The following is a 72,089-nucleotide window of genomic DNA, read 5'->3' as shown; positions in this document are numbered from 1 at the left end:
CTTGGACCCCTGCTGTTCTCCATCTACACCTTCGGCTTGGGACAGCTCATAGAGTCCCACGGCTTCCAGTATCATCTCTATGCCGATGACACACAGATCTACCTCTCTGGACCTGACATTACCTCTCTACTAACCAAAATACCACAATGTTTGTCTGCTATTTCATCCTTCTTCTCTGCACGATTCCTAAAACTTAACATGGACAAAACAGAGTTCATTGTCTTTCCTCCTCCTCACTCATCTCCTCCAACAAGCCTTTCCATCAAACTTGATGGTTGCTCACTCACCCCAGTCTCACAAGCTCGTTGCCTTGGAGTGACCCTCGACTCTGCTCTATCCTTCAAGCCACACATCCAAGCCCTCTTCACCTCATGCCGATTACAACTCAAAAATATCTCCCGGATCCGTGCTTTTCTTAACCAAGAATCTGCAAAAACATTAGTGCATGCCCTCATCATCTCCCGCCTCGACTACTGCAACCTCCTGCTCTCTGGCCTCCCTTCCAACACTCTTGCACCCCTCCAATCTATCCTAAACTCTGCAGCCCGCTTAATCCACCTCTCCCCTCGCTACTCCCCAGCCTCGCCACTCTGCCAATCCCTTCACTGGCTTCCCATCGCCCAACGACTCCAGTTCAAAACATTAACCATGACATACAAAGCCATGCACAACCTGTCTCCTCCCTACATCTGTGACCTAGTCTCCCAGTACCTACCTGCACGCAACCTTAGATCCTCACAAGATCTCCTTCTCTGCTCCTCTCTTATCTCCTCTTCCCACAATCGTGTACAAGATTTCTCCCGTGCATCCCCCATACTCTGGAACGCTCTACCTCAGCACATCAGACTCTCCCCTACCGTGGAAAGCTTCAAGAGGAACCTCAAGACCCACCTCTTCCAACAAGCCTACAACCTACAATAGCCCTCAGCCCAGTAGACCACTGCGCAACCAGCTCTGTCCTCACCTATTGTACCATCACCCATTCCCTGTAGACTGTGAGCCCTCGCGGGCAGGGTCCTCTCTCCTCCTATACCAGTCTGTCTTGTACTGTTAATGATTGTTGTACGTATACCCTCTTTCACTTGTAAAGCGCCATGGAATAAATGGCGCTATAATAATAAATAATAATAATAATAATAAAATAAATTTTTTCATTAGCAGATTTGCATTCACGAGGTCAAAATCATTAAGAAATCGCTCATTTCATAACTGAAACTGACAAGTGTTAAAAATATGTAGAACAGTGATATTTGCTGATTTGGGATGTTTCTTATGTTTGTAATAAAGTGTATGAAAAATGTCATTATTTTAATTGTGATTTTAATATTTTTTTTGTAATTTAATATCAAGAAGAAAATTTTCATTCTCCATGTAGGATATACTAGAAATATACTGTTATGTACAGTGTATCTCTTTGTACTTGTGGAGTCAGAGCCTTCAATGCAGCCTTAAGCATACAACATTCACACAGTAATTGTAGCAGAGCTCAATTGTAGAGATTGTGAATTCAAGTCCCAGGGATAATCACAAAGAAAGAGAAAATTACATTTTGCAATTTTTTTTTTATTTTTTCTAGTAATTTTTTCTGAACAAAACAATCTGATTATTTCTTCACCTCTAGGATATAGGGGCATCGAGACTCACTGCTATGTACAGATGCATTTCCATGTACTTGCATAATCTGCTTCTGGGTTCACTGCCTGAAACACAGCTCAATTATATCAAATTCTTCCTCAATGTGGGCAGATGATCATTGCTAGAGCTGCTGCCTTTACACATGGAGTTGTGAGATTGGGTATTGGGAGAAGAGGGAAGAGAATTGTTTATTTGAGTTATGTGAGTGTGCAGAGCAATCCTGGCTCCAGTCCCCTCTCCAAAGAACTATGGAGTTAGTGAGGAGAGGTGAATAATGCGGGATAAATGTCTGGCATACTGGGACAGTCCTGCTAAAACCTTGACAGTGAAAAGTTAAGGCCCTGTCACACACAGAGATAGATCTTTGGCAGATCTGTGGTTGCAGTGAAATCATGGACATATTGTTCCATTTGTACACAGCCACAAACCTGGCACTGATTGTCCACAATTTCACTGCAACCACAGATCTACCACAGATCTGCCACAGATTTATTTCTGTATGTGACAGGGCCTTTATGCAGCACTTGTGAATGGTGTGTACAGGTAAAGGCATAAGTGCTGTTGCATTAACTTCAGCCACACATTTTCTCACCACTGGATGAAGTTACCATCACAATATTTAAATTGTCTCTCCAGTAAAGGAGACAAACTCTAGCACAGCGCCACCTATTGGAAGTAGCGATCCTAAAAGTCACAAGTGGATTTTCGACAATCCTTTGCAATATGACTCAGGATATATAAGCCAGATCAGAATCCCAATTTGCAGACACGGTGTTTCGGGGTGCTTGCCCCTCGTCAGTGCAAAGTATGGGGGTGTCTGATCTGGCTCATGAGAAAGCTATGTGGGGACCACGGGGGAACACTATTCTCCTTAAGGAGACTTTGCAAGCCAGTCTGGCTGCCAGGTAAGGGGACTTATAGCTGCAATGCCCCTCTGGGAAATATTCAAATTGTCTCTCCAGTAAAGGAGACAAACTCTAGCACAGCGCCACCTATTGGAAGTAGCGATCCTAAAAGTCACAAGTGGATTTTCGACAATCCTTTGCAATATGACTCAGGATATATAAGCCAGATCAGAATCCCAATTTGCAGACACGGTGTTTCGGGGTGCTTGCCCCTCGTCAGTGCAAAGTATGGGGGTGTCTGATCTGGCTCATGAGAAAGCTATGTGGGGACCACGGGGGAACACTATTCTCCTTAAGGAGACTTTGCAAGCCAGTCTGGCTGCCAGGTAAGGGGACTTATAGCTGCAATGCCCCTCTGGGAAATATTCAAATTGTCTCTCCAGTAAAGGAGACAAACTCTAGCACAGCGCCACCTATTGGAAGTAGCGATCCTAAAAGTCACAAGTGGATTTTCGACAATCCTTTGCAATATGACTCAGGATATATAAGCCAGATCAGAATCCCAATTTGCAGACACGGTGTTTCGGGGTGCTTGCCCCTCGTCAGTGCAAAGTATGGGGGTGTCTGATCTGGCTCATGAGAAAGCTATGTGGGGACCACGGGGGAACACTATTCTCCTTAAGGAGACTTTGCAAGCCAGTCTGGCTGCCAGGTAAGGGGACTTATAGCTGCAATGCCCCTCTGGGAAATATTCAAATTGTCTCTCCAGTAAAGGAGACAAACTCTAGCACAGCGCCACCTATTGGAAGTAGCGATCCTAAAAGTCACAAGTGGATTTTCGACAATCCTTTGCAATATGACTCAGGATATATAAGCCAGATCAGAATCCCAATTTGCAGACACGGTGTTTCGGGGTGCTTGCCCCTCGTCAGTGCAAAGTATGGGGGTGTCTGATCTGGCTCATGAGAAAGCTATGTGGGGACCACGGGGGAACACTATTCTCCTTAAGGAGACTTTGCAAGCCAGTCTGGCTGCCAGGTAAGGGGACTTATAGCTGCAATGCCCCTCTGGGAAATATTCAAATTGTCTCTCCAGTAAAGGAGACAAACTCTAGCACAGCGCCACCTATTGGAAGTAGCGATCCTAAAAGTCACAAGTGGATTTTCGACAATCCTTTGCAATATGACTCAGGATATATAAGCCAGATCAGAATCCCAATTTGCAGACACGGTGTTTCGGGGTGCTTGCCCCTCGTCAGTGCAAAGTATGGGGGTGTCTGATCTGGCTCATGAGAAAGCTATGTGGGGACCACGGGGGAACACTATTCTCCTTAAGGAGACTTTGCAAGCCAGTCTGGCTGCCAGGTAAGGGGACTTATAGCTGCAATGCCCCTCTGGGAAATATTCAAATTGTCTCTCCAGTAAAGGAGACAAACTCTAGCACAGCGCCACCTATTGGAAGTAGCGATCCTAAAAGTCACAAGTGGATTTTCGACAATCCTTTGCAATATGACTCAGGATATATAAGCCAGATCAGAATCCCAATTTGCAGACACGGTGTTTCGGGGTGCTTGCCCCTCGTCAGTGCAAAGTATGGGGGTGTCTGATCTGGCTCATGAGAAAGCTATGTGGGGACCACGGGGGAACACTATTCTCCTTAAGGAGACTTTGCAAGCCAGTCTGGCTGCCAGGTAAGGGGACTTATAGCTGCAATGCCCCTCTGGGAAATATTCAAATTGTCTCTCCAGTAAAGGAGACAAACTCTAGCACAGCGCCACCTATTGGAAGTAGCGATCCTAAAAGTCACAAGTGGATTTTCGACAATCCTTTGCAATATGACTCAGGATATATAAGCCAGATCAGAATCCCAATTTGCAGACACGGTGTTTCGGGGTGCTTGCCCCTCGTCAGTGCAAAGTATGGGGGTGTCTGATCTGGCTCATGAGAAAGCTATGTGGGGACCACGGGGGAACACTATTCTCCTTAAGGAGACTTTGCAAGCCAGTCTGGCTGCCAGGTAAGGGGACTTATAGCTGCAATGCCCCTCTGGGAAATATTCAAATTGTCTCTCCAGTAAAGGAGACAAACTCTAGCACAGCGCCACCTATTGGAAGTAGCGATCCTAAAAGTCACAAGTGGATTTTCGACAATCCTTTGCAATATGACTCAGGATATATAAGCCAGATCAGAATCCCAATTTGCAGACACGGTGTTTCGGGGTGCTTGCCCCTCGTCAGTGCAAAGTATGGGGGTGTCTGATCTGGCTCATGAGAAAGCTATGTGGGGACCACGGGGGAACACTATTCTCCTTAAGGAGACTTTGCAAGCCAGTCTGGCTGCCAGGTAAGGGGACTTATAGCTGCAATGCCCCTCTGGGAAATATTCAAATTGTCTCTCCAGTAAAGGAGACAAACTCTAGCACAGCGCCACCTATTGGAAGTAGCGATCCTAAAAGTCACAAGTGGATTTTCGACAATCCTTTGCAATATGACTCAGGATATATAAGCCAGATCAGAATCCCAATTTGCAGACACGGTGTTTCGGGGTGCTTGCCCCTCGTCAGTGCAAAGTATGGGGGTGTCTGATCTGGCTCATGAGAAAGCTATGTGGGGACCACGGGGGAACACTATTCTCCTTAAGGAGACTTTGCAAGCCAGTCTGGCTGCCAGGTAAGGGGACTTATAGCTGCAATGCCCCTCTGGGAAATATTCAAATTGTCTCTCCAGTAAAGGAGACAAACTCTAGCACAGCGCCACCTATTGGAAGTAGCGATCCTAAAAGTCACAAGTGGATTTTCGACAATCCTTTGCAATATGACTCAGGATATATAAGCCAGATCAGAATCCCAATTTGCAGACACGGTGTTTCGGGGTGCTTGCCCCTCGTCAGTGCAAAGTATGGGGGTGTCTGATCTGGCTCATGAGAAAGCTATGTGGGGACCACGGGGGAACACTATTCTCCTTAAGGAGACTTTGCAAGCCAGTCTGGCTGCCAGGTAAGGGGACTTATAGCTGCAATGCCCCTCTGGGAAATATTCAAATTGTCTCTCCAGTAAAGGAGACAAACTCTAGCACAGCGCCACCTATTGGAAGTAGCGATCCTAAAAGTCACAAGTGGATTTTCGACAATCCTTTGCAATATGACTCAGGATATATAAGCCAGATCAGAATCCCAATTTGCAGACACGGTGTTTCGGGGTGCTTGCCCCTCGTCAGTGCAAAGTATGGGGGTGTCTGATCTGGCTCATGAGAAAGCTATGTGGGGACCACGGGGGAACACTATTCTCCTTAAGGAGACTTTGCAAGCCAGTCTGGCTGCCAGGTAAGGGGACTTATAGCTGCAATGCCCCTCTGGGAAATATTCAAATTGTCTCTCCAGTAAAGGAGACAAACTCTAGCACAGCGCCACCTATTGGAAGTAGCGATCCTAAAAGTCACAAGTGGATTTTCGACAATCCTTTGCAATATGACTCAGGATATATAAGCCAGATCAGAATCCCAATTTGCAGACACGGTGTTTCGGGGTGCTTGCCCCTCGTCAGTGCAAAGTATGGGGGTGTCTGATCTGGCTCATGAGAAAGCTATGTGGGGACCACGGGGGAACACTATTCTCCTTAAGGAGACTTTGCAAGCCAGTCTGGCTGCCAGGTAAGGGGACTTATAGCTGCAATGCCCCTCTGGGAAATATTCAAATTGTCTCTCCAGTAAAGGAGACAAACTCTAGCACAGCGCCACCTATTGGAAGTAGCGATCCTAAAAGTCACAAGTGGATTTTCGACAATCCTTTGCAATATGACTCAGGATATATAAGCCAGATCAGAATCCCAATTTGCAGACACGGTGTTTCGGGGTGCTTGCCCCTCGTCAGTGCAAAGTATGGGGGTGTCTGATCTGGCTCATGAGAAAGCTATGTGGGGACCACGGGGGAACACTATTCTCCTTAAGGAGACTTTGCAAGCCAGTCTGGCTGCCAGGTAAGGGGACTTATAGCTGCAATGCCCCTCTGGGAAATATTCAAATTGTCTCTCCAGTAAAGGAGACAAACTCTAGCACAGCGCCACCTATTGGAAGTAGCGATCCTAAAAGTCACAAGTGGATTTTCGACAATCCTTTGCAATATGACTCAGGATATATAAGCCAGATCAGAATCCCAATTTGCAGACACGGTGTTTCGGGGTGCTTGCCCCTCGTCAGTGCAAAGTATGGGGGTGTCTGATCTGGCTCATGAGAAAGCTATGTGGGGACCACGGGGGAACACTATTCTCCTTAAGGAGACTTTGCAAGCCAGTCTGGCTGCCAGGTAAGGGGACTTATAGCTGCAATGCCCCTCTGGGAAATATTCAAATTGTCTCTCCAGTAAAGGAGACAAACTCTAGCACAGCGCCACCTATTGGAAGTAGCGATCCTAAAAGTCACAAGTGGATTTTCGACAATCCTTTGCAATATGACTCAGGATATATAAGCCAGATCAGAATCCCAATTTGCAGACACGGTGTTTCGGGGTGCTTGCCCCTCGTCAGTGCAAAGTATGGGGGTGTCTGATCTGGCTCATGAGAAAGCTATGTGGGGACCACGGGGGAACACTATTCTCCTTAAGGAGACTTTGCAAGCCAGTCTGGCTGCCAGGTAAGGGGACTTATAGCTGCAATGCCCCTCTGGGAAATATTCAAATTGTCTCTCCAGTAAAGGAGACAAACTCTAGCACAGCGCCACCTATTGGAAGTAGCGATCCTAAAAGTCACAAGTGGATTTTCGACAATCCTTTGCAATATGACTCAGGATATATAAGCCAGATCAGAATCCCAATTTGCAGACACGGTGTTTCGGGGTGCTTGCCCCTCGTCAGTGCAAAGTATGGGGGTGTCTGATCTGGCTCATGAGAAAGCTATGTGGGGACCACGGGGGAACACTATTCTCCTTAAGGAGACTTTGCAAGCCAGTCTGGCTGCCAGGTAAGGGGACTTATAGCTGCAATGCCCCTCTGGGAAATATTCAAATTGTCTCTCCAGTAAAGGAGACAAACTCTAGCACAGCGCCACCTATTGGAAGTAGCGATCCTAAAAGTCACAAGTGGATTTTCGACAATCCTTTGCAATATGACTCAGGATATATAAGCCAGATCAGAATCCCAATTTGCAGACACGGTGTTTCGGGGTGCTTGCCCCTCGTCAGTGCAAAGTATGGGGGTGTCTGATCTGGCTCATGAGAAAGCTATGTGGGGACCACGGGGGAACACTATTCAAATTGTCTCTCCAGTAAAGGAGACAAACTCTAGCACAGCGCCACCTATTGGAAGTAGCGATCCTAAAAGGATTGTGATCAGAGCTGCTGGTCACTGGTATTTATACTTTACCATTTAATACTAACTTTAATTATAAATTCTGTGATCAGAACCCAGCAGCTGCAAAGATTTGACTGTTCTGCTCTCATCACAGTAGTGATGACAGAGGGAAATTGTAGTCTCTATTAAATATCGCTAGATGTTATTAATAGATGTGAACTGGGAAATCCAGGGGGAATGCACAGTTCACAGTTGAGGCATCAGGAAGTATAGGACGTAAATACTGCTTTACACATGATATCGCTAGCGATCTCGTTAGCGATGTGACACGCCCAGATCGTTGTTACGATTTGCTGAGATTGCTCATAGGTCGTTTTGTAGCGGTCACACGTACACATCTCACAAACGACGCTACATCGTTAAGCGATATATTGTTTGACCAAGGTGGTCGTATGGATGTTGTTCGTCGTTGGCAGGGTGTCAAACGTAGCATTATGTCTGCCGCGTTCCAAATGATGAACAATATTTTGAACGATCAACGATTTTCACCCTATTTGTGATCGTTCAGAGTCGCACATAGGTGTCACACACAATGATGTCGCTAACGATGACGGAAGTGCGTCACAAAAACCGTGACCCCCGACGACGTATCGTTAGATAAATCGTAGCGTGTAAAGCGGACTTAAGTGTTGTACAAATGGCAGATTACAGTTGCTATAGTAAGAAATAATTTCAAAAATTGTAACAGTTAATTTTTTAACAGTTAGCTATAAAAATATTTACAAAAGTATAAAACATAAAAATATAAACATTAGGACACAATTCTTTCATTAAGTGTTTTTTAATCAATTTGCAAACAAAGATGGCAATTTAGTACCCATCTTTTAAACAAATTAATTAAAATCAAATTAATTAAAGAAAAATCCAGGAACTAAGGTTTGTGAGTTACAGAAACGTGCATAGTGGCTTGTGAGATGAACAGACCATTGGAAAAAATTAAAATACAACTGTCTACCTCACAAAGTTTATATTACTCACTTTCATATTGTAATAGTTTAATATTAGACTCATACACACTACCTGAATACAGAAGCCCGTTACAGGTGCTTGCTTTTGAAATATGAAATTACCTAGCTTTACCTCTCCCATCCTTTTAGGCAAATGCCCAAAAGGTTTTTTTTACTCTTTTAATGAAAAGACATATTTTAATTTTTGAATATCTGTTTAAATGGTCCAATTTAGCAACCATATACCCAATGACGATACTGCATGTTATTGCCGTTTGTTTGTCTCCAGGAGTGTTTCTAAGGCTATGTGCGCACTTTGCTTTTTACCTGCTTTTTACCTGCTTTTTTGCTGCTTTTTCAACTGCAGCGTTTAATGCCAAAATGGTTGTGTTCTGCTTTTCAAGCAAAGTCTATGGGAATTTGGGTTTCTTGTCCGCACTTTGCAGTTCAAACTGCAGCCTTTTTGTTGCAGAACTTTGGTCAAAAACTCAGCTTTGCAGGGCAAAACCCAAATGGCAAAAACAAAAACATGACAATTGTTTTTGCTATTTGGGTTTTGCACTGCAAAACGTCATCACATGACCCTCTGCTACCATGGCAACCACCGGAAGTCACGTGATCATATCACATGACTTCCGGTGCTGGCGGGGTAAGTGACTGTCATGGCGGCGCGCATATACATATCGCTGCCAGATTTCCAGATTTTGGCAGCGATATGTAAGGGGTTAATGGCCGCGGGTGGAAGCGATTCCACCCGCGGCTAGCAGGCACACGTCAGCTGTTGAAAACAGCTGATATGTGCGTGGATCGCCGCCGCCTGCCCACGGCAGGGGGCGGGGCTTAATGGCACACAATCCATGACGTACCCAGTACGTCATGGGTCATTAAGAGGTTAAAGAATTAAATTGGAGACTCATACAAGCCACAGTGATATTATGGGCAGGCTAATCTTGCATTAGCCTGTTAAGTAATCACTATGCCCTAGTAGATTCTATATACACACTACAGTTCAATTGTTTAAGGTCACTTAGATATTTCCTTATTTTTTAAAGAAAAGCACACTTGTTTCAATGAAGCTAACATTACATTAAACAGAAATACACTCTATACATTGTTAAAGGAGTTGTCCGACATAAACTCAAACATTTTTGGTAAGCTAATCTGTGCTGTATTGTCATATAAAACACCCCTACATTGTTATTTTTTGTTTTCTAACTTTTGTTCCTCTTGAATCATCCCTTTATTCTCTGCAGCTCTTTAATTACATTCAGCTCCAACAAACATGATAACTTCCTGTGCTAAACCCCACAGTAAGAGCTGGCACCGCCCGGCCTCAGTGTCCAGAACCGACCCCTGCCCGCCCTCTGCACACTCATTCCCTGTCAGTATTCTGCCCCAGCACCTGACCTGTTATCATCACTCTAGCATTGAAAATAACAGACCCACATCGGGCTCTGCACCCCCCACCACATAGGGCTCTGCACCCCCACCACATAGGGCTCTGCACCACCCACCACATCGGGCTTTGCACCCCACACACACACATAAGGCTCTGCACCCCACACACACATAGGGCTCTGCACCGCACACACACATCGGGCTCTTTACCCCACACACACATCGGGCTCTTTACCCCACATACACATAGGGCTCTGCACCCCAAACACACATAGGGCTCTGCACCCCAAACACACATCGGGCTCTGCACCCCACACACACATCGGGCTCTGCACCCCACACACACACACATCGGGCTCTGCACCCCACACACACATCGGGCTCTGCACCCCACTACATTGGGCTTTGCAGCCCCCCACCACATTGGGCTCGGCACCCCACACACACATTGGGCTCTGCCCCCCACACACACATTGGGGTCTCTAACCCTCCCCTCACACACACACACACACACACACACACGACGCTCTGTACAGACACCCACCCCCATAGGGAAAACATGTAGGGAATACATACTCACCCCTTCTTGGTCCCCGCCGCTGCTCCACGTTCGCCCGCTGTCTATGCTCTGGCCATATCAGCACAGTAGTGACATCACTGCTGTCCTGAACTGCCAGACACAGACAGCGGGACAGTGATGAGAAGAAGCGCAGCGCTCCCTCTCATCAGTGCTTTCAAATATATCGACATTTGTGATGCCGATACATTTGAATGTGTGATCCTGAGCAAGGGGCTCGATGCTGGCGGTGACACCGTGGCAGCCGCTGCCAGGCCCCTCCCCTCAGCTCACTGGTCCCACAGCAGTGGTAGAGGAGGTTGTGGTGAGAGGGCAAGGTGCAGGGGAATGTGTGGAAAGGTGCGGGGAAGGGGGGCGGGGACTCCACGCACTGTACCCACCCAGCAGGGCGGAAACATGCTCTTCACAGATTTGCAAGTCAACATGGTCCTGACCCTGTTGACATGAAATGACAGGAAGCAGCAAAATCACGGCAGGAGCGGTCACATGACCGCTATGAGCCGAAGGAGAGGGGCAGACAGCAGGGCAGGTAAGTGGTCATTATCAACTTAACTGTCCCAATGTAGCTTCATAGTGAAATAATAAAAAAGTCTAAATAAGCCGGATAACCCCTTTAATGTGGTAAATGACTATTCTAGCATCAAACAACTGGTTTTTAATGCAAAATCTACATAGGTGTATAGAGGCCCATTTCCAACAAACACCACTCCAGTGTTCTAATGGTACATTATATTTGCTAACTGTGTTAGAAGGCTAATGGATGTTCAGAATTCCCTTGAAAACCCTTTTGCAAGTATGTTAGCACAGCTGAAAACTGTTTTGCTAATTAGAGAAGCTATAAAACTGACCTTCCTTTAAGCTAGTTGAGAATCTGGAGCATTACATTTTTTATTTCCATTAAACTTTGAAAATGGCAAGAAAAAGAGAACGTTCATGTGAAACTCGACAGTCTATTCATGTTCTTAGAAATGAAGGATATTCCATACGAGAAATTGCCAAGAAACTGAAGATTTCCTACAACGGTGTGTACTACTTCCTTCACAGGAGAGCACAAACAGGCTCTAAGCAGAGTAGAAAGAGAAGTGGGAGGCCCCTATGCACAACTAAGCAACAAGACAAGTACATTAGAGTCTCTGGTTTGAGAAATCGACACCTTACTGGTCCTTAACTGGCAGTTTCATTAAATAGTACCCGCAAAATGTCAGTGTCAACTTCTACAGTGAAGAGGTGACTCCGGGATGCTGGCCTTCAGAGCAGAGTGGCAAAGAAAGAAAGAGCCATATCTGAGACTGGCTAATAAAAGGAAAAGATTAATATGGGCAAAAGACATTGGATAAAGGAAGATTGGAAAAAAGTGTTATGAACAAACGAATCGAAGTTGGAGGTGTTTGGATCACACAGAAAAACATTTGTGAGACGCAGAACAACTGAAAAGATGCTGGAAGAGTGCCTGACGCCATCTATCAAGCATGGTGGAGGTAATGTGATGGTCTGGGGTTGCTTTGGTGCTGGTAAAGTGGGATTTTGAATAAGGAAGACTATCACTCCATTTTGCAATGCCATGACATACCCTGTGGACAGCACTTAATTGGAGCCAATTTCATCCTACAACAGGACAATGACCCAAAGCACACCTCCAAATTATGCATAAACTATTTAGGGAAGAAGCAGGAAGCTGGTATTCTATCTGTAATGGAGTGGCCAGTCCAGTTACCAAATCTCTACCCTATTGAGCTGTTGTGGGAGTAGCTTGATCGCATGGTATGCAAAAAGTGCCCATCAATCCAATCCACATTGTGGGGGGCCTTCTGGAAGAATGAGGGGAAATATCTCTAGATTACATCATCAAATTACCAGTTAGAATGCCAAAGGTCTGCAAAGCTGTAATTGCTGCAAAGGAAGCCATCATTTACGAAAGCAAAGTTTGAAGGAGATAATTATTATTTCAAGTAAAAATCATTATTTCTAACCTAGCCAATGTCTGGACTATATTTTCTATTCATTATGTAACTCATTTGATAAATAAAAGTATGATTTTTATGGAAAAGACAAAATTGTTTGGGTGACCCCAAACTTTTGAACTGTTGTGTATGTCCCCCAGCTTGGTATATATATGTCCCCCAGCCTGGGCCCTATCCTGGTATATATGCATATATATTATGTGTCCCCCAGCCTGGTGGATATGGGTATGTGTATATATATATATTTATATATATATATATATATATATATATATATATATATATATATATATATATATATATATATATATAAATATATATATATATATATATATATATATATATTTATATATATATATATATATAAATATATATATATACACATACCCATATCCACCAGGCTGGGGGACACATAATATATATGCATATATACCAGGATAGGGCCCAGGCTGGGGGATATATATATATACACACACACACATACACACACACATGATAGACCAAAAGTTTGGACACACCTTCTCATCTTTAGAACTACTATTAAGAGGAGACTTTATGCCGCAGGCTTTCATGGTAAAATAGCTGCTAGGAAACCACTGCTAAGGACAGGCAATAAGCAGAAGAGACTTGTTTGGTCTAAAGAACACAAGGAATGGACTTTAGACCAGTGGAAATATTTGCTTTGGTCTGATGAGTCCAAATTTGAGATCTTTGGATCCAATCACCATGTCTTTGTGCGACGCAGAAAAGGTGAACGGATGGATTCTACATGCCTGGTTCCCACCGTGAAGAATGGAGGAGGTGTGATGGTGTGGGGGTGCTTTGCTGGTGACACTGTTGGGGATTTATTCAAAATTGAAGGCATACTGAACCAGCATGGCTACCACAGCATCTTGCAGCGGTGTGCTATTCCATTCGGTTTGCGTTTAGTTGGACCATAATTTATTTTTCAACAGGACATTGACCACAAACACATCTCCAGGTTGTGTAAGGGCTATTTGACTAAGAAGGAGAGTGATGGGTGCTACGCCAGATGACCTGGTCTCCACAGTCACCAGGCCTGAACCCAATTGAGATGGTTTGGGGTGAGCTGGGCCGCAGAGTGAAGGCAAAAGGGCCAACAAGTGCTAAGGTATATATATATATATATATATATATATATATATATTTATGTACCTTAGACTGGGCCCTATCCTGATATATATATATGTCCCCCAGCCTAGCCCCTACGCTGCTATATATATAATATCACCCATACTGCATTAAAAAAAAACACCATACTCACCTTCTTCAGGGTCCTGGTGGCCATAGCACCGGTGGATCACAGCACTGTCATTGTGCGCACAAGACATCAAAGTACCGGAGCTTTGTGATAATGTCACCATGCTGGAACTCTGATGTCCTGCGTGTGCACTCATCGCTGTCATCAGCGGCAGTGCTGGGAAATCATATTTTCCAACACGATCGCAGAGATTAGTTATACCAGCATGCTGCAAGCGCCAATTTAGTTAAGAGTAGCGCAGCTCCGGTTGGGCGCCCTCTGAGCATGGCCCCCCGTAGCTGCGCTACTGTTTTAAAGAAAATGAACAGTGCAGCTTCACTCTCACTGAGAGGAGCCAGCTGTTTCTCTGAAGGGTGGGTGGGCGCCGGGCCCCCAAACCTGCCGCTCCCGATTACAGTGTCAACCTCTGCAAATGCGGTCATTACGCCCCTGCTACAAGGGCTCCATACTGTCTAGAAAATGGGCATTTCCTTTTCTATCCAGCCCCAACTGACTATTTACTCAGAAACCCATTTCTATCCACACAGACTAACCTCTCCCATAGTCGCATAGTCCCACACTTAATTATTTCTGTCCCTTCACTTTTTTGCTAACAGAACTCTCTTAACAACATTTCTATACATTATAACTGTCACAAGGAGTTTTTTTGCAAGCACTGCCATCTGGCATGGTATCATGGAAACTACAGATTAATGACAAGCCGTACCTTTCCTCACCATGTACCTTCTTTCTTACTTGAATGCTCTCAGAGTCTGCCCATCTCTTATTCCCGTACCCTACTCTTCCCTACTCATCCATCTTCTTCCCTTTGTCTTCTGTGTAGTTTTACTGACTTGATTATATAGTTGATAATTGATCTCATTATATGCTAAGGCCATTCTTGAGATTTTACAGTACCAAACTAGCGATGGCCAATGTCTGAAACAATATATGCTGTCATTGTTTCTTTTCTGAAATTCATTCTGATGAGATATGCATATGTTCCACTGAGAAATGTTTTTATTATATGTGTTGAAAACTTAATAAACAAAACATTGAAAAGAAAAAGGAAACTACAGATTGTTACACTCTGCCATCTATCTTCTCTGATGTCTGTGATCAGCGCAGCGAGACTCGAGCATTGACCTACAGACTTGTAGTTCATAGGCAGGTTAGAAGATCTCATCTCTGCTGGTCTGCTTGTTAATCTACTTTAGTTACATGCTATGGGAGAGTCAGTCATATTTACTCCTCTTCTAAATGTGTTTAATGGAAACTTCCGTTAGTGCCGACTATAGCTTGTCTATGCTCTTCTGGTGAGGTGGTTTGATCCAGACTTACAGGTGCTTGTTGTGCATTATTGCTGTGAGTTGTTATGGTGCTAACCCTTGTTGCCCTTTTGTTGCTGCCTTACTTCTATTGCTTTTCTCTTTTGTCTCTTACTGTTTGTTCCTGAAAGTCTGTATTGTCTCTGAGTTTCTGGAGAAGTGGGCCAAGATAACTCCAGAGACCTGTGCCGGCCTGATCAGGTCTTATAAAAGACGATTATTAGCTGTAATTGCAAACAAGGGTTATTCCACAAAATATTAAACCTAGGGGTTGAATAATAATTGACCCACACTTTTATGTTGAAAATTTATTAAAATTTAACTGAGCAACATAACTTGTTGGTTTGAAAGATTTATGCATCTGTTAATAAATCCTGCTCTTGTTTGAAGTTTGCAGGCTCTAACTTATTTGCATCTTATCAAACCTGTTAAATCTGCAGGGGGTTGAATACTACTTCTAGGCACTGTATGTAGCTATCTGAAAATAATTTTGTGGCCTGAAGTGATAACATCAGAGGAGCCTGCCAGATTCTAATGGTTACCTATGGCTGGCGAGAGCAGACATGTTTAGTCAGGACAGTGTGCAGTGTTGCAAGTTTATGCTGTGATACAAATGTAGTAAATGTGGTTCTTTGCTTTCATGCAGTATATATTCATTTTTTCGAAAGATTATAAAACAAGTTATCTACTAGTTAATAAATGGAATGACCTTAGTTCTTGAGTTAGTGCATGTAACAATTCAAACTTGACATTAAAGTCTAATTAAGTAACTTATTTCAAAGATTCCTTAAATCCCATACTGGGAAATGTAATGTGTTAAAGAGATGCAAAATGTTGACATTTTGTTGTTTACTTTACTAGAATAAAACATGTCATGTACAAGATACTATTAAGCATTGGTAGAAGGAGGAGGCTGAAGTCTTCATCAGCAACCTTGAAATTACTCCTGTTAATTATACATTTCCAGAAAGGTCTTTGTCAGTTATGAGTTATATTCTAAATAATTAGTATTACTGTTCAATTATGTTAACTAGTTTTGCAAAAATATTGTATATTGGCTATACGTTCAAGATCATATGCATCTCATTGCAATCTTCATATTTCATCGTCAACATGAAGCTTGTTCTTGTAGCCTAATTTGAGATATTAGTATACAGTATAGGCAAACTTATTGACACATTTGAAATTGTTCCAGAAAATTAAGAATTTTTCCCCAAAAATTATTGCAATTACACATGTTCTGTTATACAAGTTAAATTTCTTTTTAGGGATAGGCATTAGAATAAAACAAAAAAAGAGAAAAAAAAAAAGACAAAAAGGACATAATTTTACATAAAACTACAAAAATGAGCAGCACAAAATTGTCGGCATACTCAATGTAGTATTTGTTTGCACACCCTTTGGAATAAATACCTGCTTTCTATAAACATCAACAAGATTCTTACCTCAGTCAACCTGAATTTTAGGCCACTCTCCTTTTGAAAACTACTCAAAGTCTCAGATATTTGAAGGATGCCTTCTCCCAATGGCAATTTTAAGACATCTCCGCAGGTGTTCAAAGGGGTTTAGATCCAGAATCATTGATTAACACTTAACAACTCTTCAGCGCTCTGTTTCCATCCATTTCTTTTTGAAGTGTGCTTGGGGTTATTGTCCTGCTGGAAGACGAATGACCAAGGACACAAACACCGCTTTCTGATGCTGGGTGCTCACTGCTGTGACCGGACTTCACCCTTTTCTGCCTCTCCACAGCCATATATGTGGTCTCCTACTTCTGCTTCCTGCTCCAATTGCCTGCATACTCCTCACAGGTCCTTTGGGAGTGCACTTAGGGCGTGCGTGCCTTTCTATTTACAAGGCATCCTCCTACTGAGTTAATGCCTGAGCAATTTATTTAGTTAGTTAGTTACTGTCTTGCTAGCTAGTTGTTAAGTCCCATGTACCTGAGCCCATCCCTGCTCTGGGGGGGGGGCAGCTTCCACAGTACCGGACACTGCCCTTCGAGTGGCAGCTGGTGTCTACCAGCAGTCAAGCCCACCCTCATCAACAGAGGCTCTGGGTAATGCCCAGTAGGTGCTTAGTTAAGCCTCTCCCATGCCTTGGTATCTTGTGTTCTTCTTATGATTTTTATTCCCTGAGGAAGAAGGCAGTTTGCCTTTGAAACGCGTTGGAATTGACTCAATAAAAATATCTTAAGGAATCTTCAACGGTGTGGTTCATAGCGCGGCTGGAAAACCCGTCTTCTTTCATGCCCGTTTTTTACAGCAACCACTCCTGACGGGGCCGCAGCTGGAACCAGCTCAGCACTCCCATACGCTGTCATAGGAGTTGTGACTATCACAACCAGACCAGGTGAGTGCATCTCTTCTTTTTCTTACACCCTAAATATCGGGTAAGACCCTATTGCGCCCTTGTTTCCCCCACCACAGATCGTGTCAAGTCCTTCTTATGGCTTAGTGAGTCCACTTTATCTTGCCTTCCTGGTTAGCATAACGGTTTGAACAGGCGATGGATCCCACTAACTCTGACACCCTTTTACTTCCAGCATTGTACCAAGAGATGTCTCATATGCAAGTCTCATCTGCAGTCTGTAAACACCCATTTTAATGACTTAGGTTTAGGTACTTATCTGCATCTACCTAATCTGCAGCTCCAGTACTGACACCATCCGTGCATCATCTGTCTACTCCACCATGTTTTGACGGCAACTGAAAGGAGAGCAATGGGTTCATCAAGCAGTGCACCCTGCATTTTGAACTATTGACCCACCAATTTTATTCAGACTAGGTCATAGTGACATTCCTGATGTCACACCTTACTAGAAACGTTTTAGCATGGGTCAGCCCCCTGTGGGAAAAAAGAGACCCAATTACCAATTACATCCTCACCTTCCTGGATGCCTTTTGGAAAGTTTTTGATGAGCCAGGTCGTATTGTCTCTGCTGCATCTTCTCTTCTGCAGCTGCATTGACCTCTTCATAACCAAGGATGTACCAGTACATCCTATTTTTTGAGTACTTCCCAACCAAGGACGTATTGGTTTGTCCTCGTGCTCGTGGGGCACAGGGTGCTTTTCTCTAAAACTATATGAAAAAGGGAGTGTTGCATAACAAAATATATAACCCTTTAAAACACAATTTTATTATTTACTTTATTAAAATCCCCAACCCTTGTGCAAATATTTAAAGGGGGTGCTTTGCTCTCACAATCACAACCAGGAATTCAGCTTACCAGACAGCCGAGCAGTGGCACTCACAACCAAGGATGGTCCTCGCTGTCCCTTGTTGTTTAATGCCCAAAATGAAGTGATCTTTATTGATCTCGGCACTTGGGTGATTGCGAAAGGGATTGCACTCCCTCTCTCCTCCGTTCAGAACCCTTGCGATGTAATTGCGAGAACCAGATTGTTGTCATGGTTACGAAGGTTGTCATGTAAACCTCCAAGTAACCTGACTATGAAAAGCCTTAGTGATCATATTGCGGCATGATCACTCAGGCTTTCTCAGTGCAGCTCTCACAATAGCATTGTTCTGCAATGATCGAGCACTGCAGTACATTGCATCTGTGATCAGAGTACTGTGGGGTAATGTCCCATAAAGGGACTAATTAAAACAGTTAAAAAAGGAAAAATATAAAAAAATCATAAAATAAAGATCAAAGTCTTTTACAAAAATGTATTCCAATAAGTAGTTATATTTCTGAAAAAAGTACACAAATTTTAGTATCGCTGCGTCCATAACAACACAATCTATGACACTATCCCACTAGTTAACCCTTAGTGAACACTATAAAAAATAAAGAAAAAACATAGCAAAAACTATGTTTTTCTGTCATACAGCTGACAAAAAAAGTGAAACACAATAAAAAAATTATATATAAATAAAAATGGTACTGCTGAAAACGTCATCTTGTCCCGCAAAGAACAAGGGGCCACTTCAAATGTTATGAGGTCCCTAAAAAAATGGTTTTGTAAATTTTGTTGGAAAAATGAGAAATTGCTGATGAACGTTGAACCATTCAAATTCCCTAACAAAAAAAACTTCAAAAATTACACTGGTGTAAAGTAGACGTGTGGGAAACGTTATTTAGTAACTATTATTTGTGACGTAACTCATGGATTTATGAGCATAAAATTTCAAAGCTTGAAAATTGTGAAATTTCCAAAATTTTCATCAAATGTTCAATCATTTCCTAAATGAATGCAAAAAATATCCTAAATTTACAACTATCATGAAGTACAATATCGTGAAAAACCAATGTCAGAATCACCAGGATTTGTTGAAGTGTTCCAGAATTATAACTTGTCAAAGTGACACTGGTCAGAATCGTAGAAAATGGGCCTGGTCATTATGGTGTTTTCAGGCCCGGGGTGAAGGGGTAAAGAATAGAACCAAGGATGGGCAGCAAAATTAAATATAGTTTTCTTATTACCTTTTACCAATCTCATAGAAATGTAAGGGGTATGTGGAAGAAGGTGCTTTGGTCAGATGAGATCAAAGTAGAACGTTTTATGCTAAATACAACATGTTATTTGTGGTGGTAAACTAAAACTGCTTATCCCTCTGAAAACACTACACCATTAGCAAATCCAATTTTCAGCTATACAAAAACACATACAGTATATGAAACACAGGTAGCATGTTGAAGCATGTGGGCAGATGAGATCAAGGTAGAACTTTTTTGGCTAAATGTAAAATGTTATGGGTTGTAGAGAAAAAACAATGCATATCACCCTAAAAACAATCTCCACAGTCAAAAACATAGTGGTGGCAGCATCATAAAATAGTTTTATCATCCAGCAATCACCCCCTCTATGTTTTGGAGGTGTGTGTGTGTGATTTGCTTCTCCTGCACCTGTGATGCCTCAACTTAGTGGGGGTTTAGCTGTATCCTGCTAGAGTACTAGTTTTTGGCCTGGGCGATGTACAACTGTAGCACATCTGTGCTGTAAGTAATACTTAATTTTTGGAGGATATTTATTCCTCTTTTTGTTGCTATTTTTATATTTATTGTAGGGACCTAGAAGCATGAGGTTCCCGTAATGAGGGTTGTAGGCTTCTGTTTTCTGGTCATAATACCAACTAAAACCTCATATTTTTTTGGAAAGGATACAGCCAGGCCCCTTTCTGTTAGGCCTTGAATATTAGCGTTCCTGTCCCTGTATGGTGCACAGATTGAGTACGGCTTGGTAGCCCACCTAAAAGGCTGCGGGCGTCTGACTGTGCATCTGCATGTGTGAACAGCGCTCTATGCAAGCCATCAGTGTGCAGTTTTATCATCCAGCAATCACCCCATCCATTTTTTTGAAGTGTGTGTGTGAATTGCTCCTCCTGCACCTGTTATGACTCCACTTAGTAGGGGTTTAGCTGTATCCTGGTAGAGTAAATATAGCGAAAAAGGACAAAATGTGGAGTCATTGCTTATTCCAAACGACTAAACCCAATTTGCAACATTATTAAACCAGAGAAAGACTGGGAATCATAGTCTACACATATAAAGAATGCGTCAAAGCTAGAATCTTGCATTAAAAACGTTTTTTTATTATTTTTCCAAAGAGAGTTATTCAGCAAGATTATAAATAGATCATATTTAATAATATATATAATTCACATTAGGTTTAAACAAGAGGGGATCCTGACATGAAACACTAAGGTCCAATACCAACCATGGGAGAGTTACAATATCCTATGACACTCACGGGGAGAGGGCCTCACATAGATTACCATCATTCAAGACATGTAGTCCAAATATCCAAGACATAGTTACCATGAGGGCTTTCAGAGTGTCAATAGGAATTAAAGTACATACTGCTGTGGAGGCAGGGGAATTTCAACATATGTTGCAATGACAAAATATAAAGTACAATCCCCTTAGTTATCCCATAACACAAAAAGCAGCAATGCAACATCAAACATATTTTACCCATGTTCAGGTGGATGCCAGCGTGGAGAACGTGCCCCGACGCGCACGTTTCGTTAGCTTTCTCGGGGGGCCGTGGTGTGATGTGTGCATCCTAGGGCAGCTGGTTTAAATGCAGGAGAGGGGAACACGTGGCGGCGCTTGATTGGACGCATAGGAGGCGTGTATCCCCAACAGAGGGAAGCGCCATTGGGCATTCCCGGAAGTGACGCGGGTGTTTACTGTGTCGTCACACAGACACCCGCGTCACGCCGTACGGAAGCCGGCAGACGCCAGCATGTAGGGAAAAACACCGCGCATGCGTCGCGTCGCCACGGGCTCACCAATGCAGGAAAACACAATAGAACTGAAAATAGCATATTGTAAAAGCTGCATCATTATATGCATAACCAGAAGGGGGTTCTCAATGAATCAAGTAAATATACAAAGCTATCAAGCCACTCTGTTACAGCCCGGTAAAGACCAGGTAAAGCGAATCTCATCATATGTTTTACATGTAATACACAGTAAAGCAATTTTCTATAACTGGGTAAGATTATAGTCTAATTTAACCCAAAGATATCCCCTGACTACAAGTGTAATTAGGTCATAATGGATACATGCAATTGTACCAAATATTGAATATCTAGGAAAAATATCAAAGCATATTTTAAACACATAATTAGCAAATACATGTATCCAACAATAGAGACATTAACATTACATTAGGCTAAATACATGTCAGGGAATCCAAAAAACAAAATCGCAGGAGGATGAGGAGAAAATCCATCCAATATAGGGATATTCATATAATCTTGATCCATCATTCATAGAGGTTGGTAAGCAAGATGAGATGCAGCCTGACTGCTTCACTATTCGCCAAGAATATTTAAAAAAATCAAAAAGTATGGCAATCCTAATTCATCAAGGAGAAACCTATGCCCAAGAAAAGGATTTTTGGAAAAGAAATAAAAACCTACAAAAGACACACAAAACACAAAAATTAAAATAAAGCCGAGGCAATAGGAACAATCCTTAAGTCGCACAACCAGAGTACAATGGGTCTGATTGGTCAAAGGAAAGAGGCAAACGACAATTGTTCATTTAGCCCGCCAGGAGACATAGTCCCTAGCGTGACTATCCACCTACACTCAAGGCGCGCCAAAGCTTGTTTGAAATTACCGCCTCTTGCGCCCAGGTGGAGTTTGTCGATACCCCGAACCTTAAGAGAGGATGGGTCACAATCGTGGTATACCTTAAAATGTTGGGGGATGGTCTTAAGGGAATCCAGACTGACCACATCCCTTGCAGCTATAATGTCGCGCACGTGCTCCCGCGTGCGTATGCGGAGCTGCCTAGATGTTAAGCCTACATAGGCTAAATTGCATCCACATCTTGCTAAATAGATGACAAAATCCGTGCTGCAAGAGATGTAATGCATAATCCTGTATTCCCTCAGACCATCAGCCGATACAAACACAAAGGCCCTTTCTATGTTAGTGCAAGATAAGCAAGAACCACAGGGAAAACAGCCCCATCGTGGCTTCCCTGTATCAAAGGGAAGGGTATCACGATGGACATAATGGCTGTGAACTAATATATCCCTGAGGTTCTTGCCTCTTCTGGCAGTCATAAGCGGTCGATCCGGAAGGGCCTTTGCCAAAGATGGCTCAGTACGTAAAACCGACCAATGTTTATCGAGAATACGCCTAATCTCCCCCCACTGATTATTGTACGTGGAAATAAACCTAATCATTGGAGATGAAGACTTAGGTTTGGAAGAAGATGTAAGTAGTTGGCTCCTTGGGGTAGATCTGGCTCGAGAATAGCCCTGTTTGATATTACGCGAGCTATATCCCCTGTTCTTGAACCGCTGGGAAAGATCTTTTGCTTGGACATCGAAAGTACAGTCAGAGGAGCATATCCTTTTAAGTCTTAAAAATTGTCCCGTAGGTATGGCCCTGATGGTTGAGGGCAAATGGGAAGATGTTGCATGTAAAAGACTGTTAACTGAGGTTTCCTTCCTGAAAACGTCAGTTTGGATGGCTCGATCCGACTGCACAAAAATGCTGATGTCCAAAAAGTCCATGATCTTGCTGTCGCTCCTGAAGGTCATCCTGACATTCCGGTTATTGGAATTTAATTCAGTAAAAAAAGAAAAAAGTTCAGGATCGGTTCCCCCCCAGATAATGAATACATCGTCAATGTAACGCAACCAGTACTGCACATGGGAAGCGGCCCAGGCGCCGTCACCGAAAATCTCCCTCTCTCAAAAGCCGAGAAAGAGATTTGCGTATGACGGCGTGCAGGCCGCGCCCATTGCAGTACCGCGTTTCTGGAGGAAGAACCGATCCTTGAACAAAAAGAATTACGTGTCAGGATGAACTCCAGGAGCTCAAGTACAAGATCCTGTAAATGGACATCCCAGCGGCTCGATCGCAGGTAGAATCTAGCTGTCTCAAGGCCATCCTTATGTTGGATACAAGAGTAGAGGGCCTCTACATCCGCTGCTACCAAGATAGAACCAGAGTCAAGAAATAACCCGTCAATCCTCCTCAGGACGTCAGAAGTGTCTCTGACATAAGAGGGCAGTGTCTCAACTAAAGGATGCAAATAATACTCAATAAACTTACAAATAGGATCACACAGCCCTCCCATGCCAGAGACAATGGGACGCCCTGGGGGACAACGGGGGTTCTTATGTATCTTTGGTAGCAGATAGAATGTAGGTGTTACAGGATGTTTTATATGGAGGCCCTCAAACACTTTTTTTGTAATGATTCCTTGAGTCAAGGCTAACTCAAGGATGCCAACTAATTCCAATGAAAATTTTGACAAAGGATTTTCAGTGAGGGGAATATAAGCGTCCCGATCTCTCAGCTGTCTGAACGCTTCACGTTCATACATCTGAGTCGGCCAAACCACCACGTTCCCGCCTTTGTCCGCAGGCTTAATCACTATTCTCTCCATGGTCTTCAGGTGTTTCAGGGCTTCCCGATGTTTCAGGGAAAGATTGTGATGCTGCCCAGACCTATGGAGTTTCTTGAGATCATCCATTACCAATTTATTAAAAATCTCAACCTGCGGACACAAAGTCATAGGGGGGAACGTGGTGGATTTTGGCAAGATAGTGGATGGAAATTTACCTATGGGGACAGGCGTGGATTCCTCCTCCAGAGACTTCAATAGTTCCAAAATAGTTGGGGATACACGCCTCCTATGCATCCAATCAAGCGCCGCCACGTGTTCCCCTCTCCTGCATTTAAACCAGCTGCCCTAGGATGCACACATCACACCACGGCCCCCCGAGGAAGCTAACGAAACGTGCGCGTTGGGGCACGTTCTCCACGCTGGCATCCACCTGAACATGGGTAAAATATGTTTGATGTTGCATTGCTGCTTTTTGTGTTAGGGGATAACTAAGGGGATTGTACTTTATATTTTGTCATTGCAACATATGTTGAAATTCTCCTGCCTCCACAGCAGTATGTACTTTAATTCCTATTGACACTCTGAAAGCCCATATGGTAACTATGTCTTGGATATTTGGACTACATGTCTTGAATGATGGTAATCTATGTGAGGCCCTCTCCCCGTGAGTGTCATAGGATATTGTAACTCTCCCATGGTTGGTATTGGAACTTAGTGTTTCATGTCAGGATCCCCTCTTGTTTAAACCTAATGTGAATTATATATATTATTAAATATGATCTATTTATAATCTTGCTGAATAACTCTCTTTGGAAAAATAATAAAAAAACTTTTTTAATGCAAGATTCTAGCTTTGACGCATTCTTTATATGTGTAGACTATGATTCCCAGTCTTTCTCTGGTTTAATAATCCTGGTAGAGTATTAGTTTTTGGCCTGGGCGATGTACAACTGCCGCCCATCTTTGCTGTAAGTAATACTTAATTTTTGGAGGATATTTATTCCTCTTTTTGTTGCTATTTTTATATTTTGCGCTGACATATGAAATAAAATCCCAATAAAATTAATATAAGTTTGTGGGTGTAACGTGAAAAAATGTGGAAAAGTTAACGGAGTATGAATACTTTTTTAAGGCACTCAATATCACATCAGCTGCATGACCAATATCCAGATTTACACTTAACGCCTCACAAAAAACAATATGTTTGTTACACACAACCTATCTTTGTTCAAAATAGAATGATACAAATAAATCAAAAGAGCAGTATAAATTTCTAGAGTTTTTGCTATCAGCAATATGATACCTAAGGTGGGGACACCAAGCAAATGGCAGCCTATGAGAGAGCATTGGATGCAAAATGTCAATGACCCTTGGCTTTTTCTGAGCTGAGTGTTATTATACTGTGATTTGATCCTGCAATTGGACCACAGCTGCGGAGGACAGGGAGGGACTAATCTGCCCATCTCCTCCATTATCCACTGATGCGATTGTGGCGCCCTGGACAAGCCAGGGGCCACAGAGAACCACACCATCACACCCCACACTCCCAGTCAGGCACACCAAAGTCAGACAAAACCCTTGTTGCCTTCCTCCAGAGGCTGATGTTCACACCAGGGGGGTGGGCCAGGCGGTTGGCCCCACCCACCGAGGAGTTCACAGTCCTGGAGGCGGGAAAAGCAGATAGTTTAGTGTTGGAGGAGAAAGTGAGAGGAAGGAAAGTAGCAGTAGAGCAGACTGAAGTTGGTCCGGGTGCGTAGCCCGGACGGATCAGCAAGGTTGGCAGACGGTGGTGACCGTCTGCAGGAGTGGCCTATTGGAGCTTACCGTAAAGACCGTGGATGGGCGGTGGCCCGGCGGTACTGGACCGGTACGCAAAGAGAAGCCAGCACCATCTGGCAGGGGCTTACGGACCCCGGCTAGGAGTCGCCGTGAATTTGCCAAATTCATTAGCGAAGGGAACCTCCTGGTTTTCCCAGCAGCCAAGTCCCGACAGAAGGCAACAGTCCAACCGAGAAAGGGAAACACAGTCACCGCCAAGGCTAAAGTTCCCAGGGCCAGAGCCTGCGGGCAAAAGGGGCTCCTCCAGCCCATATCCAAGCTGGGGAGCGGGTTACTGGTGGGAACCCATTGGAACCGTTTACAGTACACAAGTGCAGGGAAAGGCAGTCACCATCAACCTGCCGGGAGAAACAACACCGCAGCCGTCTGTGGGACCCGTCCATCCAGCCGTGTGTTTTAGAACTGTGTCCTCATCATTGGCTGAGTGAGTACCACCGTGCCGTGCGGCACAGCGCTGCCCCCGCAACCCTGCACCTCACCAGGCCCTGTAACCCGCCTGTCATCCATCCCTACCCCATCACCGGGCCCCGGGACAACCAACCCCCTACCCACGGAGGGGAAAACTAACAACAAAGCTGCTCCCTGTCAACGCTCCCGGGATCCCCGTCTAGAGCAGCGGTGGTGTCACCAATATCACCACAACCGTGGGTGGCGTCACGGACAATAACCAAATCCCCACAATCCAATCCCCAGCCCCTTTTCACTCACGGGCGAGGAGCGCCGCTCGAGTCCCCGGGATCCGGCCCACCGCTCGAGCCACCACCGAGCAGCAGCAGCCGCAACAGCAGCGGCCGGACCCGAGCAGTGGGAGAGCGCAGCGTCCCCTCCTCCGCCCGTGACACGATTATCACACTGCACTCATTTGTCATCCGATTACAGTGCGATATTTCACTCTCATCAATAGACTTGCATGAGTGCGAGTGAATGCAAATCAGATTACACCCACAATTATTTTCTTGGTCCCATTAGGGCTAAGAGAGAAATCACAGATGGGATCGACTCCATAGAGTAACATGGGTCCGTGTGCAATGCGATTTTTTATAGCATTCCACTAGGCCCATTTTACTCGCCACGTGCCTGAGCCCTTAAGCAGAAACTGTCGATTTTGAAAGGATTGTCTGGGCTAAAACAACAAGTCTGTAGACATTCTATATTACTACAGTCTTGTGAATCCTCACTGTTTGCTGTGAGGATTCTCCAGTGTCACAGTTGGAAATAGTAGTCATCTCACCACAAACATGCAATATGCATACTACCAAAAAGAAACCAGCTTGACTGTTTTCATCTTTGTTCAATACACTTGCATTGAGCATGCTTGAAAAAAATGTAGTCAGATTCTTTCTGGTCGCCTGCACATTGCATATTTGCAGTACCGTGACCACCTTTCCCAGCTCTGACACCAGAGAATCCTCACAGTGTGTCATGCTCTGACTTAGAAGACTGTAGTCACATAGAGGGACTGCAGATTTGTTGCTTTATACCAGACATCCACTCTAAAATCTGCTTTACACGCTGCGATCTTGCTAGCGATATCGCTAGCATGTGTACCCGCCCCTATCGGCTGTGCGTCATGGGCAAATCACTGCCCGTGGGGCACAACATTGCTCGGACCCGTCACACTACTTACCTGCCTATCAACGTCGCTGTGACCAGCGAAGCGCCTCCTTTCTAGGGGGCGGTTCGTTCGGCGTCACAGCGACATCACTAAGCAGGCGCCCAATAGAAGCGGAGGGGCGGAGATGAGCGGACGTAACATCCCGCCCACCTCCTTCCTTCCTCATTGCCGGCAGTGGCAGGTAAGGTGAGGTTCCTCATTCCTGCGGTGTCACACATAGCGATGTCTACTGCCACAGGAATGACGAACAACATCGTACCTACAGCAGCAACGATAATTGGGAATACAGGAGCATGTCAACGATTAACAATTTTGCACAATTTTGCAACCTTTTTCAATCGCTCGTAGGTTTCACACACTGCCACATCGCTAAAGAGGCCGGATGTGCTTCACAAATTCCGTGACCCCAACGACATCGCTTTAGCGATGTCGCTGCATGTAAAGCGGCTTTAAGCTCACGAGGGCAGGGCCCTCACCCCCTTTTTACCACTCTTTCAAAGTTTCTGTTCATTGTAATTTTAAATTTATATTTTGTATGTAAACCCTTTCCACATGTACAGCACCATGGAATCAATGCTGCTCTAAAACTAAATAATAATAGCAATACCTATGATGCAGGTGTGAACAGAACCTAAGCACTGTTTACTGCATAAGCAGATTTCTGTATCGATTTTACTCTTTACTTTATAGGAATATCATTACTTACAGCAAGATGGAATTGCAGCTGTATATTGCTCAGGCCAAAAGACTACTACTACTCCAGCAGTATACAGCTAAACCCCCACTAGGTAAAGGCAACACAGGTGCAGGTGGAGCCATTTCACACTCACTTCCAAATATGGAGGAGGTGATGGCTGGATGGTAAAACTGCACATATATAGGAATATATTATTAATATAAACTCAATATTTTTAGTCAAAAAGGAGACATGCTGTAAATATTTTTAAGCATTCCTTATCCTGACCAAAAAAAGTAACAATGTTGCCATGAGTATTTAACTTGAGTTTTTAAAATGGAACAAGTGATTTTCTTGGTGTTGTTCAGGGAGCAAAATTAGTTTAAAACATATTGGAGAATATAAAAGTAACAAGGGAAATCTACATTTTTGGCAAACAGTTTCAATGTTACCTTTCATTTGAATGATGTTTTTACAATTAAGACATTTCAAGAATATGTTAATTTCTCTATCTTAATTATGTAATATATATATTTTTTTATTTCTTACTTTAAATGACTAGTGGGAATTAAGATCAAAGCTTCTTCTACATGGAATGCTTGTGCAATAATTGAATAAATTATTGTACACAAATTCATTTAGAATAGGAAAATTTGATAGTAGTAATATTATGTTATGTTTATTCAGTTTTTTATCAGGATCAACTATTCACTTTGATGTTATTATTAGTATATAATTATCTTTGACGATAAGCAAATCTTTGCTTATTTACCATATTATTGTACAACTGTCCAAAGATGATCATGCACAGAAAAATTATATTTAGGGGGACCCATTATTTTCCACAAGACTAACCAATCATCTTATATGTATGGAATTTTCCCTAAACCTACCTGACCATAGATGGCTAAAGAAAATTATTAATTTTTTATTTTCAACATCCTTAATCCAAATGTACTTAAAGGACATAATCTTCTGCCAGTTACATTTGGTAATGGTTTATTCCAGTTTTCCTTATTGGAAAAAAATAATATTAGACTGGGTAACTGAGCTCATTACAAGAGGAGTTGAGATAGAATATGAATATGAGAATATAATCTTTCCGAATTATGGGTGTCTCACCACTGGGACCTGCGGTGATTGGGAAATTGCAGAACTTTTAATCCTGCAGGGAACTTTTATCCGCATTGCAAAATGGTGCGGCATGGTAGACACCCTGCCTGCATCTCCATTCATTCTCTATGGCATTACTAGAAAAAGCTTCATAGGTAATAAATGAAGAAGCAGGTAGAAAAAGGGCATAACCATTCTATTCTATTGGGCTTAAAGATTTCTAGTTCTTCCATTTAGCATGAATACCAGTATCCGACACAAACCAATCAAAGTGTTATCACTCAATAACTGCTTTAAATTCAGAATTTTAAACCCTGGGATAGATATGGCAGGAATGGATGGACTTTTAGAAAGATCCACAAATAAAAAGTCCACTCTAGGTGTACTTAGAATAATAAAGTCAGACACAGTGCTTTATTATTTTTTGGAGACATGACCTGTAGTCTGACAAAACTAAAATTGAACTGTTTGGCCATAATGACCATCATAATGTTTGGAGGAAAAAGGGAGAAGATTTAAGCCTAAGAACACCATCCAATCAGTGAAATATGGGGGTGGCAGCATCATGTTGTGGGGCTGTTTTGCTGCAGAAGGGACTTCTGCACTTCACAAATTAGATGGCATCATGAGGAAAGAAGTTTATGTGGCAATAATAAAGCAATATCTCAAGATATTAGCCAGGAACTTGAGTGGAAGTTGGTCTTTTGGTCTTCCAAATAGACAATGACCTAAAGCATACTGCCAAACTGGTTACAAAAAAGGCTTAAGGATAACAAAGTTAATGTTTTGGAGTCGCCATCACAAAGACCTGATCTCAATCCTTTTAAATATTTATAGGCAAAGCTGGAAAGGCAGGTGTGAGAATGGTGACACACAAACATGGCTCAGTTACATCAGTTCTGTCAGGAAGAATGGGCACAAATTCCTATGAACTATTGTAAGAAGCTTGTGGAAGGATATCTAATATATTTGACCCAAATCATACAGTTTAAGGGCAATGGTACCAAATACTAATGAAATGTATGTAAATGTTTGATATTGCAGAAAGTAATACAACTGTCTTAAAACATTCTCTCATTATTCTAGCATTTGGCAATGTAAAAAAAAAATTGGTAATTCTAATTGACCTAAAATTGGAAATGTTCATTCTGATTTCATAACAGAGAGTGATAGAAGAAGGGTCTTAATTCCGCGCCAAGGACTCAATGGATCCAGGAAGAGATTAATGCTTCTTTAAAAACATACACAAGTCTGCACGTTTCTGGAGACACAGCTCCCTTCATCAGGACATTGGCAAGAGATTGAGATAGAGGATGTTCTCTTGCCAATGTCCTGATGAAGGGAGCTGTGTCTCCAGAAATGTGTAGACTTGTGCATGTTATTAAAGAAGCATTAATCTCTTCCTGGATTCATTGAGTCCTTGGCGCGGAATTAACCCCTTAACGACCCATGACGTACTAGATCGTGTTCCGGTAAGCCCCGCCCCCTTCCGCCGGTCGGCGGCGGCGATCGGCGCACATATCAGCTGTTATCAACAGCTGATATGTGTGCCTGCTAGCCGCGGGTGGAATCGCTTCCAACCGCGGACATTAACCCCTTACATTTCGCTGCCAAAGTCTTGGCAGCGATATGTATATGGGCGCCGCCATTACAGTGACTTACCCCACCCCCGCCGGAAGTCACGTGACATGATCACGTGACTTTCGGCGGTTGCCATGGTAGCACAGGGTCATGTGATGACGCCTGTGGCTAACATGAGTCACTTCCTCTCAATGCCGGAATACAGCCGGCATTGAAAGTGAAGCAGCAAATCTGCAGTTCTCAGCTCTGTAGCTGAGATCTGCAGATTGTGCAAAGCGATCGGATTACTGATCGCAATAGCCCCCTAGGGGGACTAGTAAAATAAAAAAAAAAAGTAAAAAAAAAAGTTTTAAAAAATTAAAAAAAAATAAAAAAACCTAAAAGTTCAAATCACCCCCCTTTCACCCCATTGAAAATTAAAGGGTTAAAAAAAAAAAAAATACACACATATTTGGTATCGCCGCATTCAGAAATGCCCGATCTATCAAAATATAAAATCAATGAATCTGATCAGTAAACGGCGTAGCGGCAAAAAAATTCCAAACGCCAAAATTACGTTTTTTGGTCGCCGAAAATTTTGCGCAAAATGCAATAACAGGCGATCAAAACGTAGCATCTGCGCAAAAATGGTACCGTTAAGAACGTCAGGTCAAGATGCAAAAAATAAGCCATCACTGAGTCTCAGATCCTGAAAAATGAGAACGCTACGGGTTTTGGAAAATGGCGCAAAACGTGCGCCACGTTTTTCGGACAAGCTTGTGAATTTTTTTTAACCCCTTAGATACAAGTAAACCTATACATGTTTGGTGTCTATAAACTCGCACCGACCTGAGGCATCATACCCACACATCAGTTTTACCATATAGTGAACACGGTGAATAAAATATCCCAAAAACTATTGTACAATCCCACTTTTTTTGCAATTTCTCCGCACTTGGAATTTTTTTGCCATTTTCCAGTACACTATATGGTAAAACTTATGGTTTCATTTAAAAGTACAACTCGTCCCGCAAAAAACAAGCCCTCATATGGCAAGATTGATGGAAAAATAAAAAAGTTACGCCTCTCGGAAGAAGGGGAGCAAAAACAAAAACGCAAAAACGGAAAGTGCCCGGGGGCTGAAGGGGTTAAGACCCTTCTTCTATCACTCTCTGTTATCAGCCAACTTTGGGACTGCTGCCTGGACCTGGATCTTATATATGCCTGTATAGTGGTTGTGACTGGCACAACCATTATAGGTGAGTGTATTTTTATTACATATCTTCCTCCCCTTTTTGGGGTAAGACCCTATTGCGCTTTTCTTTCCACAGTTTCTCATCTATTCTGATTTCATGACAGATAGTGAGAAAAACATGCATATGTGTATATTTAAATAGTGTATGTAAACTGCTGATTTCAACTGTAAGTTAATAGGGTTGATGCCAGCTGTATAAGCTCAGCTGGCATCAAGCCCATGGGTTAGTAATGGGGAGACAGCTATCAGACCCCACCATTACTAAGCGAGTGTGTTATGTAAAAGAGAACACACAGTCACTAGAAAAAAAATAGTTTATTGGAAGAAAGACTCCCCCAGACTTAGCCTCATTCACCAATTTATTTTAAAAAATGTTTCCACGAATCACTGATTTAATCCATGATCCACAAGCAACTTTCGAGACTCAGAATTGCACTAAAGTACAGCTATTTACAGGTGTCAGTTATGATAACAGTAAATCTGAGCTGCTTGCACAACTCTGGATTCAGCGACATCTGGCAGCTATAAAGAACGTTATCTTGATTGGTATCTGTGAGTAGCTGTACTTTACTGCCAATCAGAGTCACCAGATTTGCACATCAATTACATTTGAACTTCATGGGAACTTGTAAATTGATGATCGAGGGAAATTGATGAACTACTGAAGGTCAGGGGCATCGATATTTTACACTGTGGCATCAGGGGTGGTGATTTGAAGAAGCAGCTGGCCCAATTAGAGTGCCGATGGATAGTGACTCTGGCTACTATGGCCCCTATGGGGCTAAACGAAAAACTGAGCTTTTCTTCCTTTCTTTGAGTCCCCCTCTTTGTTTGTGTTGCTTACTTGGCTATCCAGATCCATATAGCTAATCATTATGAATACCTATTTGAATGCATTGGAACTATAAATATGGGAGTGGTCCAAGTAGCATATTAAAATTGCCCAGGTGAAAACCAAAAACTCAAATACTGTATACTAAAAAGGAGCTGCTATGGGTCAGGTACAGCCCAAATTTATAGAGTCATACAGGCAGATATGATAACATCAAAACAAAGAAAGCCAGCACACTATTTGTCTACGCTGCAGTGACCCTAATATGTCACTGTGTCTGGCTCTGCCTGTAAACGGAGGGTATGACGCCCTAACTTAGCTGGGCGCCCCTGTTTCTCAACGGCTGACCCTCACTCTTCCTGATTTGCCCTACCAATAAAATGATAACCTCCGTTATGAGGCCATACACACAGCATCAAACTAAGGGAAGTACATTCATCCCCATTGTATCATGATTGACATGCTGCGAGCAGACTGGGGCAGCAGATGTCTTTGATTTAGTTATGTACCTAGATAATTGATATTGAGGTATTAGTCCTCTAGTTGAGTATACCATGGAGTATTATACCAGGTGTTGTTGACTAATAATATTAGGTACGGAGGTTATCATTTTTTTGGTAGGGCAAATCAGGGAGAGTGAGGGTCAGCCGTCGAGGAACGGGGGCACCCAGCTAAGTTAGGGTGTCATACCCTTCGTTGACAGGCAGAGCCAGACACAGTGACATATTAGGGTCACTGCAGCGTAGACAAATAGTGTGCTGGCTTTCTTTGTTTTGATGTTATCATATCTGCCTGTATGACTCTATAAATTTGGGCTGTACCTGACCCATAGCAGCTCCCTTTTAGGATACAGTATTTGAGTTTTTGGTTTTCACCTGGGCGATTTTAATATGAATTAATAAAGACTAAATGTTTTAAAGGGATTTGTATTTCACATTGGTTAAACAAGTTTTGAACATTCCCATTAGCATTTCTAATTGTCAGAGTGGTCCAAGTACATTAATCCTGGGGATGCGGTTGATGAGAGAAAAAATAAATATATGATGCAACTTGGTTTACGCTTTAATTGCAATATAGTGATATCTTATGCAATTTGGTCTTGTGACTCTTTTTAAATGGTGCCTGTTTTGTTGTTATTGTTTTTAATAGTAATTTCCATATACATTCTCCCCATCTATAAATCAAGAACATGCTGGTGATGAAATGAAGCAATAATCAGAGGACATATAATCCTTTGACATCTGAAATTATTGGCTCGATCACTGTTCAACATAATGTGGAGTTGTGACAGACATGGATGGATGAACCAATGAAATGCAAATTATTGATATAGAGATACAACAGTAATATTATTGTGTTTTATATTACTAATATGCCCTCTATCCATGTATTTATACTCATGTAATTAAATATAATGAACATTTGTTTAATGTTTCAGCATGTTAGCATAGGAACAGGGATGTACTCACATTGCTGGGTTGAAAATTGAATATTACGTTATAATGGCAACTCTTTGATTGATATATTGAATATTTCCTTATGTCCACTGTATGTAGTGTTTTTGTGGGTGGTTCTTTCCTTTGTTCTATATGCCAGGAAGATTTTAGTGTCTATTATTGACATTTACCTGCACTGGCCACTGTGACGCTGTGTCCGTGTGTGAGCGCTGTTGCCGCGCATGTGCGGCTAATGTGACTTCCAGGTGTCGGCACCCAGCGGCCTTAGCAAGCCCAGTGCGCATGTCAAATGACGTCAGCGAGGAAATTCCCTCTGACGTTCGCCCTGGGAGTGAGAGCTGCTGCGCGTTGACACAATTTCCGCGTCTCCCGTCCCTCGCGCATGCGCCGCTATAGCAGCGACACAACACTGGACACATGCCACTGATCACCAATGATACATTATGTATAAAATGGGGAGCGTGATGAGTGGCACTACCACTCACCTATGCCCGCTGATGAAGCATAAGCGACACGCGCGTCCGGGATAAGGTTACTTTCTCACCCACCTTTAAGCCTGCAGTATTGGGACTCCTATCTATACACTATGGGTAAGTCCACAAGATTTTTAACTACGTAATTGAATCTTAATATATGATCCTATAGTGTATTCCCATTAATACATATTTGTTATTTAACCTATGATGCTATTAAGCCATATGGAATAGAGATGGGATAAACTGTGCTGGTTCCCTGGTGGGTGGGCATGATTGAATCCACCGGCTACCTCATGTAATTTTTTTATATGGAAAGTTAAACTTTTAACTATTATACAGTTAGGTCCAGAAATATTTGGACAGTGACACAAGTTTTGTTATTTTAGCTGTTAACAAAATCATGTTCAGAAATACAATTATATATATAATATGGGCTGAAAGTGCACACTCCCAGCTGCAATATGAGAGTTTTCACATCCAAATCGGAGAAAGGGTTTAGGAATCATAGCTCTGTAATGCATAGCCTCCTCTTTTTCAAGGGACCAAAAGTAATTGGACAAGGGACTCTAAGGGCTGCAATTAACTCTGAAGGTGTCTCCCTCGTTAACCTGTAATCAATGAAGTAGTTAAAAGGTCTGGGGTTGATTACTGGTGTGTGGTTTTGCATTTGGAAGCTGTTGCTGTGACCAGACAACATGCGGTCTAAGGAACTCTCAATTGAAGTGAAGCAGAACATCCTGAGGCTGAAAAAAAAGAAAAAATCCATCAGAGAGATAGCAGACATGCTTGGAGTAGCAAAATCAACAGTCGGGTACATTCTGAGAAAAAAGGAATTGACTGGTGAGCTTGGGAACTCAAAAAGGCCTGGGCGTCCACGGATGACAACAGTGGTGGATGGTCGCCGCATACTTTCTTTGGTGAAGAAGAACCCGTTCACAACATCAACTGAAGTCCAGAACACTCTCAGTGAAGTAGGTGTATCTGTCTCTAAGTCAACAGTAAAGAGAAGACTCCATGAAAGTAAATACAAAGGGTTCACATCTAGATGCAAACCATTCATCAATTCCAAAAATAGACAGGCCAGAGTTAAATTTGCTGAAAAACACCTCATGAAGCCAGCTCAGTTCTGGAAAAGTATTCTATGGACAGATGAGACCAAGATCAACCTATACCAGAATGATGGGAAGAAAAAAGTTTGGAGAAGAAAGGGAACGGCACATGATCCAAGGCACACCACATCCTCTGTAAAACATGGTGGAGGCAACGTGATGGCATGGGCATGCATGGCTTTCAATGGCACTGGGTCACTTGTGTTTATTGATGACATAACAGCAGACAAGAGTAGCTGGATGTATTCTGAAGTGTACCGGGATATACTTTCAGCCCAGATTCAGCCAAATGCCACAAAGTTGATCGGACGGCGCTTTATAGTACAGATGGACAATGACCTCAGGCATACAGCCAAAGCTACCCAGGAGTTCATGAGTGCAAAAAAGTGGAACATTCTGCAATGGCCAAGTCAATCACCAGATCTTAACCCAATTGAGCATGCATTTCACTTGCTCAAATCCAGACTTAAGACGGAAAGACCCACAAACAAGCAAGACCTGAAGGCTGTGGCTGTAAAGGCCTGGCAAAGCATTAAGAAGGAGGAAACCCAGCGTTTGGTGATGTCCATGGGTTCCAGACTTAAGGCAGTGATTGCCTCCAAAGGATTTGCAACAAAATATTGAAAATAAAAATATTTTGTTTGGGTTTGGTTTATTTGTCCAATTACTTTTGACCTCCTAAAATGTGGAGTGTTTGTAAAGAAATGTGTACAATTCCTACAATTTCTATCAGATATTTTTGTTCAAACCTTCAAATTAAACGTTACAATCTGCACTTGAATTCTGTTGTAGAGGTTTCATTTCAAATCCAATGTGGTGGCATACAGAGCCCAACTCGCGAAAATTGTGTCACTGTCCAAATATTTCTGGACCTAACTGTATGTCTATTTGAAAATCAAATTGGTTTTATTACATTTGGATTAGCCACCTGCACATGTTTTTTGAGCACGAAATATTATGTTGAATAGGGAGTAAATTCCATATTATATTATCCATACTGGGATTTTTTTGATACAATTTAATATGATGCATTTGAATAACTATATATATCCCACTTTGTCTATGACCTACTTGATAGTAGTTATCTTTAGTGTGTGTGTGTGTGTGTTTTTTTATTTTACACTTACTGAATTAGTAATAGGTGTGTCTGATAGAGTCCTTTCCAATTATTAGCCCCCAGGTTTGATGTCAGATGGCATTACAGAGCTGACATCAACCCCATTAACCTATTACCCTGATTGCCACCGCACCCGAGCAATCATAAAGGGCTGGGGCGCAGTGCCAGAGTTAGTGCATCTAATGTAATGCTACAATTATGTGGATGCTGCCTGCTGCTATTTTTAGGTTGGTTGGGAAGGAACAAATAACCATGGTTCTTTCCAGCATGGTTATTCCAGCCCGCAGCTGTCTCCTTTAACTTGGTTGGTGATTAAGACACAGGGGGAACCCACACCTTTTATTTTTTGTATTTATTATTTTAAAGCAGGCTAGATACTGTATGGTACTTTACTGCATCACAAAGCAGGACTCTAGCAATCAGTGCTGCCTGATACAGTAAAGCAATGTTCCTGTTTCCACAATAGTTAGGGTTTTGCAGCCTGACTTGTACTTTCTGTCCACAGCAAGCCGCATTCATACATTGCTGGTGGCTTTTGCAAATAATTACAAAGCAGGACTCTAGTATTTACTGCTGCCTGATACAGTAAAGCACCGTTCCTGTTTCCGGAATAGTTAAGGTTTTGCAGCCTGACTTGTGCCGTCCATCCACATCAGCCACATTCATACGTTCCTAGTGGCTTTTGCAAATACAAAGCAGGACTTTACTATTTTGTGCTGCCTGGTACAAAGTACTAACTTGTACTCTCTCCAAAATATTTTTGGGGCCCAAGTTTGCTTGGCTTGGGCTATCAACATCTGCAAATATGTCAGTAAACCCAAAATTCCAAAAAAGGCAGTTGTTAAAGGGAAGGCGTCGTCCAAAAAAAATATTTAATTACTGAAAAAATGTAAAGTATTAATTTTGTGTTTAAATATTATTTGTTTTTAATTGAGTAAAATATAAAAAAATTAAAAAGTTTGATATTTTTCATTCTTAAAGACGAGAGGGAGTACATGCTGAAATCCTACAGAAATCCTACTGTAGAACTAGCTCACATTACAGCTGCAGTAAAAGTGGGCAGAATCTGCTCTCCTGTATGTGATGTCACACCTCCCCCTCCCAATCTAGGTGTTTCCAAACGGATAAGAGAGACTGAAGTTTAGGATCACAGTTCGAAGCCATTTTGTTGGTGACCACAAATGTCTAAAATGTCACCAAGAACAGCTGCATACTGCTTCCCACATAGCACTCTCATGACCCAGTCCAGCAATGCTCTGCCGCATGCATGCCCACCTGCAATGTTCTGCCACATGCATGCCTACAATGCTCTGCAACACGCACGCCCGCAATGCTCTGCATGCACGCACGCCCGTATACAATGCTCTGCCACATACATGCACACAATGCTCTGCCACACGCACTCTCGCAATGCTCCACCACATGCACGCCCGCAATGCTCTACCACACACACGCCCGCACGCAATGCTCTGCATGCACTCCCTCACCCAATGCTCTGCCACACGCACTCCCGCAATGCTCTGCCACATGCACGGACGCCCGCAATGCTCTACCACATGCATGCCCGAACCCAATACTCTGCCACACACATGCACACAATGCTCTGCCACACGCACTTCTGCAATGATCTGCCACATGCACGCATGCCCGCAATGCTCTGCCACATGCACGCCCACATGGAATGCTCTGCATGCAAGACCACGTCCAAAGCTCTGCCACACACATGCACACAATGCTCTGCCACACACATGCATGCAAGGCAGGACTCTAGCATTTACTGATGCCTGATGCAGTAAAGCATCGTTTCTGTTTCCACAATAGTTAGGGTTTCACAGCCTGACTTTTCCCGTATGTCCACATCAGCCACATTAATATGTTGCTTGTGGCCTTTGCAAATAATTACAAAGCAGGACTCTAGAAATCAGTACTGCCTGATACAGTAAAGCAACGTTCCTGTTTCCACAATAGTTAGGGTTTTGCAGTCTGACGTGTGCTGTCTGTCCACAGCAAGCCACATTCATACATTGCTGGTGGCTTTTGCAAATAATTACAAAGCAGGACTCTAGTACTGACAATTCCACAGAGAGAAAACTGCCGCACCAACCTCCTCACTTGTGCATGCGTGAATCACTAATGCAGGATCAGGGCAGGGATCCTCCACCCAGCTGGCTGAGAGGTGCTCTTCCAAAATACTTTAGAGTTCAGTAATAGAGTCAATGTCATAAAGAGGATGGCACTCACCAAAATCCAGTAGATTCTTTATTAGAAAAGGTGCAGTAAAAGCAGCAGGAGTAGAGCTGTCAGCAGGCCCCCTCACGGCCGACGGCCGTTTCGCGTATGAATACGCTTCCTCGGGTCCATGTGGACAGGCATTGACCGTTGCCTTATGAGAGGGCTGTGTGAGGTCTACATCACTGTCAATTAAAAACAGGAGAGGGGTGCAATTTAAAAAAACAAAAACAAACATGTGATGCACAATACAAGCATAGATGTGCAATATACCATTAAAAACATCATACAAAACAGATGTACAACATACACATGAATAGGGTACATAGAAGTATATCATATACGTTTTTTTACGTTTCTTTACAAAAACACGGACATATCAACCTTATCATTTAATTCCAAATTTTCCTAGTCTTTATATTTAATAATTAATTTAGCTTCAGTTTGAAGGAGTAGTTTATGCAGATCCCCTCCTTGTGGAGGGAGGGAAACCCTTTCCAAGCCTGCAAACCGCAATGCGTTCGGATCACCACTATGCACATTACACACATGGTACCACAAGGTCTCTAGTATTTACTGCTGCCTGATACAGTAAAGCACCATTCCTGTTTTCAGAATAGTTAGGGTTTTGCAGCCTGACTTGTGCCATACGTCTACATCAGCCACTTTAATACATTCCTAGTGGATTTTGCAAATACAAAGCAGAACTTTACTATTTTGTGCTGCCTGGTACAAAGTACTAACTTGTACTCTCTCCAAAATATTTTTGGGGTCCAAGTTTGCTTGGCTTGGGCTATCAACATCTGCAAATATGTCAGTAAATCCCAAAATGACAAAGAAGGCAGTTGTTAAAGGGAAGGTGTCGTCCAAAATAAAAAAAAAAATTCAATAACTGAAAAAATGTAAAGTATTAATGTTTTAATGTTTTTTTTAAATATTATTTGTTTTTAATTGAGCAAAATATATATAAAAAAAAGTTTGATATTTTTCATTCCTAAAGACTAGAGGGAGAACATGCTGAAATCCTACTGTCTCTCCATGTATGCACGCCCGCACGCAATGCTTTGCATGCATCACGCACGCAATGCTCTGCATGCACACACTCAATGTTCGGATCACCACTATGCACATTACACACATGGTACCACAAGGTCTCTAGTATTTACTGCTGCCTGATACAGTAAAGCACCATTCCTGTTTTCAGAATAGTTAGGGTTTTGCAGCCTGACTTGTGCCATACGTCTACATCAGCCACTTTAATACATTCCTAGTGGATTTTGCAAATACAAAGCAGAACTTTACTATTTTGTGCTGCCTTGTACAAAGTACTAACTTGTACTCTCTCCAAAATATTTTTGGGGTCCAAGTTTGCTTGGCTTGGGCTATCAACATCTGCAAATATGTCAGTAAATCCCAAAATGACAAAGAAGGCAGTTGTTAAAGGGAAGGTGTCGTCCAAAATAAAAAAAAAAAATTCAATAACTGAAAAAATGTAAAGTATTAATGTTTTAATGTTTTTTTTAAATATTATTTGTTTTTAATTGAGCAAAATATATATAAAAAAAAGTTTGATATTTTTCATTCCTAAAGACTAGAGGGAGAACATGCTGAAATCCTACTGTCTCTCCATGTATGCACGCCCGCACGCAATGCTTTGCATGCATCACGCATGCAATGCTCTGCATGCACACACTCAATGCTCCGCAGCACGCACGCCGACATGCAATGGTGTGCATGCACGCCCTCTGCGGCAAGGAAAGCGGGGAGGGGGAGGGTAGCAGCGGCATGGGGGGGTGTCAATGGAGACAGTAGCAGTGGCGGTGGGAGGAAGGGCTCTGGTACTCACACAGGCCGAAAGGTTGACAGGGGGAAATGGTGACAGGGAGATGGCACAGTGGCTGTGGCAAGGAGAGTGGGGGGACAGTGACATGGACGTAGGCGTGTTGTTGTCAGTGATGGGCGACAAGGCACTGAGTCTGTGTCAAGTCAGAAGAAGCTTGATGCATCCACTATGTTCCTTGCCAAATTTCCCGGTCTGGAATGTAAATGTGTGTGGAAGCCAGAAGAGCAAGAGCAGATTCTGTCTTGGATGTCAGACAAGGCCTCTTCGCATTTGTCAAGCATCAACCAATCTTCCACAACCACACAGTCTACTGTGGATACACAAAAGGCTGACCCATCAAATCCTCAACCTGGTCCTCCTTCCCCTTCACTTCAACAGTCACAGGAGACATATGACCCCAATATTTGCCACTCTGAGGATCTGTTTTGTACATATTCTTTTTTTGGCTCTGGCCTCTCGCTGTGTAGCATTGAAGAGGAACGTGAGGAGCATGCATTGATGTGCAAGTATTTGAGCATCTACAGACAGACGAAAGCCAGTTTGAGAACCCTGATTTACTTTCTCCTGAGGTTTACGCTGATGATGACGAGACACTTGCCATCAGGTCAACCTACAATCTCAAGTGAGGAAAAAGGATGAGATGGAAGATGAGGTGGTCGATAATGAGTCCACTGATCCGACCTGGACAGTTGGAATGCATAGCCAGCACAGAAACACAGAGGAAGATGGATATGTAGCACCAACACAGACACCAAGGGGTAGTAGTTTGCCTAGGGTGAGAACTGGGTCAACTGTTCCCAAGAGCACCCTCACTGTGGCCCAACTCAGGACAAGGGGGCGTTCAGTCGCTGTCAGGAAGTTTTTCTGAAAGTCTTTCAGAGAAAAACATTGTAATCTGTAGCATTGCCATATCAAGTTGAGCAGAGGCCAGGGCAATGGCAACCAGAGCACCACTAGTATGCGGAACCACATGGTAGCCAAGCACCCCAGTAGTTGGGCAGAATACACCGGTATCAAATTTGTGTCTGCAGGTCAAACCACTGCCATGTTGCCTGTGCTACATCCTTCACAATCTGCTGTCCAGGAAGCAGGCATTTATACATCCTGCCCACAAGGTGTAATTGCACAGACACAGCAAACATCAACCACATCCACTTACTTGTCCCAGTGAAGTGTCCAGTTGTCCATGCATGAGATCTTGGAAAGGAAGCATAAATACCCAGCCACGCACCCACAGGCACAAAACCTAAACTTGTACATAGAAAAATTGCTAGCCGTTGAGATGTTGCCATTTAGGCTTGTGGGAACATAGTGTTTCCTGTGATCTCTTGGCTGTGACTGCCCCACAATACAGTGTTTCCAGCCGCCACTATTTTGCCCGTTGTGCCGTCCCCACGTTACACAAGCACGTGTTAAACAATCTCATCTGCTCTGACAAACCCCGTAACCAGGAAGGTCCACCTAACAACAGACATGTGGAAAAGTTGTTGTGGACAAGGACAATACATATCTGTCACAGAACACTAGGTGAACCTGGTGGAGGCTGGGACAAAGTCGCAAACTGTAACATTACACATCCTATCCATCCCAAGAAAGCAGGCCCAACTTCTACCAGTATTTCCGCCTCATCATATGCCACTTCCTGTCTCCCCTCCTCCTCTTCCTCCTGCTCCTTATCCTCTGCTGAATTACTCTCCCCATCACTGCCAAGCTGGGAACTGCGCAGCAGCGCATCGGCAAAGCGTCAACACGCTCTGCTGAAGCTGATCTGTTTATGTCACAAACCACACAGTGCAGCAGAGCTGTGGCAAGATATAAAAGAGCAGACTGATAAGTGTCTCTTTCCGCTGCACCTCCAACCCGCCTGCTCGTTTGCAACAATTGGCGTAACATGGTGGCGGCTTTAAAGGTCAGCAAGCTGGTACACGTGCCATGCATGGCTCATGCGCTGAACCTAGTTGTTCAGAAATTTATGAAAACACACCCTGACTTGCCGTACCTACTTAAGAAGGTGCACTGTATTAGTGCCCATGTCCGCCATTCCTCTACCGCTTTTGCTGGTCTTACAGCACTGCAAAAGCACCTTAATTTGTTAAGTCACTGACTCATGTGCAACCTGCTCACGCGGTGGAACTCAACATTCTATATGTTGGCGAGGATTACTAAGCAGCAGAGGGCAGTAGCTGAAAACCAGCTTCAACATACCCATCAGACTGAGAGTCAGCCACCACACATAGCAACTTTCGAGTGGGTGTGGATCACTGACACTTGTGAGTTTCTTGAGAACTTTGGGTACTGCACCAAGCTCATGAACGGTGATCAGGATTTTATCAGCTTAACCATCCCGCTGCTGTGTCCCACTGCATAATCTCAAAGAGGAAACTTTCAGTGCCCAGCATGTGGCTATGAAGCCAGATTTCCCAATAGGTGATACTACCCAGCCCAGCCAATATTTAGAGGCAACATTGAATGATGAGGAGGATGGGGAGGATGAGGAGAAAGAAGACTTTTTTCTGTGCTACACAGGGGACTCTCAACCCCAGCTTCATGTCTGTCCAGTATGGATGGGCTGGAGAGGAGGAGGTGGAGGAGGAGGTAAGTCAGTGTGGGGAGAGGATGGGTATTGTTCCTCCTGGTGGGGATACAGAGCCTTGGCCTGTTTGCAGCTTGGCACACATGGCACAGTTGATACACATTTTATCCAACAACCTATACTGGTTGGCTACCTCTCTGGACCCACGGTACAAGGAGAAATTTACTTCTCTCCTTTTGGACTCACCAAAGGGTTGAACAATGGAATTCTTCAAGAGGGTCATTGTAGATCAGTTGATGAAAATATCACCCTCCGACAATGCTGGCGGCAGAGTAACTGACTGTTTTCAACACCAAATATTAATGGGGAGAGACACCAACACCAGGTCTACTAGAGGTGGAGGGAAAATGTTCGCAAACTGGGCAATTTTAAATAAACCAGTACATCAGCAAGGGCTATCTGTGCCTTTAACAATGTCAAGGAGGGAGATGTTGCACAACATGGTCAAGGGGTACTTACGTGACCATACTTGCATCCTTTCTGATTTGCTTCAGTTCCCTTTAATTATTGGGTGTACAAGCTGAACACTTGACCCAACCTCTCGTTATACGCCTTGGAGGTACAGGGATATTTTTGCAGACACTATGCGTATTGTGCAGTGTGGACAAACCAGGACAGTACTCCTACTGCAGCCTATATACTATTTGTCACTGCAGGCCCTTGTGATGGGGGCTTCTTGCGTCAACAATGACTAATTTTTATTCCAGCCTAACTACTATTTGAAATTGGAGGCTCTTGTAATGGGGACTTCCTGTGTCAACCATGACTCAGGTCACAGGGCTAATTTTTGTAAACACTATGCACAATGTGCAGTGGCGGACAAACTAGGACAGTACTCCTACTCCAGCTTAACTATTGTCATTCTAGGCCCTTGTGATGGGGACTTCCTGCGTCAACCATGACTCAGGCCGCAGTGCTAATTTTTTTAAACAATGCACATCCGTGTGACAACCACATCCTTTCAGTTCTGTATATGGTCCGTTTTACATCCTTGTGCCTTCCTTTTTGTTTTTGCGGATGTGAAGAAAAACTGTAAGGAGGGTTAGTAACATAGAGTCAAAAGCTAGAAAGATAGATAGCTGGATGGACAGATAGATAGGTAGATAGATAGATAGAATGTCCCACTCCCCTGCATTTTGTAATCTTGCACTCTTTAGTGCCTTTCTTGTGGCACTAAAGGGTGCTTAGCCTTGTATTTAAATAAATAAATAATTAAAAAAACCAAAGTGGGGTCCCATCCATTTTTTGTAGCCAACTAGGCTAAAGCAGATGGCTGCAGCCTGCAGACCACAGCTGGCAGCTTCACCTTGGCTGGTAATCCAAAACAGATGGCACTTCACATTGCTATTTTAAATTAAATAAATAATTTAAAACAAAAAATGTGAGATCCCCAAACTGAATCACCAGCCAAGGCAAAGCAGACAGCTGTGGTCTGGAATTCTCAGACTGGGGAGGTCCATTGTTATTGGACCCTCCCCAGCCTAAACATGGCAGGCCGCAGCTACCCCAGAAGTGGATCATGTATTAGATGCGCCAATCCTGGCACTTCACAGCAGCTCATCCCATTGCCTTGATGCGGTGGCAAATGGGGTAATATATGGGGGTGATACCAGCTATGTAATGTCACCTGGCATCAATCCCCAGCATTAGTGATGTCATGGCATATATCAGAAACTAGGCATCACTAAACCCAGTCAGTAATAAAAAAATAGACAACAAAAAAATTTTATTTGAAAAAATACTACCCAAAACATTCCCTCTTTCACCAATTAATTGAAAAGAAAAACAAATCCGGTTCTGGTGTAATCCAATAAGGGGTCCCACGACGATTCGTACCATACTCAGTGTTCCAGTCAATTAACAACAAAATGTTCCCCTTTGGCTAGGAGAGCAGTGCAATGACCTGAGCTAACATCATTAAGTCAGGTCAGGTTACTGCAGGGCTTAATTCTTGATGTCAGCACCGGTCACTGAGTTCCATGGCCACCGCGTTCTCACGAGAACTGTCCTATGAGCCCATGACGTCATTTGTAGTCACAGTCTCGGGCCGCCCGCGAGACATGATGTGAGAACATGGCGTCATGGGTCGCCTGCGAGAGTTGATGTGAGAACACCGCATCATGTAAGTCAGTGACAAGCGCTGATGTTTTTGCTTGTCATCCTGTAGCTGCTCGCACACTGCTGTGTGAGTCACTGTGGGGCTGGCCAGTGCAGTGCAACATACACTGCAAGGGCACCGATAGTCTGAAGCTACATGAAAGTTCTTCCGTGTGGCTTCAGGGGATCCCAGAAACCATATGTGAGTGAGAAATACATGCAGGCATATTCTCCAGGCTCTCACCATTCAGTTTCATCACATTCCCATCCATTTCAAGCTTTTCCTCAGACCCCCAGACCTGTTTGCTGGGTCCAGCAGAAAATTACTCGCATTTCCCATTGACTTGCATTGTACTCTCTATTCGCAACGAGTATGCGAGCATTACAAAGTACTCATTATGAGTATAGCGATTATGAATATAACGGTACCCGCTCATCTCTAGTGCAACCACAACAAGCACTGCATCCTGAGTCACAACTCTGGCTGTGGCCAGCAGCAGTTGCAGTTCTGCAGTTCTGCAGTTCGCATGGGCGGAAAGGGTTGCCTAGTCTGAGCCCTTTTTGAGACCATAAGGATTACCCAACGTACGTTATTTGCAAACTTTGTAAAAAATGACTTAGTAAAAGCAAAAATTCCAATAATTTGACTCATACATGCATGAACAGGCATAAGCGCAACCAACATGCGTTATTCTGGGAAAATTACTGAGCTAAAACATGGCCTAGCGGGCCTTCTCAACCACCGTCCACCCCATTACCTTTGCCTTCTGCCTCTTCCTCCTCTGTCACTGTGGCAAGTGTTCTCACATAGGTCCCCGGCAGCAGAACCAAAACTTGTTTTCCCACTACAGTCAAAGTGAGTGAGAGTCCGAATGATTTTAGACACCGGGCACACCACATTTTTATCAATCCAACAAAACATCTCTGCCTGCACCTCCCTCACAGTCGCCCAGTTTGTCATGTATACTCTAGTCCACCCTCTCTCAACACAGCAGCCAGCCCTCAGTACCACAGTTGTGGTCACGTAAAAGATTCTTTCCTCCTAAATATGCCAAAGCTAAGAGCTTGACCTTCACCATATCTAAATTGTTGGCCACAGAAATGCTGCCTTTCCTCCTGGTGGATACAGACAGTTTCGGATAGCTGATGGCCGTGGCAAACTTCCAGTACCAGTTGCACAGTCACCATTACTTCTCTAATAAAGTTGTGCCTCCGCGACACCAGTGTGCCGCAGACAACGTTACCTGTAACTTGAAAAACTCCATGCCTGACAGGGTGCATTTCACAACTGACACCTGAGCGAGCAAGTATGGCCAGGGGTGTTACATCTTGATTACTGGGCACTGGGTGATCCTAGGAGCTGTGGCGGTAGGCAAGAAAGGGACTTCCCCACAATTATTAAAATTGCCAGTTTGCATGACAAACCACTGTATCTACCACTTCCTCCACTGATTCTGCCTCTTCCACCTCCTCTAGGGCCTCCACCTGCGCCCTCAACCCTTCACTTAATGCAACATGCATTAAAACAGTAGACAGAGAATTCCCTTTCCTCCATAAAGCACTGCCAAGACTCAATGCAATCAGGCAGTGTTGACATTTTATATACATTGGAGAATGCAGTCTCACAGCTGAATAGTTGTGGATGACTATCCAAGCCAAATTCCAACAAACGCTGTCTCCACTGAACTTGGAGCCAGAGAAGGACGTGTGTTAATGTTCCAACCCTGGAGGCAGTCCTATGCTGAGGCAACCTTACAGATGTGCCTTGCAAGGCTCAAGTTCTAAACCTGATAGTACAGCAATTTCTAGGTCATTATCCTGGCCTAGGTAAATTGCTGCAGAAGGCACTGTATATAATAGGTGTAAAGGCAGCATTTATATGGCCAACAGTTTAGACATGATGAAATTCAAGCTCTTCGCTTTGGCATGTGTGGGAGGAAATTATATTTTACGTGACGAAAACTGCAAGACTGAGGGATGACTGCTGTGGTGAGACAAGATAGCATAAAAGCCGCTTTACACGCTACGACATCGCTCAAGGGATCTCGTTGGGGTCACGGAATTTGTGACGCACATCCGGCCGCTTTAGCGATGTCGTTGTGTGTGACACCTATGAGCAATTTTGCATCATCGCAAAAACGTGCAAAATCGCTAATCGTTGACATGCCCCCCTATTCCCAATTATCGTTGCTGCTGCGTGTACGATGTAGTTCGTCGTTCCTGCGGTAGCACACATCGCTATGTGTGACACCGTAGGAACGAGGAACCTCACCTTACTTGCGGCCGCCGGCAATGCGGAAGGAGGTGAGCGGGATGTTACATCCCGCTCATCTCCGCCCCTCCTCTTCTATTGGGCGCCCACTTAGTGACGCCGCTGTGACGCCGAACGAACCGCCCCCTTACAAAGGAGGTCAGTAAAGTTTATTACCTGTGGTGATGAACTCATGCACTCCTGATCTCAGCGCTCATCACTGACCACCGCGTTCTCATATCTCCTCTAACGGGTGGGCCCGAGACTGCAACTAGCGGTGACATCACGGACTGCTCGCGAGAGGTGATCTGAGAATGTGGCGGTCATTGAACTCAGTCACCAGCACTGACTTCAGGAGTGCAGAGGCTTCCATCACCGCAGGTAATGTACCTTGCTAACCTCCTGAAGTCAGCGCTGGTCATGCCCTGTAGTGACCTGGGCTGACCTCAAGATGTTAGCTCAGGTCACTGCACTGCTCTCCCAGCCAATGGGGAACATTCTGTTCTTCATTGACTGGGACAGTGATTCTAGATCATCGTGGGACCCTCTTATTAGATTACACTGGACCCGGATTTGTTTTTTCTTTTCAATAAATTGGTGAAAGAGGGAATGTTTTGGGGAGTGTTTTTTCAAATAAAAATTTGTTTGTTGTCTATTTTTTTAATTACTGACTGGGTTACTGATGTCAGGTATCTGATAGACGCCGTGACATTAGTAACCCCAGGGCTTGATGCTAGGTGACATTACACATCTGGTATCAAGCCCATATATTACCCTGTTTGCCACCAACCCAGGGCATCAGGATGAGCTACGGAAAAGCACCAGGTTTGTCACATTTAATGGATGCACCACTTCTGGCGTGGCTGCGGCCAGCTATTCTTAGGTTGAGGAGGGTCCAAGAACCACAGACCTCCCTAGTCTGAGAATCGCAGACCACAACTGTCCACTTTACCTTGGCTGGTGATCCAATTTGGGGGGGACCCCACGTTTTTTGTTTTAAATTATTTATTTAATTTAAAATAACAGTGTGGGGTGCCCTCTGTTTTGGATTACCAGCCAAGGTGAAGCTGCCAGCTGTTTTCTGCAGGCTGCAGCCGTCTACTTTACCCGAGCTGGCTACAAAAAATAGGGGTACCCCATGTGGTTTTTTTAAATTATTTATTTATTTTTTGGCTAAATACAAGGCTAAGCACCCTTTAGTGCCACATAAAAGGAACTAAAGGGTGCAAGATTACAAAATGCAGGGGAGTGGGACATTATATATTATATATCTATCCCTCTAGCTATCCATCTAGCTATGCCTCCATTCATTCATTCATTCATTCATTCATACATACCTCTATTTATCCCTCTATCTATCTATCTATCTATCTATCTAACTATCTATCTAACTATCTGTCAATCTGTCTATCCCTCTATCTCTTTGCCTCTTTGTCTATCCCTCTATCTATCTTTCTCTGTCTCTCTATCTATCCATCTATCTATCTGTCTATCTATCTATCTATCTACCTATCTATCTGCTTCCGTGTTTTGCGTTTTTTGCAAAAACGGAACGGTCATGTGAATGAGCACTAAAGTGTACAAGACCATCCGTTGGAGTGTGAGGAAGGTGTGGGCGGAGATGTAATGCTGGATTGAGAAATATGTGGTGTGCTCGGTGTCTCACATGGGTCAAAAACACCAAACATGGTCACTTCCGCAACAGCTGATGGGTTCTCACTCATCCTGACTGTAGCGGGTAAACAAGTGGAGGTTCTGCGGTTGGAGACTTGTGTGAGAATAGTTTTGATGGTGACACAGGAGGAAGAAGAAGCAGCAGACATGGATGATTAGTCAGCCAGCAGTTGGAAAGACCAGTTAGTCCACATTTTAGTGCAGTAAGATTCCCAAAATAATGCATGCTGGTTTCACATGTGCCTGTTCATACATGTAGTAGTCAAATTATTTGAATTTTTGCCTCTGCTGAGTCATTATTTACAATGTTGGCAAATAAAAAAAGTTGGGTAATCCTTTGCAGTCTCAAAAAAGGCCAGAATAGGCAACACTTCCTGAGAACTGCACACCCTTAACCGCTGCTGGCCACAGCCAGAAATGTGACTGAGGATGCAGTGCTTCTCATGGTTGCATGACTATGTGTTTGTCCTGGAATTGCCTTGTACAAGCCTCATCTTCCTCATCTGCTGAGCTGCTCAACTACGTGCCTCTGGGTTCACATCAAGTGGTATCTACAACTTCATCATAGTCTTTATAGTCCCCCTCCTCCTCTTCCTGATCTGACATCACAGGACAATATGAGTGCAACTTAGGTATCTGAGTCTCATCATGATGACTTCCACCCCATGGGGGTTAGCGTTAGTTGACGGGGGTCGGGATCCTGCTTGGACCCTTCTTTGTACAATCTAGGATACAACTGACAATGATTTTAGGCATTGGAGCAGATGCTTTCCTTAGCTTTAGGCGAGCTTTGCACACTACGACATCGCAGGTGCGATGTCGGTGGGGTCAAATTGAAAGTGACGCACATCCGGCATCGCATGCGACATTGCAGTGTGTAAAGCCTAGATGATACGATTAACGAGCGCAAAAGCGTCGTAATCGTATCATCGGTGCAGCGTCAGCGTAATCCATAATTACGCTGACGCGATGGCAGCACACATCGCTGTGTGTGAAGTCGCAGGAGCGAGGAACATCTCCTACCAGCGTCACTGCGGCTTCCGTAGGTTATGCGGAAGGAAGGAGGTGGGCGGGATGTTTACATCCTGCTCATCTCTGCCCCTCCGCTCCTATTGGCCGCCTGCTGTGTGACGTCGCAGTGACGCCGCACGACCCGCCCCCTTAATAAAGAGACGGGTCGCCGGCCAGAGCGACGGTCGCAGGGCAGGTGAGTGCATGTGAAGCCGACGTAGCGATAATTTTCGCTACGCCAGCTTTCACAAGATATTGTACCTGCGACGGGGGCGGGGACTATCGCGTGCGACATCGCAGCATCAGCTTGCGATGTCGCAACGTGCAAAGCCCGCCTAAGTCCGGGAATCTTTGCAGGAGACCTCTAATGCCCATGGGATAAAATGTGTGAACAGCTCTGCAGACTCGCCCATGTGTAGTTCCCCACAGTCAGTTTGCCGGTTGGAGATTTGTGATGTGGGGGAAACAAGTGTATTTGGGGTAGAACCCTCTGAGGAATGAACTGTGTGTGATGTTGAGGTGTAGGGGGAGGAGGAGAGGCCACTTGATGCAGCCCTTGCCATCCACTATAGCACATGCTGTTTATTAGCCTCATTTCAAAATTGATGCGATGTGTGGCTGCCAAAGAAATCTAGTGGAGTAGGCCGTCAAGTAACGGTCTTCTTATTTCTCTTGGGATAGGATGAGCCATGTTTACTCACTAGAGCTGTGACTAATAGAACATTCCACACGTACACCTCGAACACCCTATCTATTCACTCTTCCAACTCAACCTCATTACAGATGGTCAAGCATGCTCGCCTCTACTTGGTGCTCGCCCGAGCATCTCAGTACTCGTATACTCGGCGAGCACCGAATATTGGTGAGATGCTCGGGCACATGCTTGGCTCCCCCTCCCTGCATGTGGGAGGTCTTTACAGAGGCAGCCCACATGCAGGGATTGCCTGCCACATACTATAATGCCACAACCACGTTGGTTGTGGCATTACGGTGATTGGCTGGTCGTACAGCGTCATCAGTTCTATATACAAAAATTGGGCAAAGCCCACGTCGATTTTTCTTTTTAATTATTTCATGAAATTCATTAAAATAATTAAAAAAAGGGTTTCCCTATATTTTTGGTTCCCAGCCCTGTACAAGTAGGCAGCTGGGTGTTGGGGGCAGCCTGTACCTGCCTGCTGTATACCTGGCTAGCATACAAAAATATAGCGAAGCCCATGTTTTTTTAGTTTTTGGGCAAAAAACGTAAAAAAAAGCGCTTTCCTGGATTTTCCATTGCCAGTGAAGGTAACACCAATCAATGTGGGTTAGCAGCCAGTAACTGCTTGGGTTACCCTTAGTTAGCAATAGAAAATGCAGCGGGAGCCCACACATTTATTTTTTACCCCTAATGGTTAGGGTTATGTGTTTGGTATTGCTTTCTTTTATTTTTTAATGAATTTAAAAAAAAAAATCAACATGGGCTTCGTCATTTTTTTATATGCCGGCCAGATACAGCAGGAAGGTACGGGTTGCCCCCAACCCCCAGCTGCCTACTTTTACCCAGCTTATAACTAAAAATATAGGGAAGCCATTTTTTTAATTATTTCATGAATTTCAAGAAATAATTGAAAAAAAAATGACGTGGGGCTTCGCAGCATTTTTAAGTCCAGTCCGATGAAAGCTGACAGCTGCGAACTGCTACCCTCAGCTGCTTAATTTTCCCTTGGTTGCCAAAAAAAAATCCGTGGGCTCTGCCCTATTTTTAATTGCCAGCCAATTCCACCCACACTAAAGAATAGCAGCCCGCAGCCGCCCCTGAAAATGGTGTATTGATAAGAATCTCCATTTTCTGGCACTTTACCAGTCACTTCAGCGGCCCTGGTGCCGAGTGGCTCACTGGGTAATAATGGGGATAGGGCCAACTGGGTATTATTAGGCTGGCCCTAAGCCCGAAATTCATTAGACATAACTACTATGAATTTCTAGTAAAGATAAAAAGAACCTCAACACACAGAAAAATATTTTTATTAGAAATAAAGCACAACACAATTAGTGACTCCATCTTTATTGAACTAAAGAACCCCCCTTCCGCCATAGTCCTGGGTCAAGGGTTCCGCAATGTCCAATCCAGATCCAAAATCATCTGATCGGTTTGCTAGAAGGCAAAGCGACCAGATGATGTTTCAGGTTCAAGGACCTGAATCACATGTTACATCAGCTGATTGTTTAAAAGCCATTTATACAATCGGCTGATCAATCAGTAGAAAAAAAAAACTATACACCTCTGTGCAGACTCCTGTCTGACCGCTCCAGGACCTGCCGGTAATTAGCTGATGCGGTCACCTGACCGCATCAGCTGATGATTTAAACCATCTGGCAGTAAAAAACAGGCTTTTCACTTCTGGACTTAAATGATCAGATGATGCCGTTAGGTGAAAGCAGCTGATTACCGGGTGGTCCTGGAGCCGATCGGATGTTCCGTGGGAGTCTGCAGAGAGGTGAGTATGCTATTTTTTTTTCTACTGTTCACTTTTGATTTTGCTTAGCACCGAATGTACAAGCAGAGATAAGCTGCCACACATATGCTACAAAGCGAAAGGGCATGTCACACATGTCACACGGGAGGAGGAACACAGTATTCTTCCTCCCCCTAATACTCAGACAACATTGTTCACAGCAGTGATCTGGAAGTCATAAATGCTTACAGGGGTCTTCCCCTTCTGTTCCCATGTCATTTGAGCACTGTTCTTATACATTTGGGACATTTTTAGTCTTTCTGCAGACCGCCGGCGGTGCCGTCGGAAAAATGCTTACGTTTCCAATAGACTAACATTGGGATCGGTGCTCGGGTCGAGCACCGGAGCATTACAATGTGCTCGACCCGAGCATCGAGTACCAGAGCATATTACTGCTTGCTCATCTCTAAACCTCATCATGATATACCACTCATGGTTGATGTATCCTTCCCCTTTTAAATAGATGTTTCACACCTCTATGCCTAAAGCTGTCAGACACCTGACACAAAAGATAAATTATTTATTTCCTTTCTGAGTTATCAATATTATAAAGGCTCTAAAAAATACCAATAACAAGAAATTTAGTTCACTGCGTAATTTTCAGCAGACACTCAAAAGTGCAAGACATTTTTATCTAATTAACTAGCAAATTTAAAGCAGGCAGAACTAACTAACAATACCTAGTAATGTGGTTGACTGCATAATTTTGAGCAGGCAATGAAAACTGCCAAGACCTTTTTACCTAGTTCACTAGCAAATTTACAGCAGGCAGTACTAACAATTCCTCGAAATGTAGTTGATTGTTTAATTTTGTACAGACAATGATAACCAACAAGAACTTTTTACCTAGTACACTAGCAAATTTACAACAGGAAGTACTAACTAGCAATACCTAGAAATATGGTTGTGTAATGCTGCCACCAGGGGGAGCCAGAGCTCTGCAGTAGACAACACTACACAGAGCAATGAGAACCAGGAAGGAAATGCACAGCGTTCTCATGCACTGCCTAATCAGCACAGCTGAGAGGCAGAACTGCAGGGTATGTGAGGAATAGTCAGACAGGCTGGGTCAAACACCGTACGGGCAGAAGCAGGACCGGAAGAGCGAGCAGAAGCGAAGTCAAAGTCAGGCTAAGGTAAGTACCGGAGGAAGCAACCGAGTGGGGAAATAGGAGGGGGGACACAGGACAGGAGGGACGACCAGAGGACAGAACACAGACAAGGGCACGGGGGCACAGGAACAGACAGATCAGGATATCACTCACAGGACCAGCAATCACAGGCAAAGCAGAGCTAAGCTTATAGCCAGCGCTGGTTAACTGGAAGTGTCAGCTTTTAAGGCATCCAGGGGCCAGAAGTGAGGCCCGAGAGAAGGCTCCGCCCCCTAGCCATGTGGATAGGGAGGCGAATCATGACAGGTTGACTGCATAACTTTAAGCAGGCAATGAAAACTGCCAAGACCTTTTAACCTAGTTCAAGAGCAAATTTACAACAGTCAGTACTAACTTACAATACCTAGAAATGTGATTGACTGCATCATTTTGAGCAGGCAATGAAAACCGCCAATACTTTTATAGCTAATTCACTAGCAAATTTACAGCAGTCGGTACTAACAATACCTAGAATTGTGATTGACTGCATAATTTTGAGCAGGGAATGAAAACTGCTAAGACCTTTTTGCCTAATTCATTAGCAATACAGCAGGCAGTACTAACTAACATCATCTAAAAATGTGATTGATTGCGTAATTTTGAGCAGACAATGAAAACTGCCAAGACCTGTTTAGCTTGTTCACTAGAAAATTTACAGCAGGCACTGCTAACTAATACCTAAAAATGTGTTTCACTGCCTAACGGGGTCAGGCAGTGATATGCACCAATACATAGAAATGTGTTTTACTGCCTAATTTGGAACAGGCAGTAATATGTAGCAATACCTACGTGTTTATATCCTTCACTGACAACTTTTTAGCAGGCACTGACAAGTAGCAATGCCTATTTCTTTCATGAAATGCTGATTTTTGGCACACACCTTTCTTTACACTGCATGTCCCTATTCTACACTATCGCTCTCCTATCTATTAAAACTACCTAACATTAAACCCCTAGCTAAGCTAACTGTCTTAGCAGCACCGGTGGCAGCAGTGACGGCAGCACCTTCTGTGACGTTTAACAGTCACAAAATGGTGGAATGCCGCAAGTCCTCATTTTATATGCAGAGGAACATTTGACTTAGGCAGCCGATGACACAAGCCATTGTGGATGCTTGCTGTGCAGTGATTGGCTGCAGGAACATTCACAAATAAAGTTAAGGAAAAAAAATGGCATCCTCCATTCCACATATAGCATCACAATCCTATCCAAAAGCATAATTTTTAATAAAAAAGCATTTTTTTAAAAACGCATCAGTGATCAAACAAAATCGGACATTGGCAACTTTTGGGATAAGTGCTCGGGTTATGACGTACAGGCAAAGGCTCATACCGATTTGAAATTGGTGAACCTATATCATACAGGTTCGCTCATCTCTAGTGAGGAAATAATAAATAACTTCTTTACTTCATTGAGTAAAGCTGCTCATGAATGGCACAACATAAATCAATCACTGGTTGTATGATTTCAGAGGTGTATGTTTAACTCTAAGGCTGGAGTCACTTTTGTGACATGAGGCTCCTCTGACAGGAGAGTATCAACTGCATGTATTCCTATGTAGGTGAACCGCTGTTGTCAGAAGAGCCGTCGGCTGATACGGGCAGTCAAATGTGATCCTCGCTTTAGTGGCACAAAAGGGTTACTCCAGCCTAATGCTGAGGATTTTCAGAGAGATATAGGCTTTAACAGCCAGGGACTGAGCCACATGGAATATTATAAAATTAAACAAAGAGCGCATTTGAAGGGTCTGGGAGATAGCGGTGAGGTGGATAAAAGGAAACTGCTCACCTGATGTGGTTGTGCAGCCCTCGCACAACCACGGTATAAGATGGGAGTGTGGTGTCAGTAGCCTTCTAACCTGTTAGCCCACAATGTCCATCCAGAGAAGCAAATTCCTGAAAAGCTGGTCACGTGACATATCACTGGATATCTCTGGTAATCTGACCTCCATATCAAGCAGCTCTTGCCGTGAACCCACAGAGGGGGAGATCAGCAGTAAAGATTGGAAGCACAGTCTGATAGAGCGCTATCAGAGAAAGCTGTGGAGAAAAAGCGCACATAGGGTCTTATCCGATGATAAAGCAAATATAAGACAAAGGGACAGGAGCTCACCTGTTACAGTTGTGACAGGCACAACTCCTTGTAAAGCAGAAGCAAATGAATGCAAATGATGTGGTAAGCTTCAGCCCCGATATAGCCGTAGGTAAAACACAGGTAAGGAAAAAAGTCGGGTTTGATGCTGCGCTAAAAACCACAATTCCAAGTGTTGTAATAAATTATTTTCTTTATTTTCAATGATCAACGCGTTTCAAAGGCATCTCCGCCTTCTTCTTCAGGACAAAGAAACGAAAAGAACAGCCTAACACATGCTGTTACTGAAGGATACATATATAACACTGAAAAAAGTAGCCACGTATACAGGGATGACGTCAATGGACCAGTGACTAAGCTGCACGTGGAGCAAAACAGCCTGTTGGAATTGTGGTTTTTAGCGCAGCATCAAACCCGACTTTTTTCCCTACCTGTGTTTTATGATAAAGCGCTAAGGAGGCAACAGTATTAGATTAATTTTTGTAGAATTTATTGTTTTCTATCAGCTACAATGCATTTCGATACACACAATATCTTCATCAGGTGATATAACAGATGAAGATATTGTGTATATTGAAACGCGTTGTGGCTGAAAGAAAACAATTAATTCTACAAAAATTAATCTAATACTGTGGCCTCCTTAGCGCTCTATCAGACCGTGCTTCCATTCTTTACTGCATGGAAGATTAGTCAGACAGGTCAGGTAAGTCCTTGGTGACTTCTCACTTCCCACTGCCCTGGACTGATAGGTCCCTCCCTCCCTGCATTTACAAGAAAAGACCTGTTAGTCAAAGGGAGGTCGGATGTAGAGGCTGCCGGGGACCCACTATTCAATTGTGCCATGCGGCTTGGTCCCTGGCCGGCTAATAGAGACAGTTTTTCTTTGAAACACCACAGTGTATCAGAGTGAAACATACAAGGCTGCCTGTGGATCGGGCAGCATATACCAGCTGTCAGGTCCCCTTTAAAAAAGCAGTCTTTTTCAAGGAATATAAGGTGAAATGCAGTTTGGTTCTTCTGAACATATATTGCATTGCTGCAGTTTGCTCCATGTTTGCATGTGTCTTCTGTGCTGGAGCCTGACATCCGAACATCAATATTTGGATGCTTTATGTTAGGAAACTTAGTGCTGCAATAAATTGTTTCTTTGTTCTTATTTAATAATCTCTTCAGCAGCTTCATGGTGTATTATTCAGTCTGATGTACCAGCTGCAGTAAACAAAGCGTAATGTTAATATGAAATGTCATGTATTGCTTAAAAGAGGTTCTGCAGCAGTTGACAAATATAGTATACGAAATAATACAATCCATAGAACAAATAAGTAGAAAACCTGTAGAAATGCATGTCTTTTATAAACAATAAAAAAATCAATCTAAGTATTTTAATCAAGGTAAAAGAATAAAAACAATCTTTAACAAAATATTTCAGCACTGAAGGGGTTCAATATTTCCAACAGACACTTTACAGTTATACAATAATCACTCAATTCAAAGCATAAAGCTTTTTCCCTGTCTTCCTATCTCTAAATTGTTTTTAGATTTCCTATGGGAAACATGGCGTGCTTTTTTATGTTAATATTTTCAAGGTAATTATGTTTCTTTAATGGCAAAGTAAAGTGATTTTTGAAGGCTGAATTCCCAAGAGCCTGGCAAAAAATAGGCCACTCTGACTTTCTTTAAATTTGAGAATAACAACTGTCAAAACTAAACCAGAAAGCTGGCATATCTTTGTGAACCGCAATTCAATTCTTCACTTAATATAGCTTCAATGGGTTGACTAGAAGATGTCTATAAAAGGACATTACCAAACACTGTAATTTGCTAGGGTCAGACAGGTCTGTAGCTTTCTGACTCTGAGCCCATTTAAATTATGCTATCAGCTTTCAAAACCTTATTAGGCTTAACCCATTTAGGCGCCACTAGCTTCTCGGAATCACCAATACACCTCTAATCAGAAAACCACAGAGCAACAAATCTGCTACTGTCTGAAACCTCAGTACAATTTTGTGTATTAATATTTCAGAAAGCATGTTGGAACACATGCTCCCCGCTGAGCATTACAACCAGTCAAGAAAACAGCAGAGACTGATAGCCAATAAACGTATCCAGGGATGCTCAGTCGTCTGGCCGGCTATTTGGTAACCAAAGAAGGGAAAAATGAAATGGCTGCCTCCCTTTAATGCATGATTAATAACTTCCCATAAAAGATGAGCATTTATATTTATGGTTACAGGAAAGGATGAATATATGAAGCATAAACAGATATTAGTATGCATATTCATTGCTTTTCAACAGGTTGAGCAGATGTTGAGTCTTATTTTGGTTTGTCACCGCTGTTAAGCCTTCATACATGGATTTTGTCTAGCTCAAAACAATATAAGGTAATAAAAAGGCTTAGTGTATTACAGTATTATAAAATGATTGTGTAAGTTGTATGATTCTTAAACATTTAAGAAGGGCTATGGGGTTAATTTATCATGTCAAATATTTTTAATTCAGTCTTGTTAAAGGTTCCATTTTCATTATTTACAAAAATTAAATTAGAACATCCTACGGGAATTGATACAATTTTTTGCATCTTTACATTTATTTTCTTAAATTTTTACCACTAATGTACTAAATTGATATTGCACAAAAATGTAGTGATATTTTAATTAAATTGTAGCTATGAAAGCAATGACCCCTTTTCAGATCAGTTTTACAAATTCACATGTATGGCTTGAAAATTTTAAGCAAATGGTTAACGGGAACCTGACAGCTGATACATGCTGCCCAAACTGTGTGCAGCATGTATCAGCCACTGTCTGTAATATCCCAGACAGTTGTTTGAATGAACGTCTGCTGCACTTTAGAGACAAACATGCTTCAATTGCCAGCCAGGGACTGAGCTGCCCGCCAGGCCAGTAACAAAAGCACGTCCATGGGAGGACAGACTGTGCCAATACTGTGACCTGGGGGCCCTGGAGGATGAAACTCACTTCCTGCTACACTGCACCAAGTACTCAGCACTGAGGGACACTCACTTCAGAGGACTCTCCGGTCGCTTCCCGGATTTCAGCTCCATGAAGGAGGAAGAGAAAACATATACCCTGCTGGGGGAAGAAGAGAGCGCAGTGGAGATAGCAGCGCGGTATGTGAGCGAATGTCATAGACTTCGAGAAAGAGAACTATGATAAGCCATGGTCTTCCATAGCCCCCATCCCACAGATCCCACCCTGGATGTTCCCCATCCATCCTTCCTACAGTCCCCACCCACCATCCCCACAGTCCCAGTTCCTAATGTACACTTGTTTGGGCAAAACTAATTTGTATTCGGTACTGCCTATAAAGCTTATTTGATTTGATTTTACTTCTACCCACCCACTAGTCAAGACTGATAGTCCTCTATGTGCACGTAGATAGAGACCTATGAGTCACGCCACTGTTGTGTTCGCCTAGGTTGTTGTGCAGGTCGGTCCTCAGCTGGTTATTAAAGTATTTTTTTCTCTAAAATGCCACAACATTTCAGAGTCAAACAATCCTGCCTGAGGCTATGTACGCATGCTGCAGTTTTACCGCGTTTTTTGCCATGGGTGCGGTATTCTGCCAGAGGGTTTGGAGTTTTCTTAAGAAAAGTCCATTTGATAGTGTGCACATAGCCTAAGATAGTACAGCTAGTGGCTAATACATGTTGCCCACAGTTTGGGTAGCATATATCAGCTATTAGGGGCCATTTACCCAACAGCAGACTAGATATTTAGATACATTTGCTAAGTTATATGGCTAGATACTAGACATAATACAAAGTTGTTTTTCCCCTAACCACAATTTTCTGAGAAATGGGTAATACTTTGAGAAAATATAGATTTCACACTCCCAAATATTTATATGTGCATGTGTTTTTTCAGAGCTAAGCTGAAGAAGTATTGTATATCTGAAGCCTCTGTCACTCCAGCTCTATTCCTCATCAAGCTTGACTGAATGCTCTTTTGCATTATTACACAGTATACTGGCTGTTTCTCAGGCATGAGGAGGTGGCACTGAGTGGGGAATAGAGCTGCAGTTACAAAGGCATAATTTGCATAACAGTTTAAATGCCGACCTCTCATTTATAGAGGAACGGACTCGCCATGTAATTGCATTGTTGACCTTGTCTTTGAAATAGCTGCATATGCATACAATTTTGGGGGGTGAAAACCTGTTTAAAGGTTCCCTTTAAACTGGGGATGGGGACTCCCGCACTCTCGTTTAATAGGTTCTTCCCCTTATTTTTAAGGGAAATACAGACAGAAATAGACACAGATGCATTAATAAATGTGTAAATAACAATGTCTAAAGTATGTAATATATTTTTAACTGTGTCCACAAAGTTTTGAATGGATGTATTTTTACAGGCTGAAGCACATCTATTTTTTAAGAGTATTGTATTGTGTCTATACATGAAAACAGATAAATGATCAAGATTTATTTGCATGCAGTTTATCAAAATTAACATTCTACATTCTTTTAGATGCTTTTACAAAAGTTCAATATCATTTTACAACAATGTCAAGTATTAAAACATATTCTATATGGACACGTACGAGATCTCACCTCCTAAACATTCATTGAATTATTTAATTCCATTGCCAAAGGGGTAAGAAATCAAGATCTTATCCATGCAGTCTACCTTTACAAACATTTGTGAAACAATATGTCCTGCTAAAGAGTAGAGTTGAGCGCGGTTCGTGGTTCGCGGTTCTCCAGTTCGCGGTTCGAGTGATTTTGGGGGCTGTTCTAGATCGAACTAGAACTCGAGCTTTTTGCTAAAGCTCGATAGTTCTAGTTACGTTCGAGAACGGTTCTAGCAGCAAAAGCAGGGCTTTTTACAGCTACAGTGTGCAGGGAGCCATCACTGGCAGCCTGTGGTAAGCTGGTAACCAAGATAAACATCGGGTATCCAAGCAAAGCGCTTTGGTTAGTAACCCGATATTTATCCTAGTTACATGTGCAGGAAGCCCACACTTCTCCGCTCAGCTCGCACCGCCCCCCCTCCTGCACGCGGCATGTACACACACAAACACACACACTCCCACACACACTCACACACACACTCACACACACTCAAACTCACCTGTCCCCAGCCATGCAGTCCACGACACTGACGTCCTCGGTGCCACATGGTCCCGCTAGGCTCCACCCACTTCGCACTCTACCGCCCGCACACATAGCCCCACTAGGCTCCGCCCACCTGGCACTGTGCACACATGGCCCGCTAGGATCCACCTACCTGGCACTCTGCACACATTACTCCTCTAGGCTCCGCCCACCTGGCACTCTGCACACATTACCCCGCTAGGCTCCGCCCACCTGGCACTCTGCACACATGGCCCGCTAGACTCCGCCCACCTGGCACTCTGCACACATTACCCCGCTAGGCTCCGCCCACCTGGCACTCTGCACACATGGTCCCACTAGGCTCCACCCACCTGGCACTCTGCGCACATGGCCCCGCTAGGCTCCGCCCACCTGGCACTCTGCACACATAGCCCCGCTAGGCTCCGCCCACCTCGCACTCGGCACACATGGCCCCGCTCGGCTTACCTGCGCTGATGAAGTTCTGCCCTCCCGACCTCAGTGCTGTCACTGTCCTCCATGGCCGCCGCTTGTCACATCACCTTCTCTCGCTTCCGACCCGAGACTGTGACTAGCGATGACGTCACGGGCCGCTCGCGATACATGGCTGTGAAGGTCATTGAAGTCAGTGACAGGTGCTGTCAGTAGTGCAGGGGATCAGCGCAGGTAATGTACCTCGCTGACAGCAGCGCTTGTCATCCCCTGCAGTGACCTGGGCTACTGATGTTGGATCAGGTCACTGCATTGCTCTCCCAGCCAATGGGGAACATCCTGCTCTTCATTGACTGGGACAGTGTGGATTGTCATGGGAACGCCTTGGATTACAGCAGACCTGGATTTGATTTTCTTTCTAATAAATTGGTTAAAGAGGGAATGTATTGGGCAGTGTTTTCTCAAATAAAAATGTGTTTGTCGTCTATTTTTTTTATTACTGACTGGGTTGGTGATGTTGGGTATCTGATAGACGCGTGACATCACTAACCCCAGGGCTTGATGCCAGGTGACATTACACATCTGGTATTAACCCCATATATTACCCCGTTTGCCACCACACCAGGGCACGGGATGAGCTGGGGCAAAGCACCAGGATTGGCGCATCTAATGGATGCGCCACTTCTGGGGTGGCTGCGGCCTGCTATTTTTAGGCTGGGGAGAGTCCAATAACCATGGACCTCCCTAGTCTGAGAATATCAGACCCCAGATGTCTGCTTTACCTTGGCTGGTGGTCCAATTTTGGGGGGACCCTCACGTGTTTTTTTTTTGTAATTATTGATTTAATTTAAAATAACAGCGTGGGGTGCCCTCAGTTTTGGATTACCAGCCAAGGTGAAGCTGCCAGCTGTGGTCTGCAGGCTGCAGCCGTCTGCTTTACCCTAGCTGGCTACAAAAATAGGGGGAACCCCACGTCATTTTTTTGGCTAAATACAAGGCTAAGCACCCCTTAGTGCCACATGAAAGGTACCAAAGGGTGCAAAATTACAAAATGCAAAAGAGTACGAGCACCTCCGGACCGGGGGCCACGTCGCTCTGGAAAGGGGGGGGTTGGTTTTTCGGTTTGGGGTGGACCGGTTTCACGGCCGGAGCCGCGGTGACTGGTAACAGTTCGTGACGCCACCCACGGGTTGTGGTGAGGTGATGGGCACCACCGCTGCGGTGAGGGTGCGGGGGCTCGTCCGGGATCGGTGGTGGGTCGCAGCTAGGTGTTGACCCCTCCGTTGGGTAAGGGGTTTGTTGGTCCCGGGGCCAGGTGGCAGGAGCGGGGGGTTGCAGGACGCAGGGGCTCACTTGCATCGCGGTGCCTGATGGCACTGGTGTACTCACGATTAAGCCACACAGAGTCAAAGGTAAATTAAGTTCAGTGTAGATCGGTGCCCGCAGCCGGCTGCGTGTGTCCCCAGTGAGGTTGGTGATGTCGCCTTTCTCCTGCACCTTTAAATTTGCTATAGTGACTCCTATGCTTTAGCAATGGTAGTCCGCTCCCTGGCTTGTCCTTTCCCTGATTCGGGCCTGCAGACTCCTCGGAGGGCGTGCCTATCCACCTGGCTCTGCCCACCTGGTGTGCCTTGCTAGACCTGAGGGAGGTAGTCAGGACTTGTTGGCTGCTGGTGCCTCACTGGGGTGGGGGTGTGTGTGGTGTTGTGTGTTGTTACTTGTGACCCCTGGGGGTCCAGGGCATCACAGATCCTGGGTAAATTTATGTATTTTCCCTCCTTCAGTTTTTTTGCAGTACTCAAACAAACGGAAGGCACACGGCTGACATACGGATCGTATATGGAACAGAAACGGATGCCACACGGATGCACCCGTAAAAAAAAACGAACCGTTTTTTTGCGGACCGCAAAAACGGATTGGTCGTGTGAATGTAGCCTTATTCTGATCTGCCGTTTATAAACAGCAGGCAGAAAAAAGTGAATAGCGCCCCCCAGCATCAGAAAATCTCCGGGGTTTCAGGGGGTAGCTGAGACCCTGGAGATCATGATTTAGGCCGGTTTTTCTGGTCCCTGCTCACGTGATCACCGGTATACACCGTATACCGATGATCACGTTACAGTAAATGACAGCGTCGGTAAAAAATTATTTATCTCCCATCTGGCATGAACAAACATGATAAATCTCCTCCGCGGTCCCCCGGTGTCGCCAAAGTGCCCCCCCTGACCCCCTCCCGGAAATCCAAGATGGCTGCGCGCACAGCAGCGCACCGGCCGCATTCACCCTACTCCTCTGATTTCTGTCGCATGTGCCATGACACATGCGACAGAAAACTCCTCCCCAGGCCCTGCCAGGTCACCCGCTATAACCCCACCGATGTTCCCTGGTGTCCCACGGTACCTGTGCAGCGTTGATCCCCCGCGGCCCTCTCCTTCACAATAGACGCTGCCGCATGCACAGAGCGGCTGTCAGCTCAGCTTCCTGTGCTCAGACACAGTGAGTGGTGGTTATGCATCTGTAAGCTAAATGGGCGGCACGGTGGCTCAGTGGTTAGCACTGCAGTCTTGCAGCGCTGAAGTCCTGGGTTCAATTCCTACGAAGGACACCATCTGCAAGGAGTTTGTATGTTCTCCCCGTGTTTGTGTGGTTTTCCTCCGGGTACTCTGGTTTCCTCCCACACTCCAAAGACATACAGATAGGGAATTTAGATTGTGAGCCCCAATGGGGACAGTGTTCCCAATGTATGCAAAGCGCTATGGAATTAATAGCACTAAATAAATGAATAAATTATTATTATTACTGCAATGCCCTGCTCATGAGGTAAGGAACATAGTTGATCAGGAGAGCTATATACTACATTTCCAAATGGAGGTATTTGATTTTATAGTTGCCCTGCTGAACGTGAGAGTCCGTTATACGCCACAAGAAAACACATCTAAATAGCGAGCTCTGTTGTTTAGTATTCATTCAGCTGGATAACTGGACTTAAAGGGGTATTCCATCTCCAAGATCCTATCCCCAATATAGAGTAGGTGGAATAGCAATAATATTAGCAAATATCAATATTTGGAAATGTAGAATAGTTCTCCTGATTAGGCATGCCCTTACCTCATGAGCAGGGCATTGCAGCTTTGGTAGCAACAGTTACGACATGGACTTTGCTGCTGTGGACCCGGGGAGAGTGGGTGCAGATTCATTGCACCCACATTTCTCACATGGAGGGTCTGCACTCCTAGAAAATGGGGGATACGTTCCCTGAGTGTCTCCTACCATATTCTAGACGGTCCATAGTTGTCTTGGGACCCCCTTATTTTTTTTCTTACAATAAATTAGTGAAAGAGGGAATGTTTTGGGGAGGTTTTTTTCAAATACATTTTTTTTGTCGATTTTTTTTGTTAGTACTGACAGTTTATGATGTCGGGTATCTGATAGACACCATGACATCACAAACTGCTGGGCTTGATGTCGGGTGACTTTACAGCTAGTATCAACCCCATTTATTACACCGTTTGCCACTGCACCAGGGCACGGGATGAGCTGGGATGAAGCACCAGGATTGGCGCATCTAGTGTATGCGCCACGTCTGGGGTGCCTGCGGCCTGCTATTTTTAGGCTGTGAAGGCTTAATAACTATGGACCTTCCCACCCTGAGAATACCAGACTACAGCTGTCCACTTTACCTTGGCTGGTGATCCAATTTGGGGGGGGGACCCTACTTTTTTTTGTAATTATTAATATTTATAAAATAATTATAAAAAAAGAGCCTGGGGTGACCTCCACATTGTATCCCCAACCACGGTAAAGCTGCCAGCTGTGGTTTTCAGGCTACAGCCGTCTGCTATACCCTAGCTGGCTATCAAAAATGGGGGGACCCAACATCATTTTTTTTAACTATTTTTTAAATAGAAAAAATTAATAGGCTTCCCTGTAATTTGATTGCCAGCCAAGGTAACGCCAGGCAGATGGGGGTGGCAACCCATAGATGTCTGCTTTATCTGCACTGAGAATCAAAAATACCACGGAGCGCTACGTCATTTTTTTTAAAGATTTATTTTTACAGCACTGTCATGTCAGGCAATCAAAATACAGGGAAGCCCTTTTTGTTTTTAGTTATTTAAATAAATAATTAAAAAAAATGCTGCATTTTTTGTATTGCTAGCTAAGGGTAATCCAAGCAGCTACTGGCTGTTAACCCCCGCTGCTTGGTGTTACCTTCACTGGCAATGGAAAATCCAAGGAGGCATTTTTTATTTTTTTTTCCAAAAAACTACAAAAAAAATGACAGGCGCTTCGCCATATTTTTGTATGCAAGCCAGGTACAGCAGGCAGGTACAGCTGCCCTCAAGCCCCGGCTGCCTATTTGTACCCGACTGGGAACTAAAAATATAGGGAAGCCCTTTTTTTACTTAATTCATAAATTTTATGAAATAATTAAAAAAAAAACGACGCAGGCTTCGCCCCATTTTAGTGTCCAGCCGGGTACAACTAGGCAGCTGGGGATTGGAATCCACAGCACAGGTTAGCCCGAGGTTTCTGGGCCCCTCTGCTGCGAATTGCAGTCCGCAGCTGCCCCAGAAAATTGCGCTCTCATAGAAGCGCCAACATCTGGTGCTGTATCCAACTCTTCCAATAGCCCTGGAGCCGGGTGGCTTGTTGGGTAATCATGAGTTAATACTGGCTTTGTTTTACTAGCCAGTATTAAGCCAGAGATTCTTAATGTCAGGCAAGTTTGACCCTGCCATTAAGAATCTCCAATAAAGGGTTAAAAAAAATCACCACACAGAAAAAAAATACTTTAATAGAAATAAAATACACAGACACATTAGAGACTCCATCTTTATTACCCCTTGTCACCCCTCCACGATCCTGCTCTTCTGTCTTCTTTCCCCTTCAACACATGCAGCTCTGTCTGCTCCATCAGGCAGCACAGCTGCATGGGGGAAGACGCTGTGCTCCGTGCAGAAATCACTCTGTGAGAGTGACCACAGGCTCCCGGCTGTAAGCGGTGGCACGGGTTTCCATAGCAACACTTCTCCGATTACGTGATTCCAGTGCCGCTGCGTGCTGGTAGCGGGACGTCCCCGTCACCGCTACCAAGCATGTTGCTATGGCAACGGCGATCTCCGTTATTGACCGGCTGTGTCAGCCGGTCAGGAGCCGGCTTCTGCGGACACTGGTAACTACGGTAAACATCGGGTAACCAAGAAGCCCTTTCCTTGGTTACCCGATATTTACCTTCGTTACCAGCATCCGCCGCTCTCACGCGGCAAGTGCCGGCTCCTTGCACACATAGCCAGACTACACATCGGGTAATTAACCCGATGTGTACTCTGGCTAGGAGTGCAGGGAGCCAACGCTAAGCGGTGTGTGCTGGTAACCAAGGTAAATATCGGGTTGGTTACCCGATATTTACCTTAGTTACAAAGCGCAGCATCGCTTCCACGCGTGCTGCTGGCTGGGGGCTGTGGTCACTGGTTACTGGTGAGATCTGCCTGTGACAGCTCACAAGCAACCCATGTAGCAACGATCCAGCGATCCCTGCCAGGTCAGGTTGCTGGTGGGATCGCTGGAGCGTCACTTAGTGTGACGGTACCTTAAGGGAACGGGGAAGCAGAGCGGGGAGTCCCCCGTGTGCTAGAGCATGTCGCTGGTACACGGCGATACACAAACGTGCACTGTGTAAAAGAGAGATGTAATGACAGGTCCTACATGACGCGTCATGTGACCAGTCTGTAGCCAATGAGATAACAGACACGTGACTGGTCACATGGCTATTTTGACGTCACGATAGGTCCTGCATCACTGCTGGCAGTGCTGGTTACCGGGAGGATTCAGCGATCATCGGATGGAATAGCGGCAGGAGACAGAGTGCAGGAGAGATCGCGGGGACAGGTAAGTGTTATGGCAATGTTTATTAACTGTATGTGTACATTTATAATGTGTTTTTATGTGTTTGTGATTGCCTCCCATTGTTTCCTATGCGGTTTGAGTAGTTCGCTTAACTGAACTCGAACGAGACCTCCATTTGGCGAACCGAACTCGAGCCGAACCACGGCCGGTTCGCTCATCTCTACTAAAGAGTTAATTGATTTTGATCAGGGTCCTGTAATAGGATGTAATAATGCAAAAAGGCAGTTTATAACATTTCTTCCATCCTAAATGTGCCATGATTTGTTGTCAGCGGTATTAAGAAATTTTAGTATATTTAGGAAACACAAAGCAACTCAGCCATCCATGAAGTGGAATACCACAGAAGATACATCAGGATTGCTGAATGATGATGCATGTAGTGCTTAAAAGTCTTCAGTGCTCTGCTGACACTATATCTACAGGACTCTAAACTAGTGATCAGCAGACACGTGGATGTTCAGGTTTGCTGAGTTCAGCTGGAGTATAAAAAAAAGGTTTGGTTCTGAACTTGCTAAACCCCATATAAGTCAATGGAGGTTCAAACTTGTGTACTGTAAAATGGCTGTAAAATTGTCGTAGTAAAGGCTAAGGGCTGCAAAAGAAGGAAAGTGGGGACAATTGCCCTGAAAACAATTGCGGATAAGAAATAAAAAAATAAAATAAAGACTTGCAATCCAGTCTATTTTTGATAACCAACACAGATACAGCAGCAGCTGAGACTGCAACCCTTAGCTGTCAGTTTAACCTTGGATGGGTAAAAAAAAAGAGGGGTTACCATGCCATTTTTTTAAATTATTAAAATTAATCATTTTAAAAAATGGCTTCGTATTAGCCTTATTTTAATAATTAGCCAAAGTAAACAATATGCCTGGGTGCTGGAATCATCAGAGTGGGAAGGCACATGATAATTAGGCCCCTCCCAGCCTGAAAATAGTAGCCCGCAGCCGACCTAGAAGTGGTGCATCCATTAAACCGCCAATGTAATGAAAATTTTGAAAATTTCCCAGTTTTCAAACTTTTAATTTAAAGGCTATGTGCGCACAGTGCGTTTTTCGCAGCATTTTTGCGCATTTTTCGGGTGCGTTTTTGGCCTCAAAACTGCAGGACTTTGCTTCCCCAGCAAAGTCTATGAGTTTTCATTTTTGCTGTCCGCACACATCTGTTTTTTTTCAGCTGCATTTTTGTGGTGCCACAAAAACGCAGCATGTCAATTATTCCCGCGTTTTTCACTGCGCTTTTCATCCATTGAGTGCAATGGGATGTTGAAAGACGCAATGAGAAACGCAAATAGCTGCATTTTGGTGCGTTTCTAAGACCAAAAACGCAGCTATAAACGCAGGAGGTGGGTAGTAAAGTGACGTGTACAGGAAGAGGATTCCTTCTGTCAGTAAATACAGAAGCGTGAATCCTCCCGGTACCGTCACCGTCGCTTCCACCTCCCGTCCTGTGCATGTATGCTGCCTTGCGGCGCCATGTCTGGGCGGGAGGTGGAAGCAGCTGCGAAAACAAAAGTTAACAGTAGAAAAAAAAAAAAGTTATACTCACCTGTCTGCAGCCTCCCGGTGCCATGCCCGCTCCCATCTCCTCTCACGGTATCGCCGCTCCGGCTGTGTGCAGACGGCCGGGAAAGCTCCGATGGATGCAGGACCTGGCGATGGATCACCTGATGCAGTCACCTGACGCATCAGGTGATCGTAAGTATCGCAGTGACGCGGGCGCCCGGCCGGTATCAGCGGATGCGTCAGGAGACTTCATCCCCGATTACCGGCAGCTGCTGCAGCGATCGGACGGGATCAGACTCCCGCCCCATCGCTCCAGGAGCTGCCGGTAATCAGCACATAAGTGAGTATTATTCTTTTTATTTTGTTTTGCACCGATGCATCAGCTGATTGTATAATCGGCTTTTATACAATCAGCTGATGTGTGATGTAATTCAGGTCCTTGAACCTGACACATCATCTGATCGCTTTGCCTTCCAGCAAACCGATCAGATGATATTGGATCTGGATTGGACGGCGCGGGACCCTTGACATAGGATTACTGCGGAGGGGGGTTCTTTATTTCAATAAAGATGGAGTCACTAATTGTGTTGTGTTTTATTTCTAATAAAAATATTTTTCTGTGTGTTGTGTTTTTTTTTATCTTTACTAGAAATTCATGGTGGCCATGTCTAATATTGGCGTGACACCATGAATTTCGGGCTTAGGGCCAGCTATACAGCTAGCCCTAACCCCATTATTACCCGGCGAGCCACCCGGCATCAGGGCAGCTGGAAGAGTTGGATACAGCGCCAGAAGATGGCGCTTCTATGAAAGCGCCATTTTCTGGGGTGGTTGCGGGACTGCAATTCACAGCGGGGGTGCCCAGAAAGCATGGGCACCCTGCACTGTAGATTCCAATTCCCAGCTGCCTAGTTGTACCCGGCTGGACTCAAAAATTGGGCGAAGCTCACGTCATTTTTTTTTTAAATTATTTCATGAAATTCATGAAATAATTTAAAAAAAAAGGGCTTCCCTATATTTTTGGTTCCCAGCCGGGTACAAATAGACAGCTGGGGGTTGGGGGCAGCCCGTACCTGCCTGCTGTACCCGGCTAGCATACAAAAATATGGCGAAGCCCACGTCATTTTTTTTGTTTGGGGGGGCAAAGAAATCCTGCATACAGTCCTGGAAGGAGGATGCTGAGCCTTGTAGTTCGACAGCTGCTGTCTGCGCTCCTGCATACACTATTGGATGGAGGATGCTGAGCCTTGTAGTTCTGCAGCTGCTGTCTGCTCTCCTGCATACACTATTGGATGGAGGATGCTGAGCCTTGTAGTTCTGCAGCTGCTGTCTGCTCTCCTGTATCCCTCATTTTCTAGAAGAGCAGACTCTCCACGTGAGGAATGTGGGTGCACTCACTCTCCCCAGGGTCCACTGCTCGGAAGGATGCTTGGCAGTGAGCTCAACATCACTGAAGGCAGGAAGCTGGCTGACAGCCACTCTTTGCTCATGCGGCCAGCATCTATTGTGAAGGAGGAGGAGGAATTGCGGAGGATAAACGCTGCGCAAAGTAGAAGGGACACCGGGGAACACCAGGGTGGTTATAGGGGGTGACCTAGCTGGACCTGGGGAGGAGTTATCTGTTGCATGTATCATGGCACATGGAACGGAAATCAGAGGAGAAGGACAAATGCGGCCGGCGTGCTGGTCATGCGCGCCGCCATCTTGGATTATGGAGAGGGGGTTCGGGGTCGGAAGGGCACTTGGCCACACCAAAGGACCGAAGGGGACCAGGGGAGGAGATTTATTTCCCACCTGACATGTTTGATCATGGCAGGTGGGAGATAAATCATTTTTTACCGGCGCCGCCATTTACGGTAATGTGACCATCGTTATACGGTGTAAAATCGTGATCATGTGACCGTGAACCGGAAAAAAAGCCTGAATCATGTTCTCAGTGTCTCAGCTACCCCCGGTAGCTGAAAGCCCGGAGATTTTCCGATGCTGGGGGGTCGCTGTTTACTTTTTCTATCTGCTGTTTATAAATGGCAGATCAGAATAAGTACCCTATTCTGCCGCCGTTTATCTCCGTGATGCGGGCATCACACGAGACGATCTATCGTGCGATATGTCGTTGGGGTCATGGTTTTCGTGACGCACATCCGGCATTGTTTGCGACGTCGTTTCGTGTGACACCTACGAGCGTCTTAGTACGATCACAAATCGGTTACAAATCGTGTATCGTTTACATGTCGTTTATTTTTAAAAAATCGTTTATTCCTCTTTGCGCCGGTTGTTCATTGTACCCGGGGTAGCACACATCGCTCCATGTGACACCCCAGAAACGATAAGCTGCAGCTTACCTGCGGCTGCCGGCAATGCTGAAGGAAGAAGGTAGGCGGGATGTTTACATCCCGCTCATCTCCACCCCTCCGCTTCAATTGGCCGGCGACAGTGTGACGTCGCTGTGACGCCAAACATCCCTCCTCCTTCAGGAAGTGGATGTTCGCCGCCCACAGCGACGTCGTTCAGCAGGTAAGTACGTGTGCCAGGGGTTTAACAACTTTGT

This window comes from Anomaloglossus baeobatrachus, chromosome 1 (genome assembly GCF_048569485.1).
Source record: "Anomaloglossus baeobatrachus isolate aAnoBae1 chromosome 1, aAnoBae1.hap1, whole genome shotgun sequence".
In the NCBI taxonomy this organism is placed as follows: domain Eukaryota; kingdom Metazoa; phylum Chordata; class Amphibia; order Anura; family Aromobatidae; genus Anomaloglossus; species Anomaloglossus baeobatrachus.
This window is presented reverse-complemented; position numbering follows the sequence as displayed.